Source organism: Capsicum annuum, chromosome 8 (genome assembly GCF_002878395.1).
Source record: "Capsicum annuum cultivar UCD-10X-F1 chromosome 8, UCD10Xv1.1, whole genome shotgun sequence".
NCBI classification, from domain to species: domain Eukaryota; kingdom Viridiplantae; phylum Streptophyta; class Magnoliopsida; order Solanales; family Solanaceae; genus Capsicum; species Capsicum annuum.
The window spans coordinates 34,100,344-34,172,432 of record NC_061118.1 but is presented as its reverse complement, the minus strand read 5'-3'; the positions used below and the strand labels follow the sequence as shown (position 1 = coordinate 34,172,432).

The following is a 72,089-nucleotide window of genomic DNA, read 5'->3' as shown; positions in this document are numbered from 1 at the left end:
CATAGTAGTTCAGTTAGAGAAAATCAATTGAAGAATTTAGTTTTCGATGAACGACCATCGTTTAGTCTTGGTTTAACACAAGACGAAGATTTTAACTTGGGTTTTACTAATATTCTGTCTAACGAAGGTGTTATCGTTGAAGAGTTGAGATCGAAGCATTGTAACAATCCCGAAAATATTGTGGAGCATTGACAAAATCTTCATCCCCAAAATTCATAAAATTTCAAAAATCAGTGAAAAGGAGAAAATCGAATAAAAAAGGAGAATGTAGTAAAATTGCAAGTCCCGTTGCATCAGATTATGAATCTGAACAAGAAAAAGTGGAGGAGGTATGGTACTAAAATTTGTGTAAGATATTTGTATTTATCAATGGCAAAGTTTTTATATATATATTTTTATATAGAAGTGTATTATGTATTCTGAAAATACATTTGTTATATAATTTGTATATGTGTTGTTATACTCTGTTCTTGTAAATTAATTGTACAATTCATGTATTCACAAAATACATATGTGTTTGTTAAAATATAATTCTAATATGTATTCTGAAAATACATTCAGTTTAGATATGTGTTTTTATGTTTACCTCTAAGAATTTTATTCAATGTTAAGTTGCATTTGGTAGTCATTACATTTTGAATGTGATGTGTAGTTCTCGTTTGTTGAAATGTATTTTTTACATACATCAGGTGACGATAATTTTGTATTTTGATGTGTTGATAACTTAGATATTGACTAGTAATGTAACTTTTAAGATGTATTTTCTTAAATACATATGCTGCACTGTTTAGACATGTAATTGTATTTTTATGTTGTATAGATGTTGCATTCTCAAAATATACATGGCAAGAGTAATTCATGTGTATGTTTCAACTGTTGACGGTGTTCCAACTATTGATTTTGATCCAGATCTTCGCACGAGATATACTTTAATGTTGTGGCATTATGGTTCGAGGAAAGAAGAAGAGAAGGCACAAAGTGATGATGAAGCACCCATGAGGCATCTTAGGGATATTGGGATAACAGAAGATATTGAAGTGCATGATATTTGAAGATTATTTTGAATTTGTTGTATTTTACAATAATGAACTTTAGGTAGACTAAGATTTAGTTGAATATTAGGTTTCACATTTCACTTTAATGTTGAAAATTGATATCTTAATATTTTCTTTGTTGTAATTGTTAGATTTTTGATGTTTAAATTTCTAAAATACAGTTGTTCGTGCTTAGTTTATGCTACTGTTATGCATATTTTGGTATGAATATGTGCTTTCTAGTTTTGAATATAATTTTCAGCATTGAATATGTATGTTTCAGTCATTATATGTATTTTTCAGTTATGCATTTGTATTTTTCATTTTATGCATATGTATTTTTGAGTAATGCATATGTATTGTGAACAATGTATGCGCTTTTTTTCAATTCTGCACATATACTTCTGAATAATACATAATTATTGTATAGTTTTACATAAGTCTATATATTTTTAAGATGCGTATATATTTATGATTAATACATAAGTATTTTACCTGAAATGTGTGTGTGTATATATATATATATATATTTGTCTGAATATATACTTTTTTGGTCATGCATATGTATGTGTATTTGTCCAGTTTAATACATATATATTTTACCACGTAAGCATATGTATTTATGAATTATTCATAAATTTTTTTCATATATGTATATATATCTATGAATAATGCATATTAATGTATGATTAATGTATATGTTTTTTAAAAAAAAAATGTATATAAAGTTTTAGTTATGTAATTGATAAGTAATTATATGTATTCTTAATTAATTTTATTTATTACATAAATGTATGTTAACTTATTCTTATTTTTGATAGATTGGCATAGGTTTTTATTAGATTCTCATATGTATTTTTTTTAGATTAAAAATTTGACTTGTGTAACGCACAGTTCATTAAATATAAATAAATGATGTTACAGGTCTTGTACACTATATTCTTAATGATAGCATTTGCAACAATTTAACTACAAAAAGTTCAATAACATTAAAAAAATTATCAAAATTTAGAATCATATAATAATCAGTGAAAAAATGAAGTAATTATTTTTTGACTTAATACATCAATAAACTTATCATTTATTATATTTTCTACATGAACGTCTATTATGAATGAACTACAATAATTTTTGTTTTTTATTCGAACATATCTATTCTCTATTTTTTACGATTCTTCTTTGCATGTCTCCTAGGGGGTCGCTTGTATTTTGAGGGCAAAACTATCTCTTCCAATATCTCCTGTGTAATTATCCACTCATTTTGTATGGTAGAGGATAAATGGGAAGATCATACATTCTTAACACAATTTTTAGCTTGTATAGATAATAGCAATATGGTCCCTTTTGAAAACTCTTGCTATCAAGTACTGCACAAACATGCACACACAGTATCTCGTCCAATTGGAATGCATGGCAAGAACATTTTTTTCCTTAAGACAAACAATAAAATGTTTATCCATGTCGTGGATTGTATAGACATACTTTGAGGCCGGTATAACCTGAAATTATTAATACAAGAATAATTTCAAAAAATAATTGACAATTCAAATCATTCTAGTTTATCAAATGTATTTATTCTGAAGCAACATATGTATATTTATGATATGCATATGTATTTTCATTACAACATATAAATTACTGCATATGTATAATATAAATACATATACCTGAAAACATTTGAAACAGACAGCGAACACATAAATAGACTGCATATGCATATTATAAATACATATAACTGTTAAAATATATAAAGTCAAATACATATAGCTGTTAAAATACGTACTTTAAAAATAACTATTTCGTATATACAAAAATGCAAAACGAATTCCAACAAACATGAACATTTTTTTAATACTAGTTATCATCGACTAAAATTCAAATTTATCGTATAACAATTGTATCTCAAATTTCAAATTAAATAACGACATGAATAACTTTAAATTTGAAAGAAATAATTCGTTCAAACCATTTTTTTGAGAACTGATAGAATTCATGTACAATATCAAATTTTGGAATTCTACGACTATTACGCCATTTTGTTGCAAATTTTTCAACAATTCTCGCGATATTTTTTTTATGAAATTCACAAAATAATCAAGTTTTTTTAATCGATACTTGTAATTGGAGAGTTGTATTTTCAATATTTTCTTCAAAATTTTAGAAGATCATCAAAAATATTGAAAGCACTTTGTTTTTTGAATTAGCTTTGATTTGCTGTTTATGAAAATTGTTGTTTGAATTTGAATTATATTGATGTAAATTAACGGCTGAGGTAAAAATAAAAGAGTCATATAAGGTAAAGAAATATGTTTAATTAAATGTGGCATAAATCAAGGAATGGTTTAATTCCTTATTTAACTCTAACTGATTAGATTTACTTTTTTTAATTTGAATCTGTATTTTGAATTTTGATTTTAGTTTCTGATTATTGAAAATATTTTTAAAATTTGAATTAATTGTTGTAATTTAACATTGATGTAAAAAAAGAGTTTTAAAAGGTAAGGGAATCTGTCAATTAATTGTGCCATAAATTATGAAATAGTTTTTTCCATTTTAAACTGAAACTGATTTGCGTTATATTAGGAACATAATATTTTGTTGTATATGTATTTAACTAGCAACAATTTACTCAAATACAAAATACATATTGCTACTTTTTGTAATTTTTAAACTGTTGCTAGAAAAGTTACAATTAAGACTCTATAGTTGCTCTTTTTGAAAATTTTCTTAATAAATAAGCTATTCTAAATAAACTAGATATCGACGGCCCGTGCTAGCACGGGCCCAATATATGTTATTTTTTAATCTCAATTTATGTGGTATAAATAGAATTTTGATAATCAATCAAAATAATGATTAAAATTTTTAATTATCATAATTTATAATACTTTTTCATCTATTCAATTTAAGTGACATTAATATACTTTATAGAGTCAGCCAAATATTTTATATCTTTTAAATTTCTTAAGCTGCTAAGTATGTGATTTATAATTTTTTTTACATAATTGTTCAATAAAATATGAATACTGTCTTTGTCCTAATTTATTTGGCACAGATAAAATATAATATATATAATTCTTAATTTTTGGGATTTACAATAATTTTTATCTCATTTTCAAATAATAGATGTTGTTTTATGTATTTCTCTGTTCCATTTCAATATATGTGCACTAATATGATTTCAATAGTCAACTAAATTTTTTATATTGACATATCATTTTTTGTCTATTTTATCTTTTTTTATGAAATATTATTAATTTTGTAATGCTTAAATGACCATAATAATTAATCAGGAATGATATAGTAAAATCAGGATTGAAGCAGTGAAATCAACATATCTTAAATGACTTATAATAACTAATTAAAAGTGATATAGTAAAATTATTATAAAAAAAAATTGTGAAAAAAATTTAAGTGGTTTCATCTAAGATGTCAAGTTAATTTAATACATCAAGAGTTAATTTAACATTTTGTGTGTATTTTATCTTTTTTATTAAATATTATTACTTTTTAATATTTAGATAACTTATAATAATTAATTAGGGGTGACATATTAAAATTAAGATTGAAGCAGTTGAAGCAGACATATCAAAAATGTTTATTTTACTTTTTTTTTATTAAATGCTATTAATTTTCTAATATGTAATGACTTATAATAATTAATTAGGGTATTTTAAGTTGTTAATTATTGTGATGTATGATACTTTAAATTTTATTTTTTTTTATAACATGTGTTTCTCTTGTCGTTTCAATTTACATGACTGATAAAATTTAAAAAGTCAACCAAACTTTTAATATAATTTTTAGATTGTTATTGTTTTTAAATATTTTAAGTTGTTAATCATTGTAATTTATAATACTTTTACATAATTTTTAGATTATATGCGCTACTACATCTATTTCAATTCATATGACACAGATGAAATTTAGAGAGTTAATCAAATCTTTTATATATAATTTTTACATATTTTGAATTGTTAATTATTTTGATTTAAAGTACTTTCTACTAATTTTTAAATTATATGTCACTCTTTCTAAAGTTATTAATTATCAAAATTTATGATATTTTTTATGTTATTTTAAACAATATATGTTACTTATTCTGTCTCAATTTATGCGACATTGATAGAATTTTAAAAGTCAACAAATTTTTTTGTATATCCTTCAAATATTTTAAGCGGTTCATATAGTATGTGTTACACTTTTTGTCTCAATTTATGTGGCACAAATAAATTTTTAAAAGCCAACAAAAATATGATATCATAAGTTATTAGTTATTGTGGTATGTTATTTTTTTTATCTCAATTTATATGATATAAATATAATTTTGGGAGCTAACAAAATTTGTATATATTTCTTAGATATTTTAAATAAATGCACAATATATTAATATTTTAATTAAATATTGTAGCAACGGAAAGAGGATGAATCGTTGACTTTTTTTTTAAGAGTAAAAAGTTTAATTTATTTGTTTTTCACTTAATTTTATAGTATATTATTCTTCAATTTTTTTCTAAAAAAATATATTCTTTTATGTTTTAAAATAATTACAATTTAAAGATTTTATTTTATGAAGATCCTATGCATTAAAACTTATAGTGTGGACTCAAATATGCTAATACAAACTTTTTTCTTCCAAGTAAAATTCTCTAATATATGAAAGAGTGAAAAAATTACATATTAATATTTAGTCAACCTATATCATATAAATTTAAATGAAAAAAAAAGTATACATGTATTTTAAAATATTATGAATAATATTTATAGTTAAACACCTATAAATATTCGAGACAACTCTTCTAATATATAATAATATAAAATGTATAGTTTTTCTATATTATAGAAGAGTTGGTTTGATCATGGAATGGAAATGACATAACAAATTTATCTAGGGGCAATTTGGTCATTACAATAAATTATAAGCTCAATTCAATTATTTTTTGTGCTTTGACTTTGGAACTTCATCAAAAGTTTGAATAAAAACTCATTATTTTCTCTTTAATTACAAGCAATCCCATTGAAGAAATTTACCATAATGTCATCACACATATTTCCACACATGTGGGCCCTCTATCTTCCATTTATTTTCAATCTTATTTATCTTTTTATTTTTATGTATAAAATTATTTCAAATATATTTAAGTAAATTGATTAGTAGGATGATAATTTATTGTAAAAATTAATTATAATTGATGCAATTAAATAAATTTTATTATTTATTTAATTTCATATCAAACATATAATTTACATTTAAATTCACAAAGTGAAGTTTGGAGTGGTAGTAATGCAGTTTCCGATAAACCCCAAGCTCAATTGTTGTAGCTCTAAAGATTTGGTGAAGCCTAGCATTTATCTATATTGAAGCCAACTATGAACCTTTTGAGACAATCAACATGCCATCAAGATCGAAACTAATAACTTGATATTCCATGAATGCATTGAGGTGGAACATCATTTTATTCGAGAAAAAGGTTCTCGAAGGTATCATAGATACTAGCAAGTAGAAAATATTGTTGATATGCTCACCAAGGCATTTTATAAAGCTAAATTTGATCAACATCTTTTGGTGATGAATTCAGCCAAATTTTTATTTTGTCCTGAGATGGAAAAGATAGGGTGAGAAATGAGATTATTCGGGAGAAGGTGGGAGTGGCTTCGGTGGAGGACAAGATGCGTGAAGTGAGATTATGTTGGTTCGGGCACGTGATGAGGAAGAGTTGGTTCGGGCACGAGATGAAGAAGGGTTCTGATGCTCCAGTGCGGAGGTGTGAGACACTAACTATAGATAATTTTAGGTGGGGTAAAGGTAGACCGAAGAAATATTGGAGGGAGATGATTAGGCATGATATGAAGCAATTACAGTTTACAAAGGACATGACTCTTGATAGGAAGGTGTGGAGGATGCGAATTAGGGTAGAGGGTTAGGGGGTGAGAGGATGTCGGTCGCAGTAAGGGGCGTTCCTTATTTGTGTCTGAAGTTTCTTGTTCGTGGGTTGTGTGTTATCTATGTTTTCAAATATATAGTTTCAATAGTATCTTGTGGCTAGCGGTAGTTTATTTTGCCTGTATAAGTTTATATGCATTTATGTTTCGTTGCTATACTGTTATTGGTTCTAAACCGGAGGTCTATCGAAAACAGCCTCTCTACTTCTCCTGAAGTAGTGGTATGATCTACATACACTCTACCCTCCCCAGACCCCACTATGTGGGAATACACTGGGTATGGGTATGTTGTTGTTGTTGTTGGAAAAATATTGTTGACGGATATAAAAGGCTGGAAAATATCCATCTCAACGAAAAAGTTCACCAACTATGATGAATTCAGGCTTAGATAAATACTGAGAATGTAAAACAAATTTTCCATCAACATGACTACATGAATATGTGAATTACCTGCACTCCATAGCAATCACTTAAAACAACTTTGGGAAAAATCATGCAAGCGTATCGACTTACTTGTATGAATGTAAATGGATAAGCTCCACAAGTTTTAGCCGCATCGTATTTAAGATCTTCCCAACTCAAAAAGGCAAACAAGATGGAAATAATGGAGTTTTCAAGTGCAAAATATGGCTATCTGATATTTTTGAGTCTACAAGTTCCATTTAAAGAGCAGAAAGCATCTATGGTCGGAATGCCATCAACAAAAAAGACTGACCAGCAGCACCTCTAGTTCTTCCTAACGTCGCCCTAACTCCATCACAACCTTAACCAATTGGGTGCCGTCTCCTGCAAATTTGACAAGTCGAATATCAGCAGATGAGAGACTATCTATACGATCTTTAAATAGACACTGACCATGTAAAGAATTTTCAAGGATTTCGACCTCTTTCAACACGTATCTAATTATTTTCCATTACCAATATCTCTTACGTGACCTAACAGTCTAAAAATACTTTAATACGAGTGTCTAGAAGTTAAACTCGTTAATTAGAGAGTAAAAGCTCCCAGGGTTTCTGACATTCAACTGACATGAAAGATAGATGCAGTTTTATGTCTGCGCCATTTTTTTTGGTTTGAAGCATTCTTGCATTGCATTGGAATTGATTGAAGTCACTGCAGTACCCCCTTCTCCCAAGAACACAATACACCATTGGCCAGACTCGTGGATCAGCCCAATCATAGGACCTTACCAGATTTTTAATATGATGTATTTCGTAGGTCAAATGTACAGACCATGACTAGCTGCTAAATGACTGGAAAATTTAATCCCGGGATATATTAGACGACTACTACCTCTTCGGTCGGCCTCGGTCTTCCTCATAATCCATCACTCCACCAGATTCAGAGTAGATCTCCTCATGCCCTCTGAAGTCAACGTCGGCCTGCTTACAGTTTGTAGCTTCTGCCACAGAGTAAGTAAGACAGATCGACAAAAATATCCCAGTACTTAAATAAGAAATGAGTCAAAAGGCTTGAACACGAACTGAGGGTCATTAGGACTCAAAAGTCTCAAATGGATAAACTATTTAATGTGGACCTTATGGCTAGAAAGGGACAAGGAATGCTTTGATGGGAAGAAGTTACAGATTTTAGAGTTAAAAATAAATGTATTAAAAATCCGTACTTTTGGTGTTAAAGCAGCACTTCAGATATGATGGATACGTATTGGATTATAGATGATGCTAAGTTTTGTACTTTTTTGATGTACCATCTTGGTACTCTTTGAATAAAATTCTTACTTATCAAAAAAATAAAATTAAGACATTCTACCCAAAAAAGGCACCTCACAGTCCAGGTAGACCAAGCACATGCATGGTTGGCTGATCGGCATTCAATATGGTCTGGTGCAATGCAAAGTTATGCCCATAGTTTTTAGAATCAACACAAAACTCATCTCTTGAAAAACTATACATTACTCACCTTCAAAGAGAGGGACTTCTTCACCTCGTCAACCCTTTCTTCAACATCCTTCCGGTGCTTCTTGTCCAAATCACTCATCATATCTGCCCATTTGATTTTCTCTTGAATTGAAACAAGAAGATTGTCTGATGTAGTCAACCTGTGTTTTTCATCAAAAAATGAAATAAATTTACAAGTAGGTCAACGATTACAGATAAATCTCATATTTAGCATGCAGCACATTCATAGTTCACAAGGACCTCATTGTAAGATAGAACACACCAAGTTTCACCAGAGTAACACCACATTGTACACAGAAATGTCAAAACCCTTTTAATCTTGTCCCTCACCTAACTTTGGTGGTATACCACAACTCCACAGATTCAATTTATATTTGATTTATATCAGAGGCCATTTTAGTTGGGCCCATTCCATTTTACATGATGATTAAGAAATCATAAATTGAATGATGAATTTTACTATATTACCCGTTACCCATATTAATGATATACATTGGGCATAGGAATGGACATTGGAATTGTAATTGTTCACATTTAAGGTAGAATATTAATTGTAGGGCTAAAATGGGAAAAAATTAATTAATTTTATCTGATTTAATAAGTGATCAACTAATATGGGACATTTATTTTTAGTAAGATGACCAACTAAAATGGGACGAGGGAGTATATAACTACTACTGGAAAAACAGATATGTATATGCAACAGTTGTAAAAGATGGCAAGAATAAGGCTGGAAGACTTTGTTATTAGCTCGAATAAAATGTATGATCATCTCTACATGATTTCTCTTTCTTTTTTTGATATGGTAGATAAGTTCACTAAATATAGATGATTTTTGATTTTTTATGTCATACGAGAGAAAACTCAAATCAACATATGTAACTGCAAGGCAAGTAAGAAGCCCTTACACTGGCCTCTGAGTCGGAATCAGTTAGCAAATACCACTGAGGTGTTCCAACTAGTCCTTCCATCATGTGGACCCCACAGCATGGTGAGATTTTCTACCGTCTTGGGGAAGTGTAGGGGCTCAAACGGATTCATGCAGTCCAATAACATTGGCATAATGACATTCTCAGAATTGGGATCCTAGATTGAATCACTTATGGATCTCGGAAATGGCTCACAGGATACACCTTGAAACCAGAATAGACAAGGAATAGGATGCTATAAAAATGGCTACTAATAATGGGTTACAATCTAGTCTATATTCCTAAACTAGTGAGTACAGATGCATCATCTAGGAAGGTTTGTGGAGAACATTTTCAGCACAACTTCACGCCAAACAGAACTTGGACACATGTGACATGCCCGACATATTTTCATACTCAATCAATTTCTTGACTAATAAATCATTCGACGGACACGAGGACTCCAGAAAGACACATCCAAACACCAATCCGAACTCAACAATATCTTTGGCAGGTAAATATGATAAATTTTATTAGAAAATAGAACACTAACACAACTCAGTTACAGAAGAACCCAAAAGGGGTAATGCAAAATAATCCACCCAATTAATAACTAGTACAAATCTCGAATTGGGCTCAAATTATGAACCCCAAGTTGACGACCTTTCCACTTTTCACCTTTTACAAGCACGAAGCAGAATTCCCAGAACCCCCCAAGATTTCAGAACTGGACAGCAGGCCTCAAAAATTTACTCCTCCCCTTTGGTATGTCCATCATTGAGCATGTGTCTCACATGCCAGCATGTGCAATGTCGTCCATCTTTCCTCCTTCATTTCAAGCTGCGTCACTAAGACAGACCAAGGACAAGACCCTCCCAGCCCAGCCCAGCCCCCCCCCCCAAAAAAAAAGAAAACTTTATAATCTTTCTTCAAACCTAACTTCATGTTTTCTGCCCATATTCCTTAATCAAACCCTACTTCAACCCAAAATACGGCCTCAATGGATCCTCATGTCTTCCCAGGCCCTCATTGCCTATTCATGTGAAGGGAAATGAGCTAACTTACTACATAAGCGATTCAACAGAAACGCCATAATCTACGTATCCTTTCCCTTACTCCTAACAGACTCTCTTGTTTCTTGGCAGTAGTGCTGAACTTCAAATAACAGCAACTAACTCTGAATATGCCATCTGCTCAGCAATATTGTAGGACAACAACAATGGCAGATCACTATAACCAAATAGAAACAGGCTGCATTCGCTTTTCTTAAAAAGAAAAAAAAATATAGAAGAATGAAAAAAATAAGGTGACTAAGCTCCACTTTTTCACTAATAATTGTTTTCTCTGCCCTCCCATCACCAACAACCTACCCAGTGAAATCCCACAAGTGAGGGTAGAGTGTACGAACACCTTACCACTACACCATGGAGGTAGAGAGGTTGTTTCCGGAAGAACCTCAGCTCAAGTGTGGCAATTCCAAGTCAAATATAATCCCTACATAAAATAGTTTTTCAATCTACTAACAGAATCTACTTGTTTATTCCTCATCCTGTGATTCAAAATTTACATATAGTATAAAATTTATCATATTTAGATATCTAGTGTTGATTTTAATTTTTTCTTTTTTGGGTGATGGGTAAACCCGGCATTGAGCTTTTTCATAAGGCCCAGTATCCTCCTCGTTATCTGATAAATTTGAAGACTTCTTAGAATCTTTTTGATAAATGAGAATTCAACTTGAAATCACATAGAGATGTTTCCACCAAAGCCAAGTCCTTATTTTTCAGCGATTACGGTCAATAGCTACATCCACCATATGTATGTTGGCAGCAGTGCCCCAGCTTCAGAGCTATTAATATGACAATGTAAGAGCTGTTCTTCACCATGGTTCAATCCAATGTTATAATACAATAGAAGAAATTGATCAGATCCCATAAGCAGGTGACGTAACTCATATCACTCCTATAACCTAGACCGACTGCTTTTTTTAACAAGGAAAGGAAAAGGAAACCTTTAGAAACTGACATGCAAAGTACAGCTCAGTAAGTCATATGAAGCAAAGGCAATCAAGACACAAAGGGAAACAAAATAAAACTGCAACAACTCTTAAAACCAGCTATTCATGAACAGAAGATGTTTGCTCTATAAATAGGACAACAGAATCTCAATAGAAAGATGATATTGTAAAGTAAACACAACGCCAAGCCCAACAAAGAAATAACTAAATAATATACCCAAAACAGAAAATTGGCCATGATACAATGACATGGAAATCAGAGCCATCTAAATAAGAACATAGACATACCAGTCAGTTAATGTCTGTAGCATATTCCCCAATTGACCGGGTCGGAGATCCCTCCCTGCAGCAAATTGTACCTATTGTGCGGAAAGAGTTAATTACCCCATGTCAGCCCATTGCAACCAAGAGTTGAGAAAACAGCAAAAACATCATACCAACCTCAAAGCATCTTTTGAACTGATCCAGCTTTCCTCTAACTATGCCCTATCCACAGATGCACGAAAATTGGGTATTAGTAATTTTTAGAAATAAGTTGAATTTCTATCCAGAAAGTTAAATAAACTATCCCTAGAGCATCAATAGAAGCAAATCCCAGTGTTATCAAGCGCAAAAAAGCTCTAAGATTTGTTGGAGCTTTAAGCGCAAATAAAGTGTGGGCTTTAATGAAAAAGGTGCAAAGGGAGGAAAAATAAAAATATGTGTATTTTTAGTCCATGACTAATAATTATAAGTATTAACGACATATATGAACAAAGAAACTGAAAAAAAAAAGATCAAGTGACAAATCAATTGTTTAGCGTCGCCTCTTCATAAGAGGTTCATTGGCAAGGAGAAGTATGCCTTAGAACCTTGACGACGAAACTGAAGCGCACATTAAGCAAGGCAAAGCACTCGACACGTTTTGAGCCTCGCTTCAGGGCTCAAGTGCGGCCTCTGACAACACTGTCAATTCCTACAATAAACTTTAGTCCAAGACACTTCCAATAGCTCCAAGGAGTGAGCGCTGATACTCACCACATACATGCACTCATTTATGAGAAAATCTTCAAGTTCACGCACATTTGTGACATCCAACTCCTGCATAAGTTGATCATATGGAAGCTCCTGGAAAGAAGAAAGTAAGTCCTTATTGGCAGACTCTAATAACAAAGGGCAATAGTGAAAAAAAAAGTCAAACAAGAAGTCAATATCAACATAAATACCAAACATTGTTGATAAATTAACAGGGTTGTCATGAAGAGGGGAAAAGGAGGAATTGTTAAGAGACTTAAAAACACAACGCATAGATTTTATTCTTTTCGTTATGAGAAATAAACTTAAGAGATATGCTAATCATGCAAGTCAGCGCAAAGCATCTCACGAATAGTACAATATACAGAGTTTTTGACATTGAGCGACATAAGCATATAACAAAGCATCCAGTATTTACTCGAATAGCATTATTCAAGTTATCATCAAAATGGAATATTTTATCATAGTAAGTTGACTACACTCGCATGGTGTACAACAACAAAGAAAGGAAATAGCTTAAATGGTACTGATTCAATCCAATGGCAATGCTTTTCATGTACCAATATATAGCTAGTGCTAACAAACTACAGCGCCAAAAGGATTAATACACTTATATGTAGTGTACCTTGCTTGTATCAGCTAGCGTAAGCACAGTAAGTTGCTTTAACTTGAGAACTTGGTCAGGCACCAACTGAGGAAGACGGCCAGCATTACCTAGAAAACCACATACATGCTAAAACTGATAAATTTGAAATGCATGTAATAGAGAACCCGCGAGTACATCATCTTCCCTTACAAGACAATCATGTTTGGTCACAGGTTCATGGGTTATTAGCATAAGATACTTTCCCTAATCTGTTTTAAGCAATTACTGCCAATGAAATTTCATCCCTTTAGTACAAGGAACAACAAAAACAAATCAAACCTACGATTGACTCCCTTTTTGTCAGAAAGAGAGCAAATGTGTAAGAAAATAGACATAATCCCTCTTTTTAGTGGAAGTTCTACAACTATGAATAAACTTTTTTCCATTAAGGTAAGCGACATTGGGCACTGCCGAACTTTAGGATGTTACAGTGTGACTCACCCATGAAATTTAAAATTAGCACCAGTAGAAAAGGAAGCTAAATCATGGCCTTATTGAGTTTCCAGCCAGCAATGAACTCAATTTTGGGGATACGAAACATGAGAAGCTAATATTGATATTTAGAAGAATCTTCAAGTTTTTATACAAATGAGAAAAAACATATTCTTTGTCTCAAAAAAATCTCTAACTGATGAAGTTTAAGACATTATAAAGTTTAAGACATTTAATCTGACGTCAGGGCAGATGAAGAATTACAAATAAGATGACATATCGGCACTAGAAAGAACATTGTGAGATCTGAAACTGAAAATCAGATCCAATCAGCTATCCACCACACCACCTAGAGAAAGAAGTGCTTGTGAATAATCAGATGCAAAAAATATAAGCTTACTTTTGTAAGCACTCCACGTCCCATGAGCAAACAAACGAAGCAAATCAAGGTATACTGAATTCTCAGTTCCTTCAAGCTGCATACAGATTCCAACGAAAAAACAATTAGCCACAAATATGATAAGGATCCTAAAGTGTATATACAGCTACACGGCAACACGGAATTACCTAAACAACCTGCAAATGGTATATCAAGGTGCACTTTCATATCAGGGAAGTTCAGATGCTCCCAATAATCCCGGAACATAAACAAATGCTTTCTATGACCATATTTTTCAAAAACTTATGGCTCAAGGTTCAAATCTCACAATTAATCTAAGTCTATCATGTATAATCTAACCTGAATCTAATGATTTAACATTGAATCACAATGAGATTTGTAGTTGAGAAATACCACAATACAGTGGTCACTCCAGATATTGTCTAATCTGACTTCCCAAAATCATTTCTTTTCCCATTTATTCCCAGATGTATATCTAATCAGAGGCGCATCCAGGATTTTGAGAAGACGGGTGCACTGTTGCTTTTAAGATAAGATTTAAAATTTTATAGTGAGAACAACTTGGCAAGCAAAAGATAGTTATATTATCACAAAAAAAATCACAAGTCTACAATTGTACTCGATTAGATCCGTACTTTGAAAACGATCCGTATTAGCATTATTACTTGCAGTTGCAAACACGTAAAATTAATGTCCACTTCACAAGTAAATAAAAAAGAGAGCAAGTTTGCTCCATTTTTGTTTTTGCAATCACAATAAAAAACTGAAAATTTTAAAGCTAAAATTCTAGCGAAGTCATCGTAGATCATTCATCAAGAATTAAAAATTTTAAAGCTAATCTTCATGCTTATTAGATGTAGCCTGTAAGCAATGGGGAAAAAAATTTGTTTTTAAAAAAAAAACAAAAATCAAAGTGCTAATTTGCTTACCAAGAAGAGGAATCATGAACGAAAAGCTGTGGGCTGCAGTTGCTATCTACGTTAACATGAGAGGGAAAGAGGGTTGCAAAAGGAAAAAAGGACAGCTGTTTTACAAATAAAAAAGGTAAGAGCTAAGAAGAAGCGGGAAAGAGATTTAAAAGTTTTTTTTTTTTTTTAAAAGAGAAGGACCACTGCTATACAGCTTTAGAAATAAAAATGAAAAGAACCAAGGAGAAAATGAAATCAAGAGGATTCGATCCCTCAACCATCAGGTGGGATTCGCTTGGACTAGAGCTCAAACCAGTGAACCATTCATCCTCTTCTGATCATGGGTTCCTTCAGGTAATACTCACACATAATATATCCAGTTTAGTCGGGTGACCAGGGGTTTACGTGGACCATATTTTATATGGTAATTCATTACTATTTCTAATTGTCAAAAAGGAACTCCAAAGAGTATCAAAACCCGAGTACAATACCCATTTAAATATACTTAGTTACTTACAGTTTTATGCTCTGAACTTGATGGAATTGGGAGGATAAACCCAAGTTATCTCCTCATTTATGATCAATTAACTGCATCCACTACACTTCTTTAACCTTTTTAAAAATGTTCAAATTTGTAGCATCTTGACACTGGTAAGTTGCATTTTTCATTCCATTTGTGCTTTGAAAATCATCTGGTACTTTATTTGAAGATGAAGTAACAAATTTGCATCTATTTATCCATGATCTAAGACGTTTACATAGACTAATTAATCTCCATTGTGCAGAGTTTAATTGAGCAAGAGTTTGTAGCTCAGTAGCAAAAACTCTGTTGTCCATTACTCGCTCTGTCCTAATTTACTCAAAGCTTTCCTGTTATAAGCAGGGCAAATTTATAAGCCAAATTATAAGACACATGAACCAGGGGTCTCTCCGTAACAGTAGGTATTTTCATGTAGAACTTTATCAGTTGGCACCCATGCTACCAAAATGTTAAATGGTGCAATCTTGAGTTAATTTCTTACGGAACTAGGGATCAATTCCCACTTAAAACATTCTTTCCTTCTTATTTTTTAGTGGTGCACCCATGTTCTAAAGACCCCAGACTTGCCTCTGATTTTAAGACATACCCAGCTTTTTTCTAATATAACAAGAACATATACTACACCCAAAGAAACTCCATCCCTAATGTGACGGGAAAACCCACTAATCAAACAACCACATAGCCAACCAAGCCCGACAATCTAGGGTCCGGCGAAGTGGAGTGCATGCAGAAATTACCTCTTCTAATACAAAAAAGAACAACTAGTACACTCAAAGCAAGTGCATCCCCAATGTCAGATGAAAATCCACTAATTAAACAACAACAACTAGTACACTCAAAACAAGTGCATCCCCAATGTCGGATGAAAATCCACTAATTAAAAAACAACATACCCAACGCAGTTCCACAAAGTGAGGTCTAAGGAGAGTAGAGTATACGCATACCTTACCTCTACCTTATAGATGAGGTGAAGACACCGTCTCCAATAGACCCTCGGCGAAAATTCACTAATCAAACAACAACATACCCAACGTAGCCCCCACAAAGGGAGGTCTAAGGAGCGTACATTATACGCATACCTTACCTCTACCTTAAAGATTAGGTAGAGAGGCTGTCTCCAATAGACCCTCGGCAAAAATCCACTAATCAAACAACAACATACCCCCACAAAGTGGGGTCTGAGGTGAGTAGAGCATGCGCATACCTTACCTCTACCTTATATGTCAGGTAGTGAGTCCGTTTCCAATATACCCTCAGCCAAAAATCCACTAACAAAATTATCAATTAAAAAAAATGTCATCACATTCCCGATATTTCACAATCAATCACACAACATAACCACAATCAACCTCAGTAAATACCTAGAAACCCCGCAAATCAAAATATCATCCATAAACAATTTGACGCAAAACCCACAAACCAAATCATCATAAAAATCGAATAAAAAATATACATATACATATATATGGAGAAAGTAAGAACCTGAAGAAGATTGGGAAGAGAAAGAATCTCGGAGAAAGCGAAGAGTGATGGATGGGAAGTGGCTTCAACAACAAGGTTGGTAAGGGCAGAGCCGTTGAGTGTTGATGCTTGTTTCACAAAGTAATCGATGTGTTCCGCTTGCTTTTGTTCGATATCCATATCTCTACAATTTTGATTTCAAGGATAAATCACAACAACAAAAAAAACCAATTTTAAGGATTTAAGAACATTTATAGACTACAATAAAATAAACTTAGGGTTTGTGAATTTTGAATTATGAGATTATGAGAATTTATTAAGAGTGAATTTTTGGAGTCCTCGGAGAGGAAGGAAGGATCAAGGTACTCGACGAAAGGTCTTTTTGTCTATTTTGTAATTTGTATGATGCTTTTAGGGTCCTTTTGTATTTCTATTTTACTTGGGTGGTCTTCACTATATTTTTCACAAATATATTTTAAGTGAGATTTTGATTTAAATGATTTATAAGCTAAATGCTAAAAGTTCAAAAGCTGATGGCAATCAAATTTTAATTTTTGGTTTTTTTGCTTTTACTTTTTAAGCAAGTAAAATGTTTAAAAGCGATTTATCTTTTTATCAAACACCTCTAAAAGTTAAAAAGTACTCAAAAATTAAAAATACCTAAAAATAAGTAAATTCAAATATCCTTTTAGTAGGTGTTTGGCCATTAAAATCACAAATTCTTAGAGTTAAAGTTGAAGTTGTGTTTGATTATAAATATAAATTATAACAATCCATTTCGTCTTTACTAAAAATAATTATGGTAAAAGAGTAAGAACCTTATTCATCATAAGTTATAGAATCAATTGTTTAGTATAGGAGTGCAGTGGACATGTATTGACGTCATACAATAATCCTACTATAAAGATAAGTTGAAATTGTTCTTACTGATTGAGTTTCGAGCTAAATTTAAATTAGGGTAAGCTATAAATAAGCATGTCTTCTAGAATATAAAGAGTTATAGAGCTAAATACCCACCAAATGAAGATCTTTGAGTCTTCTTTCTAACACATCCGGTCGTTCATTAATTTGCCTTCGGAGTAAAAAATTATGACTTTTATACTGAATACTGTTTAAGTTGAGAAATTTACCACCACAATGGTGATTTAACTGATGCAGCGGTAGCAGACGATTTTTAATGCTTATTTTGACTGATTTCAACCTCAAAACTCAAATATTTCGTTGTTAAGTTCTAAAGGGACAATTTGCTCATGGTTGGGTGAAAATTCTTCGTTGAGGTAAATTCGTTCCGTTATTTTCTTCGTATTTCAATCCTTTAACTTCCTAAAATCATTAGAACATTCTTTAATGGTGAAATTCTTGGGGATTTAAACCCTAGGTTCACAAGATTTTGAAAAAAAAAATAATTGGATTAATATTACCTAGAATCACTTCTAAATTATTCATTAATGATTCCTTGCATGAATTAGTGATTCTAAAACATGAAATTGATGGTTAAGAATCTTGAATTCTATAAAAATGGAACCTTTAGCTTTGAAACTCCATTAATAGAGATAGTTAATGTGATAGAGCTTTTTAATAGGTGATGGACCTTTGGGTAATGTTTTAGACCATGAATAAAGGTAAAATTAATAGGTTGAATTCTAAAATTGGTTATTCGGGGAGCAATTGCTTAACTACTCTTATAATTGTGTGGTTTCTACATATTTGGACTAATGAAAGCATGAAGGAAAAGAAAGAGCAATCTTAATGTTGCTTGCTTGTTTTGAGCCCTTCAATTGAGGTAGGCTATGATTAATTTGTAGTAGACTTAGGCTAGATATACTCGATTTTATTAATAATTATATCGAGAGATTTCATGTCTTAGGTCTTCGAGCACAGCGTTTGAATAAATTTAATTGTTAAAAATCTAATTAGTCTTGAATATTATCATGGATTATATTATACTCGGCTAATGCAATATTTGTGGCATGAAAAATTGATGAAATATAGTGAGAATGATAGTTAGTTGAAAGTAATAATAAGATAATTGTGCGTTATTGTCTTTGGAGTGGGTCCCTTGATGGGTATTTGTATCACTTAATTGATAAATCATAGAGTTATTATTCGAACGTGAATAATAAAAAAAAAATTAAGTGACCTTCTAATCTATGAGATAGTCTCTAATGTTTTAAAAGGGGGTGAAATCGATATTGTGTACGTCTGAAGTAAGAGACATGCTTGCAGAAGATAGTTAGGACTTAGGAAGATTGACTGTAATAAGTGGACATGGTGATATAATTTAAGAACCTTAAGGTTATGCTTTGCAGGTGTCAGAAAGTAAGGTGTAAAAGTGGATAACCTAGTTAGAGCTGTAAGTTGAATCGAGCTGAGTAGTTGGGTAGTCAGCTAAAAGGATAATATTTTGAGACTTAGTTGTGACATGAACGAAAGAGTTACTAGATAGTAACTGAATTATCAGTTCAGTGTGAATAAGAGAGATTCAAATTGGTTAATAAAACACGATGATAAATTAGACATTAATCTTGGTAAAATGTACTTGGTTATCCTTAATTGTAAGTTCTATTTTGATTGTTGTTGCTTGCATTTTATTTTAATTGGGTATTTGCAATTTGCCTTCATGCACTGCTTATAATTATTGATTGCATTTGCATTTGTATACACATTTTGATAATATTTCGTGGTGGAGGATCGAGTGTCACGTCAATACGAGTATGATATATTACTTATGATAGATCGGAAATCACGTCGGTACAAATATAATATGTTTGTTATAATGGATCAGTACCACATCAATACAAATATGATATGTTGGTTATGATGGATGGGGCCACACCGATACGAATATGATGTGAATGAGTTGAGAAGGAAAGAGAAATTATGCATAATTGCATACATATATTCATTCGTATACATTTATATTTATATGTTGTTGGCGGTTTCTTGCAAGGATCGAATTATGTTGATGAGCTTTGGTGATTTTTTTATGGGGATTGAGTATTTGACGAGATATGGTTGCCCTTTAAGTGGATCAGGTATATTGATGACTACGATTAGACATTGTAGCCAAGTGTGAATTATGTATAACTCATGTTTTTCTATGTATATAGTTGTATATATGATGTGTATTGTGATGTTTTTCGTGTAAAGTTGTTGATATTATCAATTGTCTTGATTAGTACAATCCTAATAATTAATGATGGAGTGAAACCCGTAGAACTAGTGCTGCTAGGTTAGAGACGGTGTTATATAAACTGATTGTAAGATAGACTGAATTATCCAAGAATAAGGATACACGAAAGTAATAAATGTTAGGTGGTTCATAGAGAGATTAAGTGTAAATAGTAATACTTGTATGAACGTGCTCTAGTAACTGAAATTAAAGTTAAGTCATGTTTCTTTCCTATTTGTTATCATTATTATTTATTTTTAACCTTAATCGGCGAATAATTTATTATTTTTTATTCATTTTACACTTGCTATTAAATATAATCATCACTCAATATATTTTTAAAATATTAAATTTATTATATTAAAAAAATAATATATTAAAATTACCTATATTAGATTATTATTTCTTAACCTCTATTCCAAGTTAATAGTTACCACCACTATTATTGGACAGAAGAGTAGTATCTTTCTACCAAAGAAAAAGAGGGAACCCAAAAAAATGTGTGTTTTCTTGATGAATAAGACATGCCACATCAACTTTTCATTTTGGAGCTGTTATATTTATATAATAATAATAATAATAATAATAATAGAACAAAGCCCATTTTTCCCTTTGCTATTGCCTATTGGTCAATGTTGGTCTACGTAGGCGTCACCTCCCGCGCACGTTAGTCTTTTGAATTCCGTTTTGTATTCTCATGTCAAGGTCCTTTTGTTTTACTCCTCGAGAGAATTTGCTTTATTATATATTTCTCTTCTTTTGAATTTTCCTCATTTGCTTCTTTCTTTTTTCACAGATACTCATTATCTTACTTCTGTTTGGATGGTTATTACGTATTGTTTCATAATATATCGTATTATATTGTATCGTTTTATATTGTATCATACATTACTGTTTTAATAAATACAACATTTCCATTATCTATAGGGCTACTATAAAAAGATATTAAGGGTAGGATTATTAAATAAAAAGTAAAGGCAAAATAAAAAAAAATATAAGATAACAAAGCGATCACACCAAATCAAAACTAATACTCCATGTAACTTGACAATATAATAAAATTTAAGTAACAATCAAAACATACATGGTATTGAAACTAACAACACGATACAATAGGATAGGTGTCAACCATCCAAACACACTGTTAGTGTGGGGATAGCGGTTGGGTGGTGCGTAAGGTAAAGGTTGGGGGGGGGGGAGGGAGTGGGAGTAGGAGTAAGGTAGGTTGGGTAGGGTTAACTGGAGGTATGACTTGCTTCTGAAATTGTTCCCAATGCTTCCCTTTAATCCTCTCCATCTATGTTGCTCGAACTCGTCAAAAATGTTGCGAGGTGTGTGCCGGATCCTCGAAAAATAATGCATTTTGGAGGATCCAACACGGGTACGACAACATCTTTGGAGGATCCGATGCAGGGCGACTACATTTTTGGACAGTCCGAGCAACATAGCTCTCCATGACTTGCTTAGCACTATCTGTGGGAATGTGGAAACCAGACCATTGTGTTATTGCATATACCGCCCTCTTTGTCCAAGCACAATCATCAAATAAATGGCATTGTCTTTCCTCAGTCAGTCCATCAAATAAACAACAGGTAGCATTCTCTACATTTAACCCCCTTTTATGTTATGGATTTCGTTGTTCAAAAAATGATTCATTGATCCTTTTTTTAGTCATGAACAACTGTCCAACACCGCAAGCAAAAGGATGAACAACTCTATTCCGCATAAGTTCAACAATTCTGAGTCTGCTTTGATTTTACAGAAAATATCAAGACTCGAGTTGTTATGCATATGAATGACAGAATGAGTAGCACGGTGTGGTTGACTAGTTGTCATGATCAAGTACAAAAGGAAGAAGAAAACTGAGCGGAGTGTAACACGTTATTCTTGAATTATTAGTTATTCAATTCATGGTTTCAGGATGGTGTTGTTTATGCATATTGGTTCTTTAAATAGTATGTAGTTTTTCTTTTGAATGCATTGGTTGTTTCTTGTCTCGATATGCATTTCTGTATCTCAGCATTTTACTTGTTAATGCAGATTCTTCGATAAGAGCCAGAAAAGGGAATATGCAGAAAAAAAACATGGATGGCTTTTTAGGATCGGGATATGTTCTCCGCTATATAGATATCTCGTTCAATACTCATCTTTCGGTAGAGGATATACTTCATTTACCGGGTACAAATCCCAAAACGGTCTCAACAACAATTTTCAGAAGATGCCTTCAGCTACTTGGTTAAGTAAATTTAGATCAAATCTGCTGAGTTCATTGTACAAGGGAAGATATTTTACTCCTCTTAGAGGATATGCTTCATTAATTCGGTACAGAATACAACACGGTTTCTGTAACAATTATCACAGGATACTGTTGGCCAGTTCTTTGTACAAAGCAAGAACTTTTCGAATCGCCCATGCAGCTAATTTGGCTTTATGTAGCGGTACATTTGCCTTGCTATGTCGAAAGTATTACCTTGCAGGGGCAGAAGGCTTGCCCCTGACCAGGAATAATGCATCTTCTTTGCGTGCACAAAATGGTAACAGATTGTTATTTACTCGATTAATCCTGAAGGTATTCTTTTTTTCAACAATCCTGAAGGTATTCGAATGCACTAAACTTATGGCAAGAGCTTTTCATTTGGTGATCCTGTTTTCTCCGTGCATCGCAATGGCTCAATTTGCGGATGTTTTGGGACCTCAGTTCAGGAAAATGTGGATTCGTGTTGTTCGCTGGACGCTTGAAAGCGCTGGACCAGTGTTTATAAAATGGGGCCAATGGGCAGCTTCACGTCCAGATTCATTCCCGCAAGACTTGCGTGCTGAGCTATCAAGCTTCACTCAAAAGCTCCTGAACATAACTCTGCCTATTCGGTAAAAGCTATTGAAGGAGCTTTCAACTGCAAGCTTACTGAGATGTACGACGGGTTCAATGAGACCCCTGTTGGATCCGGAAGTATAGCTCAAGTGCACACTGCTTTCAATAAGCATAAACACCCTTCATTTGGTCGAAAGATCAAGCCCACGAAAGTGGCGATGAAGGTTAGACATCCACGAGTTGTCGAATCAATTGAAAGAGACTTTAAGATTATGTATATAGTTGCAAAAATATCCAGGTTCGTACCATCATTGGAGTGGCTTAGGTTGGATGAAAGCGTCCAGTAATTTTCTGTCTTTATGATGTCTCAAGTTGACCTCGAGAGAGAAGCGGATAATCTGAGCCGTTTTAATTATAATTTTCGGAGAAGGAAACATGTCTCTTTCCCTAAGCGTGTTAATGTACGTCCTGATGTGCTGGTGGAAACTTTTGAGGAAGGGAAAAGTCTCACGAACTATGTCGATGGATTCAAGGGTCGTGATCAACGACTTAAGAGTGCTCTTGCTCATACCTTGGGCAAAGCACATCTCAAGATGCTTGTTGTAAGTTCTTCATTTGATCTTCTTTTTAAAAGGAAACTTTTTTCTTATTGCGATTATATTTTTCTTTTTTCAGGTTGACAATTTTTTCCATGCGGATCTGCATCCAGGAAATATTCTTGTGGTTGTACCGCAGCAAAAATCCTCTTGGAAACGTATATTCAAGTCAAAAAAGCCCCACGTGGTTTTCCTTGATTTAGGCATGGCTGCTGAACTTTCTCAGAACGAAAACAGAAATTTGGTTGAGTTCCTTATTGCTGTTGCTCGCCGAGATGGTAGCACTGCAGCTAAGTGCACTTTAAATTTTTCAAAGATGCAGAACTGCCCTAACCCAGATGCCTTCATTAAGGTGAATTATTTTGTCCGTCCGGAATTTCTTTACTTTCTAGGCAATTATCTCAACCACTCAAATATAAAGAGACCAACTACCCATCCCATATCCGATGCAGGACTCTTAACAGATATATGCGACTGAACTATATTTTTCGATGGAGCTAAAATCAGAATATGGTCTAAGTATGCACGAATATTGTTTATATACTGTCCAGTGCCCTATCGAATTATAACTACTGCTGGTACATCCGTATGGCTCAAATTGTTTTCGTAAAACATCTGTATTAATGTCTCTCCTTGATCCTCTTTGTTCCTTAATATAAAATGTTATGACATTGCTAAACAGGAAGTGAAAGAGTTTTTTGATTTTTGGGGGACTCCAGAAGGTGATTTAGTCCCTCCTGTGGATTGTGTGATGCAACTACTTGAACAAGTTAGGCGTCACAAGTGAACATTGACAGCAATGTGTGCACTGCCATTTTGACAACTTTAAATCTCGAGGTAGTTTCTTCCTTCATTAGTTGACCTATTCTAGATTGCCAGTAATTATCTTTTTCGTTCACACCGGTGTCTGGTACATGCATTGGGGCTCTAACCAATCAGGATTCGCGTATCATAAGGCCTATTTATGGGGAAGCCTTCCATTACTATGGCTCAAACCTGTTTTAAGTTATTAATTGAACATAAAATTTCTGCTTGTCTATAGTATAGTTCAGCGCGAACTGCTAAGTATTAAAGCTACATTTCTTACTCTATCAACAATGAGTTGACAACAGATACAGCTGATATTGCCCATAGCCTCTGTCACCTCTATCCGAGGATGATAAAGAAAGTGAATCTAAAACAGTCAAATCTCTATATTTCAAACCTTTTTCAGCCTGATATAACAATTGCTTGTTATATATAGAATTGCCCCAAAGAACATATTTTTCAGTTCTCTTATGTTTAAAAGATGAAAAAAAATTAAAACTTTAAACAAACTATACAACATTATAAATTCATATTAAGTACGTACAAAAACTTAAAACTCCAAGGCACATGTCATGATACTACTTGGAAATTAAATTCTTTCAAATTTATCTTTGGATATGCTTTTAATACATTTGCTGTTTGGTCTTATAACTTAATAGATACATAGATATTTAAGTAGTATTGTACAGTGATGGTTCTTACTATTATAGAGGTAAAATATAACATGGATAAATTGGTTCTGAAGAAACTCGCCCTATCATAGTGAAATATCTAATAGAGTGTGATTTTGTCATAGAGAGGTCTGACGGTAAATCTTTTGTTTGCATACCGAGTAATCCTGTTCATTTTGTTGCAGGGTTTGCTACGGAAACTTGATCCTAAATATGATATGATGCATACTCTCAAAACGTTGCTTCTGAAACAGAATCTGTCCGACACAATTGTAAAGCAGTTATAGAGGTTTAAAAACATAAAAAATTAGTTCGGAAGAGAACTCGCTATATCATAGTGAATGCTCTAAAAAGGTGTGGTTTTGTTATAGAGAGGTCTGACAGTAAATCGTTTGCTTCCATACTTTTGAGTAATCCTGTTCATTTTGTTGTAGGGTTTGCTACGAAACTTGATCCTACATATGATATGATGCATACTCTCAAAATGTTGCTTGTGAAAGCTAATTGGGTGGAGGAGCTTGCCCACAGAATGTCATTACTTTGTCGAAGACAACATCATACATGGTAAATTCCTAGGTTAACGACCTGCAAATACTTTCGTTCTGTCTTGCTGTTCTGTCTTCATGACTTTCCTTTGAGTAGAGAGAAGGCTGAATTGATCTGGTCAATATTTGGTACCCTGATTGAGTGGATAAATTGAAGTAGCTGATCGCAAGTGGTTCGCGTAGTGGGACCAAGAGCATATATATCTGCAGGCAAGCAAGATTCAAACTACTCAGCAGAATTATAGAGGAACTGAAATATGGTGAAGTACTTCAGATATATGAGGTGAACTAGCTCTCTTTAAAGTTGAGTGTGGCTGATTGCTTGAACAAGTCTAAGGTTCGTGGGTTTTGGTGACTCTACATATGGTGTATAGAAGCATAATCTTAAAAATAGTGAAGTTCCATTTTTTATGCATAGATTCTACTAGCATAACATACGCGTGATTTTCAATTTCTTTACCAAATTGTGCTGGAGCAATGCATCATCATCTGTGTCTAATATCGAAGCATACAGCTTCAAACACAACATCCATGTTACGAACAGACTTTAAGGATCACATCTTCCTTTCTCGCTATTCTGTTAAATAATGAAGTTCCAAATTAACCTTTGGCTACTCAGCTAAACATTGCACTCTGCATTGGCATGTGCTATCATGTTCACTGTCATCTGCATTGTTTACAACTCCTTGATCTATTGGCGAAAGAAGATATTACCTTCTCATAATCGGGTTTTATTCTTTGAATCTCCCGTATTGGTTCACCCAAAAATAGTCTATCAATGCCAATGACAACATCAATTATCTGCTTCTCTTTCACACTGAGGCTAAGGCGAATTCATGGTTTAAACATGATGAGTTCAATTTTAAGGTTTTCACTGCTGAAATGGGTTCAAAATCTTGTAATTTTGAAACAATAGTAACTTTTCGCATGTATATCTGTAGTCAGTATTGAAAATGGTATATTCAGTTCAATCCTGACTTATTTAAGGTGCATCCTCATCTGCTTTCACAGGCTAGTAGAAGTCCTGAAAAAGGGAAAACACACAGACACAAAAGTTCTTTTTTCTTTCTTTTTTGTTAAAAAAAAAAATGTGAGTACTAATATTCTCATATTAAGACACATTGATGTCTCACAAGTTTTGATGCACAGGAGCTTTTGTTAAATGGAATTTGAAAATTTACTCGTTCATGGAGAATGAAAATTTGAACTGAAGGGAAACAAAATGATATAGAACGGGAAAAAGGAGGCGGACCTGGATTTCTATTTTGTTCTTGATCTTATTTTTGCGTCGCTGAAACTTATTTTATTGTAAAACAGTTGGAAATCCAGAAATGTTACATTATTTTCATAGTTGAAATTCAGCTTGGAAGATTGTGGAAGTCTTAACTCTTTTGTTTTCCCTTCCCTCAGAGTTGAGATATTCCTTCGTGCTGAGCACAACTTGATGAAACAGAGTAAACTGTCCAGATTGATTTTTAGAATTCAGAGGAGAAACACCCAAAATGTTTCATTATTCTTCGGTAGAAATAATGGACAGAAGGCTGTGGGAGGCTGCTCAAAAAGCCTATGTGCATCACTTGTAAAGCTTGATCAAAGAAGTCCCTTTTTTTCTCAGCGCAGTTTCATTAGCAGGCGATGAAACTCCTCTGCATACTGCTCAAAAGAAGTATCTCTGCTACCTTCATTATGACTCTTTTATCTTTAGAAATGAATGGTCCAGGTTGTTGATCTATTGCTTGATAAAAATGTTGTTGCGATGAGCAGCACGTTGAGGTGAATTCTTTGAACAACAGAGAGAGGCGTTACACCTTTGGAGGTACTACTTAAAGAACCGGAGCTAAGAGATATTGAGGAAATTCTACGAGCATCTGTTGAGAACTTGCAAGCTTTCAACCATGAGATGGGAGGCATTTGTCAGGACACTTACTGGCCTGATGACAATAACAGCACCAGTATTGATGGCAAACTGTTCAGTGATGAGAGCCAACAAGCCAATATATCCTTATGGCCTCTTCTTGGTTTTCAGCTCCATTGGATTTTTTCACGTCCCTCAGCTGAATTCGGAATATGTTTTACTCTCAAAACAAGATATTTTTCAAAATTTTTAGTGCTACACACAGGGAAAACACAAAAATATTTTTTGTCATATCAACAACACCTATAGTCAATTGTTTTTTTTCCCTTCTATGTACTTTATTTAATCTTTGGTATTTAGACTAAAGTTGATTTATGTCACTAATTCAAATTTGCAAGTAGATCCAAATGGGGTCGGACGAAACACTATTTAAAGAAACCTTCTTATGGAAATAGGTAAGTACTACTATTATTATAAAGATTCTGAACATTGAAAAAAAAATAAAAATTCAATCTCGTTTGATTTTACATTTTAAAATTCAAACATAAAAAAAAATAAAAAAATATATAGTTTTGAAATTTAAAATTGTGTTTGGATGCATTTCGCTTTGAAAAAAATTGAAATTTTATGAGCGAAAGTCTCAATTTTTTTTTATTTTTTTTTAACTTGAAAATATTTGATAATCAAACAAATTTATGTCCAAATAAGTATTTGCTATCAAAGTTGCCGTCATGAAACTAGGAGCTTACGGATTTGAGCGATGAAAACTACATCTTAAAAGTACAAAATAACATTGCGTACAATAAACCTTGTAGCTCAATGTTTCAAAGGGTAACGTAAACTTGAGGACCACAATGGTCATAACATAATCTATTGTGAACAAAAAAGTAATAACGACCAAGTACAAGGACGATCCACTCAATTTCCCGTTTTACAAAATTCTGTTTTCTTCTCGACATTGCCAGTATCTCTCTGAATGGCGAAACCATTTGCCGACGATTCACGAAGTAACAGAACCGCCGTTCAAGCCACCAACGACGACGCTTCCGCCAGCAAACTGTATGTATAATTTCCTTTTCTTCAACTCTTCCATTTTTCCAGTTAAATGGATTGGGACGTAGCAAGTATCCGTGGATTTAGTCGAGGTGTGCATAAGCGAAAGCTTTAGTGCACTGGGATTTCCCTGTGTTGGAAATTAGTGTAAAAATTGAACCTAATTAATTTTTTTTTTTAATCCAATTGAAGTTGTTTTAATATTTTGTGTTGAATTGAAGGTCATGTGTGAAAAAAGGATACATGAAAGATGATTATGTTCATCTCTTTGTTAAAAAACAGCTAAGACGAGCTCCCATTATTAATCGTGGTATGCTTTCTCTGTTTTTTTTTTTTTGGCTTCTTAATCCATGGCGGTGATTGCTTAGTGTTTTTGATATGGGACTTGATTGTTAGGTTATTTTGCTCGATGGGCTGCTCTTCGAAAGATGCTCTATCAATTTCTTGATTGTGAGCCGAATGCTGATGGAAATGGAAATGGAATTATCAGGAAACAGATACTGTCACTTGGAGCTGGATTCGACACGATGTATTTTCAGTTGCAGGTGCTTCTGTGTTCTTACGATATCGTCCACAATAATTGAAAATTTGGTGCATTTTGGTTGAATTTTGTGTTATTTACTTAGAGGTCTAGGGATCAATTTTCACTTAGTACATTTTTTTGCTACTTGAGCCGAGGGTTTTATGGAAACAGCCTCTCTACCTCCTCGAAGTGGAGGTAAGGTCTGCATACACTCTACCCTCCCCAGACACCACTTTTGGGACTACACTGGGCTTCTTGTTGTTGTTGTTGTAGCAGCCAGTTTCATGGCCTGACCCCAAGTAGTTTGGGAGTTGGGACTATGGCAAGCTGACATTATGTGTCTAGTTGCTGTTCTGGATCTTTACAATGCTCTTGTTTACAATGTCTATTCGTATGTAGCAATATTCCTCCCCATCAAGGGGATCCTTAAATGAAGTTGTCAAGAGAAAATGGAAGTTAAGCGCAATTCATTAATGATGCCTCAGATGGGTTACTGTTCATAGAAATTTGAGTGTCTGGATTAAGCTATCTGCAATTTTTTTTGAGCTTGGTTGACACGTTATGAAATTGCATTATTGCTTTATGTTAAAGATTTATCTGATACTGATCCCTGCTGAAGGTAGTTCTCCAACACAATTAATACCACCTCAATGTTTACTGTAATTTCCTTTCCCCGGGAAGAAGAAGTAATAGTTAGATTTGTCTTTGGCAGGATGAAGGAAAAGCTCCTTATCTTTACGTGGAACTAGATTTTATTGAGGTGAGATTTTCAATTTTAAGTCCCCTGTGTTTGTTTGAAGTTCGGTATTATACTATATCACAGATGAGATCTGTTTTATTTTTATGTGGCTGCGACATCCTTCATTTTTTGGAAAATTATTGGCTTAAATAATGAGCTCATGTCTCTATATATTTTTCTTACAGGTAACAAGTAAGAAGGCAGCTCTTATAGAAACCTACAGTCAGTTAAGGGATAAAGTTGGTGAAACAGCATCAATATCCTCAGGTAATGGGTCTGTTTAGCTTGCAAAGTTGTGAATGTTCTCCTCTTTTGGATTCAACTTGGTGACCTCCGCACTTCATTCACATGGGCAAACATTTGATGCATTTCCCTAAGTACCCCCTTTTTGAACGTGAGATGGATAGGGTCGCCCATTTGATCGACCAGTGTTATCAAAAGCAAAAAGTGCGAAAAAGCTCTAAGGTCCGTTGGTGCTTTAAGCGCAAAATGCATATATAAAGCGGACTTCAATGAAAAAATGTAAAATATATTATTCATCCAAGAGTAACAATTATAAGCATGAATGACAAATATATGAACAAAGAAACTGAAGAAAAATTACGGTAAAGTGAAATATTAATTGCTTAGTTGCCTCTTCAGGAGAGGCTCATTGGCAAGGAAAAGTATGCCGCAGAACCTTGATGATGACATTGAAAGTGCACATTAAGTGAGGTGAACTCACATAGTCGCACCTACCAGCAACAAGACGACTACACCCCCGTGAGAGCCCTCTATTTGACTAACATACTCCCTTTTGATCTCCCTCATACCTTCATATCAAACTGGGTTCTTAATCTTCTCTTAAGCTCATTTATCGAAGCTAAGTCATTACTAGAGAAAGCAATGTCATCCACGCAGAAGAAGGACAATACCTGATGTCGACTTCCTTATAAACATTGAATGATCCGATTTACTTATTTGAAAACTGTCTCCTTCCTCTACTCCTATTTCGGCTCTTATACATGCTGCTGTCACTTTTCAAACCAAGCTCTTGTGCTTGCTTTAGCTTGGCGGAGTCCGTAACATAAATCGCTTTCTTGAGCTTGCATACCAAGTTAGGATTCCTAGGAGAAGATAAGCTTGGAATTGGAGGAGGCTGAATAGAAACTTATTCTTGCCCCCTTCCCTTATGTTGTTGAAAGGCATTCTATTCTGCACGTCAAATTGAAATAAGGCCACTTTTTGATTGCAGCCAAGGCAAGAATGCCACGAACGGTGTTTAGCAACCTGAAGCAAATGTGGGCCGGAGAAGCAATGTCACTCGATCATTATTAAACTGACTGCAATCTTTTTCTGTCCGTGAAGATCCCACTAAAGCACCTTCTACTTCTAATAGGCCATGAACTAGATCAGAATCATTCTCAACGAGTCCATAAGAAGCGGCGACAAGCGTAGCTGTTCTGAAGTTCTAGTTAGAAAGAGGGGTTGGTAATCTAATCCCTCTTAGTGGTCTTATAGTAGAGAGAGTGATCCTCGGACAGTCATTTATGAGTTGAAGCAAACAAAAAGGTGCGTGACTGACGCATTATTTTTTTCAAATAATCTAGGCATTTTTGGCTGGGAGGGCTTTCGCGTAATTTTATTTAGCCATACCCTCCCAATGAAGCATTGTTGTTTTTGGCTTGATAGCTATGAAGTTGTTTTCGGCTTGATAGCTATGAAGTTGTTTTATGCATCTATCTCTTTAACATCAAAGTCCAGTTGTCAATGGCCTCTGGGATAATTATGTGATGCTATTATTTCCCTAACATCAAAAGTGTATATATACTTTTTTTATATGTTTGAGTTTGTCTTAGTCTCGCCGATAGGGAGTTCGGAAAGTCGGAAGTAGGTTGTAAAACCAACTTTCAAAGGCATAAAGTACTTGTTGCATGAGGACTTTCAAATTCGGAAACCCCAATCAGGATGATTGTTCTCGCGGTTACTAGTTTTGCATACCCATGGAAGATGTTTCTTTCGAAAAGTGGTACTCGTCATTTTCTTTTCAAAATGGGTTGTGTCTGTCCGAGCTCCTAATCTTAGCTTTATAGTCTTATATAGTCTTATAAAGTACTTGGTCCCGTACGAACTAGCAAATTCAAATCAATAATTTTTCTGCACAAAACAGGGAAAGAGAATGAACTAGAACAAAGCGGATTTTCTTCATTCCAGTACTAGAAGCATTTTCTTACACGGGAAGCACATATAGACCAACCGCACAACACAACATTACAAAGGGAAGCATTAGTGATACATACACAACAAAGACACAATGCATAGGAATAGAACTCCACAAAGAACAAGAACACCTTTAATGAAAACACATTACAAAGCGTCTACAGACACTTATTTAAACCTTCTGAAACTCCGACAGAGTCGACTGACTCTTAGTTGTTTCCGCCGCGGATGCGGAAGGCCATCCTAACTATAAGGTCCTCCCTTTCTCGGATGAGGGTCCTCTCCTCTTCTTCCAAAGTGCGGATTTGGTTTAGGAGCTGTTGAATGCGTTGTTCCACCAGCTCCGAAAAAATAGCGGGCACGTGTTCTAAAAAGTCCTGTAGAGTTTGCTGTCGTTGGCGCTTTTCATTTTCCACGTGGAGAATTCTTTGATTCATTTGAAAAAGTCTGTGTGGTGTCTAGATTCATCTCTCCCCTTGCTTTGCTAAATAGAGAAAGCGGCTTCTATTTATAGACGTTGGAAGCCCTTTCTTTTTCTTATTATATTATTTGTAACCTTATACAAATAGGCCTGTGAAAGACGAGTAGGCAAGCACGCGGGTTGTACCGGTCAGCTTTGAGCTGTCCAGTGAAGATTGGCCGAGGGGACTTCTATCATGTAGTTGGGTACAAATAGACCTGTGAAAGACGAGTAGGCAAGCACGCGGGTTGTACTAGTCAGCTTTGAGCTGTCGAGTGAGGATTGCTCCATCTCTTAAAAAGGGACGTGGGGGGCCTGTCTTATAATAAAGAGGTACTTTCTTCTCTGATGTGCGCTATATTATTGTGTCCTATTCCTTATGGAGTGATCCGGGATTAAGCCACGTGGCGATACCCGCCAAAAGAAAGGGGGCCTTTCGTAGTCAAATGCGTACGATGAAAGGACAATTATTTAGCGCACTAAAATCTAGTGGATGGTTTTCCATATTCATGAAAAGTCAGGTTTAAACCATGTTATGGAACCAAGACAACCTAATAAAAATAGGGTTACAAATAATATAATAAGAAAGAGAAATGGCTTCCAACGTCATCGCTTTCTCTATTTGACAAAGCAAAGGGAGAGATGGATTCAGCTACCACTGAAAGACTTTTTCAAATGAATCAAAGAATTCTCCATGTGGAAAATGAAAAGCGCCAACGACAGCAAACTCTACAGGCCTTTTTAGAACACGGAACCAAAATGAGCCACGAAACTAAAAAAGTGACCAAAATAGGCCATCTATTTAAAAAGTTACCAAAATAGGCTACCCGTAATAATTTATTACGTTTTTCACATTTTTGTTAACGGTCAACTAACGGAGTTGACTTTTAATAAAACGTAATAATTTATTACGTTTTACACATTTATTTGTAAAACATAATAAATTATTACGTTGTGTCAGAAAAAAGTTTAAAACGTAACAAAATATTACGTGTTACACCTTTATCGAGGTTGCTGTGACTTGTCACGTCAACTAAAGTGAATTTTCAGAAAAGAGATGCAAAAATGTTATATTTTATTACGTGGTATACTTTATTGTGCAAAACGTACTAAAATATTACGTGTTATACTTTAATTCCTTAACTTTTTCAGAAGTTGATGTGTTCATTTAATGTGGTGTCAACAATTAAAAATTGTCCACCTACTTTTTGCTTTCAACAATTCTAATTTTTTTTAATTTTTGGTAGTTAAATTTATTTACATTTTATAGTTAATCAAAAAAATTTATTTTTGCTCTATGTAATAAATTTTGTACGTTTCTATAAAAAATTAAAAAAAAGAAGTATCAATTAGATAATCAATTTAACAATTTTCTTATATTTATTTTACGTCAAAAAATAATCAGTTCTATCATTAATTATCCAATTTCTTTCTAGAATTTTTTTTTTTTTAGTTTTTCTCTACTTCAAAATAGTGAAATGTTAAATTTTTGTCGATCAAATAAGCTGCTATATACAAAAAAAAAAAAATTTCGGTTAAAAATATGAAATTAAATTTTTCGGTTAATGATTCATCGTAGTTTTCAATTAGGATATTGAGGAGACTCACATGCACAAATTCGTTTCATATTATAATTAATGGAGTAAAAAATCACAATTTAATTTAGGAGTCTAGAAAATCATACTGATAAATATATATGATAATGTATAAATCAATAACATTTTTATTGGTACGATTTTATTAAAAAAATTATTGTATTATTTGTAAATTTTTGATTTTTTTATTATTAAACCGATAACCCAATAAGATTATGCACAAAAAAATAAGAAATTGTTCATTTTCCCATCAAAAGTATGTAAAATGTAAATAATTCTTTTTAAAAAAATCATTGATTTGTTTTGTTAATTCAAGTGTCATGGAGTTAATATTTTTTGACTTCTTCTTTCATAAATAGTACAAATAATACAATAATTTTTTTAATTAAATCGTACCAATAAAAATGTTATTGATTTATACATGATCATATATATTTATCGGTACGATTTTCTAGACTCCTAAATTAAATTGTGATTTTTTACTCCATTAATTATAATATGAAACGAATTTGTGCATGTGAGTTTCCTCAATATCCTAATCTAAAACTACGATGATTCATCACCCGAAAAATTTAATTTCATATTTTTAACCAAGAAAATAATTCTTGTATATAACAGCTTATTTGATTGACGAAAATTTAACATTTCATTATTTTGGAGTAGAGAAAAACTCAAAAAAATAATTTTCTAGAAAGAAATTGGATAATTAATGATAGAACTGATTATTTTTTGGCGTAAAATAAATATAAGAAAATTGTTAAATTGATGCTTCTTTTTTTTAATTTTTTATATAAACGTAAAAAATTTATTACAGAGAGAAAAAATAAATTATTTTGATTAACTATAAAATGTAAATAAATTTAACTATCAAAAATTAGAATTGTTGAAAGCAAAAAGTAGGTGGACAATTTTTAATTGTTGACACCACATTAATTGAACACATCAACTTCTGAAAAAGTTAAGGAATTAAAGTATAACACGTAATATTTTAGTACGTTTTGCACAATAAAGTATACCACGTAATAAAATATTACGTTTTTGCATCTCTTTTCTGAAAAGTCACTTTAGTTGACGTGACAAGTCACAGCAACCTCGATAAAAGTGTAACACGTAATATTTTATTATGTTTTAAATTTTTTTCCCACACAACGTAATAATTTATTAAGTTTTACAAATAAATGTGTAAAACGTAATAAATTATTACATTTTATTAAAAGTCAACTCCATTAGTTGACCGTTAACAAAAAAGTGAAAAACGTAATAAATTATTACGTTTAGCCTATTTTGGTAACTTTTTAAATAGGCGGCCTATTTTGGTCACTTTTTTGGTTTCGTGGCTCATTTTGGTTCCGAGTTCTAGAACACGTGCCCGTTGTTTTTCCGGAGCTGGTGGAACAATGCATTCAACAACTCCTAAACCACTTTGGAAGAAGAGGAGAGGACCCTCATCCGAGAAAGGGAGGACCTTATAGTTAGGATGGCCTTCCGCATCCGCGGCAGAAACAACTAAGAGTTAGTCGACTCTGTTAGAGTTTCAGAAGGTTTAAATAAGTGTCTTTAGACACTTGGTAATGTGCTTTCATAAAGGTGTTCTTGTTCTTTGTGGAGAGCTAATCCTATGCATTGTGTATGTTTCACTAATGTTCCCTTTGTAATGTTGTGTTGTGTGGCTGGTCTATATGTGCTTCCTGTGTAAGAAAATGCTTCTGGTGCTAGAATGATGAAAATCCGCTTTGTTCTAGTTTATTCTCTGTCCCTGTTTTGTGCAGAAAAATTGTTGATTTGAATTTGCTAGTTCGTACGCGACCAAGTACTTTATAAGACTATAAAGCTAGGATTAAGAGCTCGGACAGACACAACCCATTTTGAAAAGAAAATGACGAGTACCACTTTTCGAAAGAAATGTCTTCCATGGATATGCAAAGCTAGTAGCCGCGAGAACAATCATCCTGATTGGGGTTTCCGCATTTGAAAGTCCTCATCCAAGTAGTACTTTATGCCTTTGAAAGTTGGTTTTACGACCTACTTTCCGAACTCCCTACCGGCGAGACTAAGACAAACTCAAATATACAAAAAAAGTATATATACACGTTTGATGTTCTATAGGGAAATAATAGCATCACATAATTGTCCCAGAGGCTATTGACAACTAGCTATCAAGCCGAAAACAATAATGCTCCATTGTGAGGGTATGGCTAAATAAAATTACGCGATAGAATCGAATCACAATACTACCATGATTACTCTTCTAATAGCAATTATTATGGATTCAAAACTCATTTTATCCCTAACGTGAAGCATATTCGTATGATTTGGCTTTTAGGTTTGTCCAGGATATATCTATTTGTTTATAATCATTTATATGTTCTAAACCTCCATACAAGCATATTCACCTATATTAATTTTTTCATAATGAATTTTTGTCAAGCTATCTCCTTATCATTCAGCAAAAATATGCTTATCGAATAAGTTATAGTATACAAATTGCTTGAATATTCTAATCAAAGAAGTTTCTAAGTACCTGGGTGTGGATCTTCTAGATTGGTTTAGACGTCCTGAGGTTATAGAAGATGTCTCACAATCGACTTTTCCAGAATTATGGACTGAAGATGATATAAAAGATTTTTTGACTAAAGGTGTTATAGAAGCTGATGTTTCAGTAAAAGAAGTTAATGATACATGGCGCCGTGTGTGCTTGGTTTTTGTATGTATATACATGGTAGGATATTTCGTGTCTTTTACAGAATACTTCCCTTCTAAGAAAACAATCAACGAGAAATGTCGTATATAGTGTACAGATCCTCGCTTACTATGTATTATCCCTCTGTCATTAGCTCAACTAGCTACAGGGTTTGGCGCTAGTGAGTGTTTATTCTAATAGTTTGCCAAAAGGGTTTGTATTCTACGCATGATTGATCTAAATAGCGGTTATGTTTCCTAAGAGTACAGATTGGTATAGACTATTGACTGTCTTAAGAGATATCGATTATTTCGATAGAGATTCCCTTTGTAATCATTTCAATAAATTGACTCTGGAAGATGGTGATGGTTCCGAGGTTAGCGATCAGCTTTCTCTGAATCGTGCATTGAGAATAAAAGTACTTGGCTTCGTACGAACTAGCAAATTCAAATCAACAATTTTTCTGCACAAAACAGGGAAAGAGAATTAACTAGAACAAAGTGGATTTTCTTCATTCCAGCACTAGAAGCATTTTCTTACATGGGAAGCACATATAGACCAGCCACACAACACAACATTACAAAGGAAAGCATTAGTGATACATACACAACAAAGACACAACGCATAGGAGTAGATCTCCACAAAGAACACCTTTAATGAAAACACATTACAAAGCGTCTACAAACACTTATTTAAACCTTCTGAAACTCCGACAGAGTCGACTGACTCTTAGTTGTTTCCGCCGCGGATGCGGAAGGCCATCCTAATTATAAGGTCCTCCCTTTTCGCGGATGAGGGCCCTCTCCTCTTCTTCCAAAGTGCGGATTTGGTTTAGGAGTTGTTGAATGCGTTGTTCCACCAGCTCTGGAAAAACAACGGGCACGTGTTCTAAAAAGGCCTTTAGAGTTTGCATCTATAACTACTTCTGGTTTATATACACTGCTAAAAGGTTGAATTCCAAACGATTAGGTTAGGGCAAGGTGGAGTTCCTCTTTAGCACTGTTCTTTTGGGTGTAGTTCCGTCTAATCAAGGTATAAAAGAAAAAGAAAAAACGTCCCTTTCTTTTTCACGTTTTTTTACATTTCAGTTCAGATACGTTGCTCGACCTGCGCCTTTGCACGCTCGACCGCTCCCCCATCCCACCTGGCCCATTCTAGCGCTAGCGGGGAATAACCTCAAACCGTAGAAGCTGCATCCTCAAGGGCTGAGTAATTATGCCAGTGATCAATATATTAACCACATAAATAGGTAGTAAAATGGTTATGAACCCACGATGGCGTAAGTTGGGGGAAGAGTGCATTTCCATCGCGAAAGATTCAATCCAGCCACAGGTTCCCCTACGGCTACCTTGTTAGGACTTCGCCCTAGTCGAAAACCCCACCGTGTTATGCGCCAATAAGACCACCAAAGGCCTTTGTGGCACTAGTGTGCCACAGAAATCATGGGTGATCATTGGTCCTATGCTTCGGGCGAAACCAATTCCCAGGGTGTGACGGACGGTGTGTACAGGGCCCGGGTACATATTCACCGCGGCATGCTGATCCGCAATTACTAGCGATTCCAACTTCATGTTCTCGAGTTGCAGAGAACAATCCGAACTGAGGCAATATTTCTGGATTCGCTTCGCCTTACAGCCTTGCTTCCCATTGTAATTGCCATTGTAGCACGTGTGTGGACCAGCCCATAAGGGCCACGCGGACTTGACGTCATCCCCACCTTCCTCCAGTATATCACTGACAGTCTTTCGTGAGTGCGGCACGCACCTTTTTGTTTGTTTCTGAGCCGTTTGTTTGGGCGGGACATATTAATTACTGTAGTATGTTGCTTACCAGTTATGCCGAAGAGAAGAATATGGAGGATTGATCCTATTCACTGCTAATCGTGCAGTTTCCTTCCAATGATAAGGCTTTTGGGCAGTGGAAGTGGTCTTCCACTTGAGTTCCCTTGTCAGTTGGAGTTCTAACGGTAAGAGCGCCAAGGTAAGCCCTTGCAGCCATTGAGATATATCTAGTGGAAATGCCAGTTTCCAGCTATCCGGTTCAAGTCTTTCGTTCTGCCAGCAAGCTGGTGCTTGCAGCCTGTGGGTTAGACTGCCCTAAAGCGAGTAGGAGTTTACTCACATGCAGTTGGAAAGTTTGAAAGCAGAGCAGGAGTCTTCATTTCAAATGGGCTTTGATAGATCTTTGAAATTGGAAAAAGATGCTCATCCACTCTCTTTTCGATCCAGTTATAGTTGGAGTAGTAAGCTCATCTAGTTCCCCCCTCTTTCTCTCTTTCCTGTAGTTTGAGTTTTAGTTGTCTTTCCTGTCGATCTCAGCGAGCCAGTCTTAGTTAACTGGATTAGTTATCCCGGGATTGTAGTGTTATTTTTATCCTACAAGGTGAGATAACTAATCCCGGGATAACTTGTTTCCAACAAAACGACCCCTTAAAAGTGTTTCTTGTGACCTACAGGTGTGCTTTTTGCCTTGATGACTTTCAAGTTAGATAAATTATTTGATAATTCTTTTGACACCGACATGGTGTTTAGCAACGATTTTTTGACTTGTTACAGAAGAATCCTGCAGTTTTAGTAAAAGCTAGATTTCATTTATAAAAGAACTGGCAGGACATGCCAAAAACTACTGGGAGACTGGTAGTTTCTGTTTGATGTTATATTACGTGGATCCTTCAATTTCCTTGACATAATTGTATCAGATGAGTGTGATAATGGCCTATGTTTGTGGGTTCCGCTGCAACTGGCCCATTTGTGGAGTTCGTTTGTGTTGAGAAATGGATCTTATGATGGTGGACAGTGACAATAGATATCACTCAGCATAACCAAAAGGGAAATTTAGCATCCCTTGGTTAACCCCTGAGCAACTGTTCATGGCCATTATGGGGAAACCCTTTATGAAGGAGATACATTAGTTATATTTATATATGAAAAAGTGAGATATGGTGATATATCACCGGGTCTTCCAAAAGTAGAACATGTGTTTGAAGTGATTTCGGTTGATTCAATATCCATGAATCCAGAAAAGAGGGTTGAGGGTTGGAACAAATGTATAACAAGAATTCTTGGAGTTCCTTGGGGATTCTTGATTGGTGCTGAGCTAACTATAGCGCAAAGCAAAATTTCTTTGGTAATAAAAACTCAGAATCAGATCTACTGAATGTAGTGGATCATCTACGAGTTCCAACTAAAAAATGGTTTCTTTTGTTGTATTTAAGCGTATCCTTTGTCAAACACTAACATATGTTTCGTCAGTTTTCCTACTTCTACATATTACAATGGTTGCAAAGAAACTATGTTGTCATGTCAGACACAAAGAAATTTTATTTTTAGAGTGATACGTCATGCAGAAATTTTTAGATTCTAGAATCTAACTATAAACTTTTAACGAACTATTTATGAGGGAAGTTTCATTTCCAATTAGCTAATAGATCCTTTTTACCTCTAAAAGATGCACTAGATAAACTTCACTTTGCCACGTTGAATCTAATTCTTCATATTTTTTTTTTTGAGATAGGTAACAAATAAAAATCTAATTGTTGATATTACTTCCTTAATAGACTCTGGTATTAAATGCTTAGTGCAATTTCTTCTCTGCAAAACTAGAATAAACTAATATCTAGTACAGCTAACTTATCTTATGCTCTCACGCAGAAAAGGGGGAAGTCCATAGTGATCATTACAAATTGCTGCCTGTAGATTTGCGCAACATAGAAAATCTAAATGATATTATAGCCCAAGCAAATTTAGATCCCAGGTATGTCATTGCTTCCCTACTACTTTTCCTTAAACAATTGTCTTTAATCTCTAGAAATGCAGCGCAGGTGATCTTATGGGATTTATTAAGTTTTGTCAAGCTTAGTGAGTCGTGACTAATATCTCTAACTTAACCTCTCTTGTAATGGTATGTGTTATAATGGTGAATTTGATCCATGTAACCTAATGTACCAGTTTAATGATAGTGTTTTAAAAGCAAAAACTGCATAAAAGCAATAAAGTCCATGGATCTTGAAGTAAAAATGGAGAAGTGAACTGCACACTTATTTGAACTGAAACGCACAATTGTTAGAAAGTTTAAAAATATCAAACACCGCCTCATGCCCCCGCCTTTTACAACACTGTATCAGATATAGGACTAGCAACAATTTTTTCCTGGTTACCTTTTTACTTGATTAATTGACTTTAGGTGTTTGCTGTCTACACTACTACTACTAGTAGTCTTTTTATTGTCTTCTTTTATTCTTCATCTTTTCAAATTTAGAACTATCTTGTTCTCTTTTCTGCTTCCCATGTTCTTAAAATATGGATCATTCATACACGTCCAAGTTGATACCTGATTAGGGTTAACTGCACATTCTGATGTTATCATCAGTTTGCCAACATTTATAATTGCAGAATGCGTTCTTATATATTTGGATCCTGATTCAAGTCGTGCTATTGTTGGATGGGCTTCAAGAACCTTTTCTACGGCAATATTTTTCTTGTATGAGCAGGTTGTGGAAGCTGTTAAGTTAAATCTTGTATTCTTTCATAGGCTAGATCCCTCCCTTCATCCTTTCAATTTGAGTTCTACTGTTATACTGTCCCAAGGTACTGCAGATACCTTGCTGATTTATTGTAATGACTTGCTTGCCTATGTTGACAGATCCACCCAGATGATGCTTTTGGCCAGCAAATGATTCGGAATTTGGAGGTATTCTTTGCTGATTATCTCTTTGATGATTAAGCATAAATTATAGGGATAACACTTATCTTTGTCTTGTAACGGTTTGTCAAGAAGTATGACTGTGTAAGATGCTTTCATGAATTAGTGTGTTTGTTTGGCCCATTGTCCCATGTTTAAAGCACCAGAAGTTATATTATTGTGAGTAATTTCAGTTGACATAGATGTTGACTAGAACTAGGACAATTTGGTCCTATAAAGTGAGTCCCTGAAAAGTTGAAATAGTTTCTGTTGATTTAAAGCTAATGTCTTGTCGGAGAGATACAAAGTCAAAGAAGATCTATCATTGTGGACTGTCCCTCATCGGTGCCCTTATATGAATAAGGAGCTTCTTTGTTACAGAGTCCAGTTTCCTCTCCTTCAAAATATAACTGATATTTCTGTTGACTGTCATAGGATGATTTTAGTCTTGCTCTACTAAAGTTCTCAGTATACCAAACTTTTGTCAAACTAACTATAAGAGGTAGCTCTGCAGATATTCTATTATGTTTCTCATGATTGGCTTGTGCATTTTCTGCTTGTTCCCTTTCTCTGATTTTTTTGTTCCCTGTTATGTAGTTAATGCAACTTTCTATTAATTAATTTATCGACTATCAAGTATCAACTGCACTCAAATCCCAAGTTAGTTGGGTAGATAATATGCATACTTGTATCCATTTCACTATTTAGGTGGGCACATTTTGACAAATTTAGTATCTAGAGTATTCATCATAGTTTGGTTCTCTAATACTGGCAGTGACCCTACCACCTCTCTTTCTTTATCTAGACAGAGGAATCGTTATGCTTTCCAAATCTCACATATGCATAGTTTAGTTAATACAACTTGGCTGTTTAATATGCATAGTTTAGTTAGGTAATACAACTTGGCTTTTTAAAGTTCTGCACTTAAATAAATTGTGTCATCTACAAGTATTTTCCAGCTTTCCCAGCATTCTGTCTATGTTATGTAAAAGGAAACCAAGTATGTGTCATACTATTGAGATGCTAATAGTTTATATTTCTGAGGAAGTAAGAATAGGATTAACTATTGAAAGATTAATTATAGAGTTCCTCGATGACAAATTTAATTGTTAAAATTATTTAAACCTCTAATAAAAATGGTGTCTATGGGAATTATGTCTTTTTATTTTAGCTGTGAAAGTTCCAAAATCTGTTGGAAGTGTGTAATCCGGGTTTAGACAATTTATAAAAATCTTTTGTATCTCCCAGACCATTATCTCTGCTCTCCTGCCTGACTAGTTTTTATAAGTTCAATCCTTGAAATGATTCTTTTCTTTGATGTGTCTGTGCAGCAGAATTATAATGCTCTTTTTCCCTTTTCAGAGCCGAGGTTGCGGACTATTAGGAATTTATGCTACACCAACTTTACAGGAAAAAGAAAATCTTTTTGTTGATCAAGGATGGCAGGTATTTCCAATTTGTAAAACTGCTTCTTAATCCATAGATTTAAATCACCATACCTTTCTCTGAATACACACACACACATATATATAGTGAGAGACAGACTTCTTTCATTTCCGAATTAGCTTGCGACAAGTCGTAGTATTAGTATGAGTTCGTTGACCGCATAAGGGCGATCTATCTTGATGATGAATTCCACGATACCAAGAAATCAAAATTAATGTGTCTGCTCGTTCTCCCCTCTTCAATTCCCAATGAACAACATGATTTTATTGATTTCATCCCAAATGGGCGAGTCTGTATTTTGAATTTGGGCCTTCAGATCAATCAGAGTGGGGATTTGCTCCTCTTCGGGAAGCGCGTCAAAGTTGCCAAGATACCTGACGCATCTACTAATTTTAGAAAGGAGATTCTTTAGATGTTAAGAGTTTGCATTTGGCCTATAACCTGTTCAGTCAAAGGTTTATTTATACAGACCTACAATATTTCCGTCCATTTGCCTTGTGACACCCATCTTCTGTAATAAGGGATGGTAGACGATGTACTTTCCAGATGAAGCTGGCCTTTTTGCTGAAGGTCTTTAAGCTTAGAAGAGAATTATACTAATTTCCCAATTTCTAAATAAATACACACACACACGTACTATTTTTGTTGCAATTTGAAAAGTAAGATCTGGAAGAGAATGAACTGTGTACCCCTGGAAAATTATTCAGAAGACTCAAGCCCCAAGCACAGTTGCTTGCTTTGGTTGGATTGCAACGCATGAATCATGTTTGTCACAGGTACATCTGCAAAGAAGGGGTTTTAATCTATGCAGCTGGTGCTAACAGCAACAACAACAACATAGCCAATGTATTCCCACATAGTGGGGTCTGGGGAGGGTAATGTGTACACAGTCCCATACAAGTACCTCAGATGAAGTAGAGAAAGGTTGTTTCCGATAGACCCCTGGCTCAGGACAGAATATAGTATAACAAACAAAAAAAACACAACAAAATGGGATGACACACTGCTAGCTAATACAGGAAACAAGACAACCACAAGATTTGGCATTGCAAGTTTATTTGGAAAATATGGTGTATGTTCTTGAACTTATGTCATATTCATTGGATCAGCCTACTAATATCAAGCAAGCTTACCAAGTCGAAAGAAAGTTCTTACGATGAAGTCCATGCAGCTTTATTCAAATAAAAATAGTGGTTTGATTATTTTTTAGGAATCAACTTAGTGAAATCTTCTATTTCGTATTACAAAAAAGGAATGATCCGTTGGGATCAGGACTGCTCTCTTATAATGGATCAGATTTTATCAAAATCAACCCCCTCTCTTCCATTTATTCCCGTTTCAAGACAAAATATCAACACTCTTGACCAACCTCGAGGAACTATTAATAGGTTGTTGAATAGAAATAATGAATGTATAAAAGTGGACTTTTTAAAAATCCAGATCCATGTTGTAAGGTTATTTTAAATCCATTCAATTTGAATTGGTAGTTTCTCTGTCACAATTATTGTGAAGAGACATCTAAAATAATTAGTCTTGGGCAGTTTATTTGTTAAGATGTATGTATAGCCAAAAATGAATTGTCCTTTAAATTGGGTCAAGATATACTTGTTCAAGGTAAATCTATAGTGATAAAATCAGTTAAGCCTATTTGCCGCCCCTGGAGCAACAGTTCATGGCCATTATGAGGAAATGCCTTACGAAAGAGATACATTAGTTACATTTATGTATGAAAATTTGAGATTTGGTGATATAACACTAGATCTTCCAAAAGTAGAACAAGTGTTTGAAACAGTTGGCAAGGGCAACCTTTAAGGAAAAAGCAAAGAAAGTTTCAGTTGTGCCTTTTATATTGTGTCGTCGAGGCTAGAAAGAAATTGAAGGTGCTTTGATAGAAGGGAGGAAAGTATCAGTTCCGTTCTGTTAAAAGTAGATGTATTCAGAACTTCAAAATGTGGTGTAGTGCTGCTTTTAGTTTTGAAGTTGATACATATGATGCTGGATTTCTTAGAATCCATTCTGGTTTGAGGGATGTGTGTCCAGTTTGATACTTCTTCTAATGTTGCAGTACCATCTTGGTACTGCCTGACAGTTTCCTAAATAAAATTCACCTTTTACTGATCAAATCAAATTAGTAGGAATACTATTAATAGGATAGATAAGGCTAATGAGTCACCTCACCAAACAATTATATTTAGCTATAGCAGGTTAGATAAAAGTGCATGCATCACTCTGGCATTAGTTGTAGGCTCAAGCTTTTAACTCCCATGTCCCTGTTACTAATAATTTGAACTGTTACAGTTAATGACTACTAGCAATGGTTCAGCTCTAGTTTATATATTGGTTATGATAAAGCACACATGAATTTATAACTAACGGTTAGTTATTAATTGATTGCAGAAAGCTGTTGCTTGGGACATGCTACGGGTTTATAGTGATTTTATTGAAGCTCAAGAAAAACGAAGGTTAGCATGAGCTTTCATTACTCTTGTAGATTGATTTATGTAAACAAGGGAATGAAATGATTCATCTGAAGATGATGATCATATGCTACATTCTAGAGTAGCGTACTGTCTTTATGGACATATTAAGCACTTGAGAGAGCTTGTGTTATTATGTTGATTAATATTATTTGTGGAGATATATGTTGCACAAGCATTACTGTTTGGGGGTAATTGAGCATCATGATGTGTAATTATATATTTGGGCATGTGATGAGGAGGGGCACTGATGCCTCAGTTCGTAAGTGTGAGAAGTTAGCTTTGGATGGTTTCAGGTGGGGTAGAGTAGGCCGAAGAAATACTGGTGGGAGGTGATTAAACGTGATATGGATCAATTACAGCGTACTGAGGACATGACCCTAGATAGGAAGTTGTGGAAGATGCGAATTAGGTTAGAGGGTTAGTGCGGGTGGGTGGGGCGTAGCTAGTACATAGGAGCGCTTTGGTGTAGCCGTGCTAGTAGTCGTAGGAGGGTTGGGGTGAGGGGCGTGCTCCCGGTTTGATATTGTAGAGTACTACTTTGTGGGTGTTATTTTATGTTATTCCATCTTGTATCATGTTTTATTTCGACTTTGTTTACCGTCTTTGGTCCTGAGCCGGGGGTCTATCGGAAACAACCTCTCTACTTCTTCGGAGGTAGTGGTATGGACTGCGTACATTTTACCCTCTCTAGACCCCACTATGTGGGAATACACTGGGTATTAAGCTACCAAAATTTCCATGTTTCAGTCAGCGCTTCAGAGGTCTGTAAGTCTTGTTTTGCTCCTGTCTCTCTCACCGACTAAAAATCGAACGAGTAAAATATAATAAGAAATAAATTATAAAAAGGTCCGCACATGCTAGCATCACGGTAAATGTTTTAATTTGTTGCATGCACTATGCTAACATGCTTGGGCGCTTGACCTGTCTTTATGTACATGCTTGTTGTTATTTGGTCTCACAGTTGCTTTATAGAAGTTATTTTTCAGCTGGATAGGTATATTCCTATAGCAACATAGATAGAATTTAGAGATGTTTTTAATAAGTTCATGGTCCTCAAAAGTTGGAATTCAGATTTTAGTATTGTGGTATCTCTTGTATTTGGTGTAGGTTTGAATTTGTAACAGATATTAGTATCGTGGTATCTCTTGTATTTGGTGTTGGTTTGAATTTATAAATATTGTGTAAAAGGATTTTGGCAGATGGATATAACTCCTTATATATGTTCTTTCCACTTTGCCTTTCTGAATTCTGCGTTGGTAAAAAGTGATTACCTTGTCACAGAAAAACAAATCACAGTATTTAAGAAAATATAAGAGAAACATAGTTAAGAGAATCTATTAGGCTGACATGATGCTCTAATGTTTTGGTTTCAAAATATGATGTCTGTTGTTTCTTTTTATCTTTACAACAGAGAAAATATGCTTTTAATTCCCTATTAAACAAAATAGAAGCTTTCATATCTTTTAGAAACTTTCTATTTGATAAAAGCTACTATGGTTTTCCTGAAATATATTCTTATCTTTTTAGAGTCTGATATATCCTTTTTCCAGGATACAGGCTGATTCTTCTTTTTTCTGTGTGCACCTTCCTTTATCTCTTTTGTGCTTGAAAAATTTATACACCACCCCCCACCCCTCAAAAAACGACCATTGCAGTTCTCAAATATTTGTATGTGATTCTCTGGACAGGATTGAAAGATTGGAAATATTTGATGAATTTGAAGAGTGGTATATGATGCAGGTAAGTTTCTATTACACTTGTGCATTTGACTGCAAACAGATTGGCCCTTTTCCAAGGCTTGCTTTTTCTTGACCTTAGGTTTTCAAGGACCAAGATGCTGCTCTTTGTTTTGTTTTTTACTTTTTTTATTTTTATTTCTTTCCCACTCGTATTCTCCTTTAGTCTTAGGACAACCTTTCTGTATTATGTTATTCAATAACAAAGTTAGTGATGTGGTATCTGAAAGTTCCTTTTACCAATCAAAATAAGTTGGTGACATAATAGCAAAGAAATCCAAGATACGTGTACTACCTTTATGTCATGTGCTGCTGACCTGCCTTTTAGTCAAGTGACTTTGATTGATTAAAAATTCTTAATCTGTCGCAATAATATATTTGCATTATGTAATTTGGGATCTTGTAAACTAGTTCTGATTAATTTCGAGAGAATTTGGGAATGAGAGTACAAAAAGGTTGACACTCCTTTCATCATGTAGACCCTGTTCGACTAATTGGAGATTAGAAAAGCAAAAAGAAAAACAAAACAAAGTGGAATATTTCATTATGTTGGAGTAATTCAGAGAACTGCTAAAGTTTCGAGTGTTGGGATCAACATGTTTTATTAAGCTACAACTGTATGAAGTAGTAGTGTTGTGGTAATTTGGATTCTAGGATCTGTCAAAATATTAGCATATATGAAAAGAGATAAAGAGAACTGTATGAAGTAGTAGCGTTGTGGTAATTTGGATTCAATTTGGATTCTAGGATCTGTCAAAATATTAGCATATATGAAAAGAGATAAAGTAAAGTGGGATGGACACGAAAGGTAGTAGATTAAGTAAGAAAGGACTTGAAGGAGTATTTGAAAACCAAAAAAGATGGGGAAAATGCATTCCTTCATATTATACTGATAAAAAGTGCATGCTTTATGCTCAGGGAAGATGCATACTTCATTTTATACTGATAAAACGAAATTCACACCTTATTTATCTAGTCTTGTGTAATGCTACTTTTCATTCATTAATTTTTATTTTTATTTTTAAAAACCAATTGCAGGAGCACTACTGTGTTACATATGCAATCAACGATGCCATGGTATGCTTGTATATCTCCTACATTAAATTACGTAATTAGTTCCAAACTTCCAGGAGTATTCCACTAATTATGTTCCATCTTTTATTTGATCTTATACTTCAGGGACTGTTCAAGGAATTCGGTTTTCCTAATAAACAGCCTACAACAAACACCTCCACTGCAACATCCACATGAAAGAGGATCCTATCTAGACAATCACTTTTTCCAATCTCTGATGGTCTTCAGAATATGAATGGAAAACTTGTTTACTAGCTGTCAATTTGCCTGGACAGAAGGGTTTCAGGTACTGAAAGGGTCTTAACCAGTTCTGGTCCTACTTAGGTGTATTAGGGATGGTCATTAGTGTGAGTACATCTTATAGAAAATCCTCTTCAGATATTTTTATTTTTATTTGTATAATGTTGGACCGAACCGGAGCGTGCGAGTTCATATAGCCGATCCCAATTTGTTTTGTTTCGGATGTGATTGTGAAGGGGAAGATCCTCTTTTGCAAGCTGTTTGGCAAAGCTAAAACGTGGTAGGGCCATTTGTGAATGGAATTGTGTTGTGTTGGCCCCTTGTTGGGTGGGGGAACACTTGCATGGTTGTCCCCTCTTTTCAATTGGATACTCTTTTTTCTCTTTGCTTTACTTATCTATTTGCATCATCCTTTTGTTCTTTTGTATTTAATTTGACTATTGTACCACCGAATTGGTAGATACGATAACTCAATGCTTCATCATGACAACAACTTTGTACCTCAAATTACTATTCATAGCTATGGTAAATCAAGGTATTTCTTTTTTGCAATTTTAAGGTTACCATACATCTATAAATCTTGAACATCTAGCTACCCCAACAATAACATACCTACTCTGGTCTCACACGTGTGTGGTCTGAAAAGGGTGGAGTATACGCGGGGATACGTTACACTCTCGACATTGGAGTTACAGTCTAGTGATTGCAATTTTACTTTACTCCCTCTCACATAGTTAATTCATATAGCTTGGTGTAAACATCGAGAGTAAGTTTTTCGATAGCCATGACCATATAGATTACATTGAAATAAAAGATGGAGAGAGAGTTAGGGTGCAGGGCCCAAAATCAAGAAAAAGTGGTTGCATCAAGTGGAGGTTGGATTAATGTAATGCTGACAAATAAATTTAAGTGAAAGGGAGAAAAAAAGGGTCCCCCTTTTGTGTTCACCTTTTTAGGAGGGAAGGGAATAGTATTATAGTTCCATCATTTTCTATGGATTGCAGCCCTACCTCACACACTATCATCTTTCTAATGCTCCATTTGCCTACTGCTGTTACTTCTGCTAAGTGCTAAAAACCCCATTTTTAAGGATTTATACATTTAACTAATTTTTGTTGCAGCTTTAAGAGACCTCTTTGTTTACTGGATGAAACCTTAGGTGCTTTTTTCTGTACTATGTTGTTCTTGTTCCTAAACAGTTCTGCGACAGTAGCAAAAATGTATATAAATAAATAGGCTTAATACATAGCTAGAGGCTTTTACCTTGTCTGGATATTCTATTTAGACATTTGTATTAAGTCGTGTTTCAATTGTACGTGTCAACTCCTAATAAAATGTTTCAATTAGACACTTCCGATTCAAATTTTGAGTCCTTCTATGTGCGTTTCTTTTGTTTAGATAGCGAAGTTAATCACATAAAATATATCGTCTCCTTTAATTATAGACATTTGTCTCAATAAGACGTAAAATCTCACGTGTTTTCTGCTTGAGATTAATGCGTATAATTGTCTAATAGACAAACAAAAATACACGCAAAAACATTTCTGAGATTTTCGTGTGGCCATGAAATCATAATTTGTTGGAATTGGAGTTGTGTTTGGCCACAAATATATAAATTAAAGGTGGATTTTGAAATTTTATGAGAGAAGTATGAGTGACAAAAGTGAAAATAAGTTTTAATTGTTTTCACTTTACCAAATACAATTTCAAATTGTATTTGAAATTTTCATGACCAAACAGACATAATGTTCACTTTTTTTACTAAAGTGAAATATTTTTTCAAAAAAAATAATCATGGCCAAACGGCTACTTAAATCGAAATTAGGTGAAAAAATCCCCCCACTAAACATAGAGCCTAATTCTACCCCACCCCCCCCCCCCACATGGGCCCCCCCCCCCACAAAAAAAAAATAATGTTACTACAATGGAGTATTAAACAAAGATCAATTTGTACTTGAAAAACCTTGAGGAATGTGACAGTGTGTGTCTGTGGTCCTCGTATAGTTTTAGGGTGGCATCGTATTCGTATTTCGTACCAGACTAACTCTGTTGACCTTCTCAATTTGGACTCTTTTCACTACAGACTTTGTCCATTAGCATTTTGTTTTCTCAATTAGGAACCACAAAAGGCCTATTGGTTATCGACTCTATAAATAAAAATATAAAAAAATTAGTTTTCAACATCGCTATTTCTTTCGATGAATTGCAATTAGTTCTTTCCTAACTAAAATCAAAAGCATTGCACCATATTGAGATGTGAATTCATTTTCCGCCCCAATAAGATAAGACAGGAATTTCTAACTCAAATCCTGAGACACTCAATTAATCAAGTAGGCTTAAAAAAAATTTCATGAGCCAAATTTTATATGTAGAAATTCTTCCTGACAATGGTGCGGTAAAACTCAAATTTAGGACCTCTATCTATCTGCTGCATATCATACTGAAATAGAAATAGTCACACTTCTATATTGATGCCTGATGGTCCTCCGAAAAATTCAGTAGCTTCGCTTACGGGTCACAAACTTATTTCCCCCCTTTTTTTTTCCCTTTTTGTGATGCCTAAAAAGCATCTCAAATTTTTGAAAAAAAAAAAAAAGGTGATGGAAAAAAAAAATAAAGAGCAGCATGTGAGGAAAAAAAATTGGCTTACACTATTTTTTTCAAACTTTTCACTGCTCTTTCCCTTTATCCAATGTCCCTTTTTTTTTTTTTTCTTTAATTTAACATTCACACTTTCAAGAATCAAGAATCACTGTTTTATTCTTTCCTTTTTCATCTGTTTTTTTTTTTTTTTAATTTCTTCCAAAAAAGAATTCTATAGTACTATTCGCATAGAGTTTGGGTTAAATAATCGTAACGACGAAGATTTACCTTTTTTACCTAAATATATTTAAAAATTAAAAAATTCTGTTAACAATATATCATAAAAGAAAAATTCTCCAGCAATTACCTTTACCATTAGGTTGAAATCTAAATGTAAATATAAAGATTTCCTTAAACATAATTCATGAATCAATTTGTTCGATTCTTATAAATTATATGAACATATGATAAATTGTATCTTTAGCTATCATACACAACATATAAAAAATAACTTTCATTCACAATGAATAACATTACAAAAAAATGCTTTATGTGGAAAAAGAATCGTATAAAAATCGGGAAAAAAAAGAATCAACTCTATTTAGTTTGGTTTGATTTGTGTATTTATCAAACCTATAGAGTTGTTTGGTTTTGGTTTAGATGAAAATTAAAATCATGAGTACTTTATTAATAACTTTGTGATTCATCATTTTTTATTTATTTGATAAAGTTGAAATGAAATTACACTAATTTGGCATATTTCTTATTAGTGAATGGTCCTTTTGATGAGTCATGGATAACGTAAATTTTTGTGAATTTTCATGGTGCAAAATCCTAAAATATGAAATATCTTTTTGACCAAATGTGAGAATATGCTCTTTGCACTCTTCTTTTTTATTTTTTATTTTTTCAAAAAGAGAAATAAAGTTACTCTAAAAAGAAGTTTCCTTTCTTACCCCAATTTGTGTTTTATCCCTTACCCAAAACCAAAATCTTGTTCTTTTTAATTTCCTTTTCACATTTAAACAGAGAAAAAAAAAGTGGATTTTTCTATACATTTTTAAGGATTGTTTAGACATAAAAAAAATATTTATTTATTTTTAAATGATTTTATTTTATTTAAATATTAATATTTGATCATGAAAATTTTAAATTCAACTTGACGCTGCATTTCAAATTTAAAGCAACTTATAACTTATTTTCCAACATATTTTTAATTTTTGAAGTTGGATGTAATTGTATTGAGACATTAATATTATTTTAAATATTTTTACAAAAAATATAATTAAACATGTTTTCATCTTCAATTTTAACTCCAAAAATTTAGTGAAAGATATTTGAATTTATGCCAAACACATAATAATAGTCCCGGACATTATAATTGGTTTTTACTATTTGCCAACATGATTAATCAATGTCCCTTATGTTTTACTAATCTTTTTTATTTGTCTTAATTAATGATTGCATTTTTATAATGTCCATTTTCCCTTAAATTGTCGATCTGGTCCTCAATCCACTTATCTTTCTTCTTTGGACCCTATTGTTAATATGTTCTTTGTTATGAATCAATCAACTGCAATTTTTACATTTTATAAGTTTTAGTAAATGTTACTCCCTCCGTCTCAAATTACTCGTCCCAAATTTTTTAATTTGACTTCTCATTTTACTTGTTTTTTTTTTATTAATCAAGAAGAGACGAAAAAAAAATTCATGTTTTACCCTTTACATTAATTATTTTTTCTTCAAATTAAAATGTAAACATCATTTAATAGGGGTACTATGGTAAACTAAACATGTTATTAATTATTTTTCTTAATCAATGTGTCATCTCAATTTGTGAAGGATAATTTGGGATAGAGAAATACAAAAAAATAAAGAAAATACACAAGACAAATATAGTATTGTTATAAATGTATTTACATTATAGTGAATGTCTATCAAGATCTACTTTGATATCTATTAGGATTTGAAGCATCCATCTTTTACTCAGATTAGGAGTAAATTTTTTCTATAAATAGAGGGGGTTTGTTCATTGTATTGACAATCAGATAATCTCTCATCCCTCAAGAGAAGAAATAAGAATAACTCTCTCTATTCTCTCTACTCTTCTTCTTTATTCTTTTTTGTAGCAATAACACGTTATCAGCACGAGACTCTGCCAAATAAGGTGAGATTATAAATCTAAAGGTCAAGGTTAGTAATCCTTATGTTATTTGTATTTTTCTATTAATGATATAATTATTGTTGGATTTGAGGAAAAATAATTGGTTTGGAACCATTTATGTTTTAAATTCATTCCTCAAGAACAATATTATCAAAAGGGATGATAATATTTGGGTTCAAGTCCCATCGATTTATGCCTAAGACGCCTTTATATGGATAAGATGTTGAGTTTGAATCTCAATACATCATATTGATGATATTATGATGGCTAAGGCAAAATAATAGGTGTTTAATAAAAGGTCATGAAACATATCCCATTAGTATGCTTTATTCCATGAACTGAATATGGTAGCATAAATCTAAAAGTTGACAACTTGCTTCATTGTTGAAAGAAGACAAGTGATTGAATGCACGAATATAAACGTGGAGAGATAGTATGATAATAATCATCAAAAGTGATAATATTTTCACACGCTCATTATGATTATAAGATTTGCTAGAGAAAAATTCTCTACATCTACATCATATGTATGCCTCAATTTGCTCCTGAAGTAGCAATATGATGAGCTCCTGAAGTAGCAATATGATGAAACAGGTTATAAGATATATAAGTTATCATAATTTGATAGGCTTAAGACACGATTATATTTCATTCTTGGGGAATGAGAATTTTGATTATTATAAGCACAAATCCATTCTCTGGGGTGAATGTGATAATATTTAGTGAAGTTTATTAATATAAACGTGTATTTGATTGTGATAGTATGACAACTCACCTCCGAAAGAGGCAGAATAGCTGAGATGAGTTATTTTGAAATCTACTTCTGAAGTAGTAAATCTGAAATTTATTCATATTAAATCTGAAATTTACTAAAGCAAAAACACATATCATGGTAAACTTGGAGTTTACTAGATTAAAAGTTCATAAATTGACATGAACGATTGCGATATCCCGAAGATGTGCATACTGAGTACTGAACATATATTGAAGAATTAGAAAATTCTTCATGAACTTTAATGTTGTTTGTTCTCATGATAAGTTGGTTGGACCAACTAATTTTGAGATTGGATCCCTCAAAATCTGAAAAGAATAAAAAGTGAATAAGGATTCGTTCACCTATCATGTGATATGCTGAAAAAATGCATCAATAAGATGATCACATGTATATTCATGGTCAACCTACGTTTGACATTCATAAAGTTACTTGTTCAATATAAATTGAGCATAATTTTCAGATTGTGTAATCGAGATAATTCATCTTGATGGTGATGATTTAGCATTGAATGTCTTTCATAAATAACTGAATCATTACTAATAAGAACAAAGTTTCATGTATTGATATGAAATATGATATGTTGCATACAAAAGCACTTGTATGCATTAAACCAATAAATTATGATTATTTCTTCTCTCTCAATTGGTTCAAGATTTTGGTTATTTCTTCTCTCTCAATTGATTCAAGATCAGGAACCAACTATTCCATCTAATAGTTTTGATGTGCGGTATTCGATTAATGAACGTACCATGATGCACAAAGATGGATCCATCAAAGAAGATGGAGGATGTATGTTAGCTTTCCTAACATAAGGGGGAGATTATAAGCAGCTATGAAATATGTTAGTAATTATCATTGGATCTTCATTCAAAAGATAATTCAAGTCAAATGCCGAAAGCATCTCACATTACGCTGCAAGTGCTCCTATTTTGTGGCCTTAAAGGATAAAGTCTATGCATGCGTGAAGGTTGATAGACTAATCGATTTCAAATGAAATAATCCTTGAAAAGGATAAGGAGCAAATAATCATGATAAGAAGGTAATGTACTCTTGAAGAGCCTACGACATAACACTTTATGAAACCTTATGAGAGGTTTAGGTACTTGAAAATAATGAAGTGATGAGATCTCAAAATGTTATGTCGCATTGTGAACCGATACAAAATAAGAAATCATCGATGATATCTTTGATACAATTTTGGCGCAATATTGGAAAAGATTATGAGGATCTGAATTCTACGTTAATTTAAGCATGCTGACGTATAAATATTTATCAAGTGACCTGAAAGGATGTATTTTGGTAAGTGTAAAACTTATTTGATTTGTTGTCCAGACACTTGAAGATGTCACACTTGACATGTTGGATATTGTTACTTGACAAACATCCATATGAAAATCCCTAAAGGATTCAAAATGCCTGAAGCATATAAAGTTTCAAGAAAACTTTTTATTATACTCATAAGATATAATTTGATGATTTGAGTATCATTGAAATTCTTGGAGAGTTTTCAAAAGTAATAGAGTATTTGTTTAAATGAGAAATATGCAAAAATTGAATAAGGATCCATTCTGACCTCAAGAAAAGAATGAGGAACTCATTGGTTATGAAGTATCATATCTTAGTGCAATTGATGCACTAATGTATCTTGCAAATACTACAAAGCCTGATATAGCCTTTTTTTAGTTAATTTGTTAGCAAGTTTGTAGTCCCGATCTTATTGGTCATACTGATTTTGGATACTTATCTGAACTACATAAAGCTTGGTCTCAAATAGGCTATGTGTTCATATGTGGTGGTACTGCAATATCTTGGAGATATACAAAGCAGTCTATCGTAGCCACTTCATCGAATCATGCTGAGATAATAGCTATTCATGAAGCAAGCCGAGAATGTGTATGGTTGAGGTCCATGATACATCTCATTTGAGAAAAATATGGTGTGAAGTATGACAATCTACCCACAAATTTATACGGAGATAATGCATCATGTATAGCACATCTTAGTGGAGGATTCATAAATGGAGATAGAACGAAGCACATTTTGCCAAAGCTTTTCTACGTACATGAGCTACAAAAGAATGATGATATTAACGTGCAACAGATTTGTTCAACTGACAATGTGATTGATTTATTCACCAAATCTTCTCCAATTGCAACTTTCAAGAAGATGTTACACAAGATCGGGATGCAAAAGTTCAAGGATGTTCTCATTAGGGGGAGCAAATATGCGTTGTACTCTTTTTTTCTTTCAAGGTTTTGTCCCACCGGATTTTTCTCGTAAAGTTTTTAATGAGGCAGCCTATATGCGTATTGTTAGAGATGTGTACTCTGTTTCCTTCACTAGATTTTTTTTCCACTGGTTTTTTTTTTAGTAAGGTTTTAACGAGTCACATTATCTATCTAGACATTCAAGGGGAAGTGTTATAGATGTATTTACATTATAGTGAATGTCTATCAAGATCTATCAAGATCTACTTTGATATCTATTAGGATTTGAAGCATCCGTCTTTTACTCAGATTAGGAGTAAATTTTCCCTATAAATAGAGGGGTTTTGTTCATTGTATTGACAATCAGATAATCTCTCATCCCTCAAGAGAAGAAATAAGAATCACTCTCTCTATTCTCTTTACTCTTATTCTTTATTCTTTCTTGTTTCATAACAAGTATCCCTTTGTGATATAAGCTAATGAGTTTTTTTGTGTGATTTTCAAAAATAACCCTTTAAACACCTAGACAATTGTGGTTAAATGAAAATGACTATCACAATTTATTGAACAATAATGAGAATGGATAAAATAAGAAATATAATCCCAAATTTTACTATAGATTTGAGACAAACTTGGCAATTTAATACCTCCATAATTGGCATTATTGATTTCTTTAGCCACTCTCTCGGTTGGTGATGTGTCTTTCTTCAAGTTCAACGTGTATCTCAACTATCTATAGATGTTTCATTGCAAGTTTAGATTAATACAGATGTGATCGATGATTAAAATGCCTTTATTTTTAATTAGATATTTTAAATATTATGAATTTTGAATACACGAAAAATCTTAATTGACAACACACCATCTCCCTTCACCCTCCACCCCAACCCAAACACAATCTCCAAGAAATGAGTCGTGCCATATTCAATCCGAAATAATCAGATTCCAATAATGTAAACATCAAATACTCTATGATAAAAGGAAAAACATAAGTTTTGAGATTACTCATGCATTATTCTTACATTACTACATAGTTAGACATGTACAAGTAACCTATTTAATTATGAAATTAAAGACATTAGGAGAACAATCAACCAAAAAAGACATTAGGTTAGAAATAATATTTAAGACAACAATCAACCAAAAGAAGAAAGAAAACATTCTAAAATAGGGAAATAAAAAATCTTAATTATTTATTCAATAAAAAAAATATAGTGGCCTCTATTCCAAGATCCCAAAGCACCTACCTACTAGCTACCCCTACCCCCACCCTACCCCTACCCCCACCCCACCCCAACTAATGGGGTTGTGAACCCTACCCTTTCTTGTTGTCTGCGAGCTGCCATCCACATCCAAGCTAAATACAAAAAACAGCCTTTCCCTATTCTAAACCAATCCTTTAATTAAAATTTTTAGAAAAATAATTAAAGATTATAGACTCTATTATATATTGTTCTAAACCTATTAGGGAAAATTTTCTCTTTTTTGGGAAACCACATTTCTTATTGAAAAATTAAATAAATATGTTCAACATTCCTAACATGATAAAAAAATATGTAAAATATACTCTTTTCTAATAAGAATAAAATAATAAGACGTCTTAGAGTAGGGGTACCAACATATTTAATTTTAAGCTAATTTAATCACTAATTTCTTAGTCTTTATACGCCCTTTATTGTTTTACTTAAATAGTATACTAAATACATATATTTTTTTCTTTTACTGATTTATTTTAACAAATCAAAAGAGAACTGATTATTATTTTTTTATTCTTTTATTAATAAGCAATTATTTTCCAATTTTGTCTGAGTATTTCTAGTTAAATTTTAGTTTTTAAGATATAGTTAATTAAGATAGTTTAGTAAAAGAATAATTAATAGTATATGCTTACTTAAGTGGATATAAAATGCAAATGGACAAGTTAAAAAGCAGCGTGAGTAACAATTTAAAAATCAACCCGAATTGCGATAATATAGTTGAGATTTCTTTGTCTTTAATTAGAAGTTTCGAATTCGAACACCTAATAATAGAAACATACGATCTACAATACGTAAATATGAAATAAGCTAGCTCCAATGTTGGTATCAAGTGAAAAAATCAACATTTAATTGTGAATAATACGTAAATATGACATAAGCTAGCTCCAATATTAGTATCAAATGAAAAAATCAACATTTAATTGTGAATAATTATTTACTAAACATCAACATAAATGTGATGGAATAATTGAGATTCCTTTACTCTTAACTAAAAATGTCGAATTTAAACACCTGACAATAAAAAGATAGGACTATGAATATATGAATGTAAATTTAATTAAATTTTTAGTGTTGGTATCGAACATCAAATGAAAAAATCCAAATAGATAAGCTTATTTATTACAAGTATCTTGAAAATTAATGTTGACAAAATGATTTTAATTTAGACAAAAAAAAAATATGACTCAATAAATGGTTAGTTGCCAAATGCCAATTTCTTTTGGTTTGGAGTAGTACTATTTGGATAAATTTTTTTAATTATTTTTTTATTACCATTTTTTTAATTATTTTTTTTTAAAAAAACTTTAAAATGTTGAAAAAAGATAGACACAGCCAGTCATTGTTAAAGTACTCAAAAAGACTTTTTTTGAGTGGAGAAAAGAAAGTGATGAGCAAAGTAAAGTGAAGTATCACTATACCACTGTGTGTACTGTGTGTAAACATGCCACTTCTTCTTCTTCTTCTTCACCGGCTCCGCCCTTCTCCGTCGCCGCTTCTTTAACTCTCTGTGCCGCCGTAGTAACCACCGTCAAAGGCGGAGACAACATCCACTTAATTGCTTTTCCTTTTATTTTTCCGATGGGTTGTACGGCGTCGAAGCTGGATAATGAAGATACAGTCCGGCGATGTAAAGATCGCCGGAGATTAATGAAAGAAGCTGTATATGCCCGTCATCATTTAGCTTCTGCTCATTCTGATTACTGCCGTTCACTTCGTATTACCGGTTCTGCTTTATCTACCTTCGCCGCCGGTGAACCTCTCTCCGTTTCCGATCATACCCCCGCCGTACTACTCCGTACAACGTCCTCTTCTACCACCACTCCACCACCACCACCACCTATTCGTATCCCATCTCCTTCACGTTCCTTCCAGACACCACCTCCGCCTCCTCCTCCGCCGTTTTCTCCGTCTCCGACGATAGCTTCTTCGAAGCTTCCTCATATACTTTCTTCTTCCTCTGTTTCTTCTCATCAGCAGCGGCAGCGACAGCAGCAGCCGGTTCAGCAGAAAAAACCGGTGAAGCTTCCGCATATTCTGTCGGGATCAAGCTTGAATTCGTATAATGAAGATTATACATACGATGCGAAAGCGAATTCGACTTATTCGAGTACTCCTTCACAAGCTTCGTCTGTTTGGAACTGGGAAAATTTCTACCCTCCTTCCCCTCCAAGTTCAGAGTACTTTGAACGCATCCACAATAAAAATAACTTAGCTGTTGAAGCTGATGATGAGTTTGATAAGGCATCGAATTACACATCTTATTCACAGTACTCTCAGCATCAACATCAACATCAGCATCATCAGCATCCTAGTGAAGAATCACTTCTTGGGAAATCGAATAAGCAATTCGATTTTTTCGATACGGATAGTGTTAACGATGAGAAATTGACAAATGGGTCAGTCAAGAATCAGAAAAAAGTTGGTGAAAACAAGCAGAACTATGGAGGTCACCACTTGAATAACAACTGGGAAAGTGAAGCTGAGAGAGAAGAGGTACAGTGTAGTGAGTGGGGAGATCATGATCATTACAGTACTACAACTTCATCTGATGAGGATGAGGAAGAGGAGGAGGAAGAGGAGAAGGATGAGATAAGATCTGGGTATGGGCAAACCCGTTCGAATTTCGGGTCGACTGGTTCAGTGAAGAATGAGGAAGTTAATGTGAATATGAAGAATTTCTCAGGGAAGAAATCTGATAAGATGTCAGAGGATGGAGGGTCGTCTTCGATGAGTTGGGGGAATGGAAATGGGAAAGTGGAGATGGTATCAGATAGAAGTATTGTGGTGAGGCACAAGGATTTAGCTGAGATTGTTGCTGCCATTAAGGAATACTTTGATAAAGCTGCTTCTGCTGGTGAGCAAGTGTCTGAGATGTTGGAGACAGGTCGAGCTCAGCTCGATCGGAGCTTTAGGCAGTTGAAGAGTGAGTCTTTTTCTTGGAATCTTGATTTATGTGTGCTGCAAATTTTGATTTTTATTGCTCTATCTGTGGCTTTTGATCATAGCATAGTTATTAGTAGATATTGTATGTTTTCTGGGATGCTATCTGAACTCATCTACGTGTATCGATTGCTTGTTGAACCCTGTCATGTGAAAGTAGCTTTGCATAGCCAGTTCCAGGTTTGGATAAAGGAGTAGAGTTGTGGTAGTTTAATACTCATGGTAAAATTAGTCAAATTTTGATGAATCAAGATGATTGATATCATTTGCTACAACATTTTCGGGGTTGAGATTTAGTTGATTGACATTGACTTGGCTAGACCTTGAGATCCAGTTGAGCAAATATCGTTTGTTTAGTATGTAATATTGTTTTTTTCCGTGCATTGCAGAAACGGTGTATCATTCCAGTGGAGTATTTAGTACCATAAGCTCTACCTGGTCGTCAAAACCTCCATTGGCGGTCAAGTATCGATTTGAACCTAGTTCTATTGATGAAGGAGGCCAAAAGAGTCTTTGTTCCACCTTGGAGCGACTTTTGGCATGGGAAAAGAAACTATATCAGGAAGTGAAGGTACTCTTCTCAATCCCAATTGTTCTTAGTCTTCAAGAACTCCTATTTACTTTCTTGTGTTTTATACCAATTGGTCTTTTGCAATCGTCATCTAGGTGAAGTTGTTTGCAAAGATAAAAAGCTGTAGTTAAATCCACTCTGATTCAATCAAGAATGGGATAAACTATACTCAATTATTGTGATGGGATATTGATATTTTAGTAGGGTAACAGAATGCCGGGTTTTCCATTGGGAATCTTATACATGTTATGGTAGATATAGGTGTAAAAATCAGGCGGTTCATGCACGTCCAATCTTCTTCGGATTATCCAGCTTGTGTAATCTAATTTGGTTTAGTCAATAATGGTGTAATGACTAAAGTAACCTAAGTAGTTATATGACTTGACAAGGACAACTTTGAGCTATTATAAGATTTTAATTTAGAACATGCAGGTTCCCTGAATGCCTTATAACTAACCTTTTCAACTCACTTAAATGTACATTCTGGTCATATATGTTTAAGGTGTGTGGCCATCTCGCTCAAAGTTTAAGCTATTAGAGAGAGAAAGCAGACTTTTATTTAACTAATTATATATCATTTAAAAGCTCAAGCTATTAGAGAGAACACACTATTGTTTAATCAACTATATCTTCAATAATATAAACCTCATTTTGTAAAACCATTTTTTTTGCGGTTATTAGTGCGGAAAGGAGAAGTAGCATAGGAAGTGTCTGCAATTTTAAGATCCTTTCAACTCCTTATAGGTTGGCACTTTTCTTGACATGATTAAAAACTGTGGAAGATGGATAAATGCATGTCTCTGCATATACATGTCTGTTGCTTGTCTATTTTTTTTGGTGAATCATATCTATTTGATTTTGATTTTCCTAGTGTCTTGCTCTTGCAGTAGTAAGCTCATCATGTGTTTACTTTATTTTATTGGTTATAGCAATGACATTGAGTTCAAACTATTCGTGAAAAAATAGAAGAAAAGTTAGGCAACTTGAGCGACTACTTCCTTGCACGATACTTTAGTCCCACACATTTGTTTACTCTCTAAGTACTGTAAGTGCAGGCCAGGGAAGGAGTTAAAATTGAGCATGAAAAGAAGTTGGCAACATTGCAGAGTCAGGAAGGCAGAGGTGATGACGAAGCCAAGTTGGACAAAACCAAGGCCTCTATAAAGAGGTTGCAGTCACTGATGGTGGTCACATCGCAGGCTGTTTCCACTACGTCCTCTGCCATTATTGGTCTAAGAGACTCTGACCTTGTTCCGCAGCTTGTTGAACTTTGTCATGGGTAAGTACTTGTGTTTGGTGCATGCTTGATTTGGAATTTGTTGACAACCAACTTGTATTTAGAATATTTACTGGTGGACACATGCATGGAATATGGGTTGAAATGACACATGGTTAGTACTTATGTTGCAATACTTCTTAGAGTAAACATCAACTTATTGGAGCCAACTTTCTACCTGTATGAGATTGAAGAAGTCTGGTTTCCGGAATTTCTTCCTAGTTATTCTTTTCTTTCTGAAATAATTTCCAGAACCTTAATCACCCGAGTAATTATGTGCCATGTCAGGATTTATTTCCTTAAAATTGAATTGAATAGGCTGAATATCTCCTACCTAAAATTGATGGATCTCACCTAAAGTCAAGCTCTCACATGTAAAATGTGTTGATGTTATTATTTGTCTGTTCCAGTGGGTAATTGAAAATTTATGTATCTTTAAAGTGTGCTCTTTTTGTCTTCCTGACCGTGAAAGCATGTCCGCGGAGCATCTTTCTAGAGTCTGACTAAGTTGTGGCCAAGACGGAACCACTTTTTTTTTTTTGAAATTTGGAATATCTACTGTGCTTTGACATGTGCAATTGATGGCTAAATATAGTAGTGTTTCTTAGTCCCGTCAGTATTGATAGCTTAATCTGAAATTGTGGCAATCACTATGATGATTGCTGTGAAGATCTGTGCTCTTCTACTCCGAAGATAGTTTTAAATTGGATTGTCTGTATTTTAAATTTGAATATAGCTGATGATAAGTGTTTACTGTTTTCTAAGTTTTATCCCTGAGTAGTCCTCAATTGATATTGGTAATAAACTGATGCAGATTCATGTACATGTGGAAATCCATGAATCAGTTTCATCTAGTTCAGAATGACATTGTACAGCAGGTGCGTGGCCTCATCAATAGAGCAACTAAAGGTCAATCGACATCTGACCTGCACCGGCAGGCAACACGTGACCTTGAGTCTGCTGTATCTGCATGGCACTCGAGTTTTTGTCGCCTGATAAAATTTCAAAGGGACTTTATCCGCTCCCTTCATGGTTGGTTCAAGCTCACCCTTGTATCAGTCAATAGTGAGCCAACTAATGGCAACAGGGAGTTCTCAGATTCATATATGTTTTGCGATGAATGGAAGCTAGCGCTTGACCGTATTCCTGACACTGTTGCATCAGAAGCTATCAAAAGCTTCATAAATGTTGTCCATTCGATCTATGTGAAACAGACGGAGGAACTGAAGATAAAAAAGCGGACTGAATCTGCATCAAAGGAGCTTGAGAAAAAGGCTTCAAGTGTTAGAAGCATTGAAAGGAAGTATTACAACTCTTACTCCATGGTTGGCATTGGACTTCCTGATGTGGGACCTGATAATGGTAATGCTTTAGATGCACGAGACCCTCTCGCTGAGAAAAAGGCCGAGCTTGCAGCTAGCCAACGGCGTGTGGAAGATGAGATGATGAAGCACTCTAAAGCAGTGGAGGTAACCAGAGCGATGACCCTGAACAACATTCAGACGGGGTTGCCGGGAGTTTTCCAGGCTATGACCAGCTTTTCTTCCTTGATGACAGAGGCCCTTGAGGCTGTATGCACCCGTTCTTATTCTATTAAGTAGGAAACAACTTACAGATAACTGAATACTATTACGTATTTTCTTTTTTCTTTTTGGCTATTTTTATCTCGGTTTTGGGTGAGGATGGAAGAGAAAGGGCGCATTTTTGGTCATAGGCTCCTTTCAGCTAGTTGTTTTTTTCCCTTGATATTTTGCTATATTGTTGTAGATATGTGGAATTTTTTTCAATCTTATGTAGTGGTGGGAAGAGGAATATTTCCTGTATGTATAGCAAATTGTTTGCATTATTGCATTGAGTTCCAACATTCTAAGCAGATGAATAAATGTATTCCTTCTAAGTGGAAAAATATTCTTCAACCAAACTATTCTTGCTGTTGTGTCCTTTTTTGTAATGTGCATCTTTCATGACCTATTTTTGAGAGCATTTGACAGATCACTTAACTCGGGTTCTTCTTGTTGATGTCTCGAGATTTTCTTGGTTCGGTGGTTGGGTCATGAAAGTCAAGTAACATCCGTAGAGACATACTTCCTTTATGTAACGGGGATCAAAGCATTTTGTGATGTCGGAAAGCCACTGAAGACACAGCTCTAGTATCCAATTTCTCATGAGAGGTCCTGGTTATAGGGTTCATTATTGCTTTTGACACATAGGATTATGTGACAATTGCATTTCAAATCTGAGTTCTGGTTGAAGACTCTGCTGGTGCAACAGCAGTGCAAGTGCATAATGTAATATGCTTTCTCCTCTTTACCTTAGCATTGAGGTTGATTGTCTCTACCTTTTGTTTCAAATGGACGACAAATCATCTTCTTTTGTTTTTACAATCTTGAGAATAAAGACAAGAAAGGTTTGATCTTTTATTGATTTGGGTCCCCATGAAATATTTTTCATAATTCAACTAAATGATGAAAATCATAGACTTGTTTGTTCTTTCTCCCCCTTTAGTCATTATTAGGCTGTAAGAAGATACCCTTTTGGACTTTGCTTTTGTTCCAGCAAAGGTAAAACAGGACCAATGACTATACAATGCAGAAAATCACCCCTTCCAGTACTGTCTTTGCATGTGCATGCAGGTAAAGCAAACACTAAGACTCAGATATAAGTTTCTCCTCTATATGATGACAAAATCTGACAGGAGGTTAGCAGCTAGCAGGTATGATTGACTTACTTTTCAGTTACACACCTTCCACTCTTTCTTTTGCTGGTTGCAGTGGCGGAGTCGGGATTTTCAACTAATCAAAGGGGTTTAACATCTACTATATATGCATTAAAATATTTTTAATCATGTAAAAATTGTATAAAAATAATATTCCCTCCGTCCCATTTTATGTGTCACCATTTGACCGGGCACGGAGTTTAAGAAATAAGGGAAGACTTGGTAAAGTTTACCAAATCATCCTTTATAAAAAAAATGTGTCAACATCTTTTTCTTTAATTAAGTGGGACCAATAAGGGTAAAAGGGTAATTGTGCCTTTAAAAAGTTGCCAAATAAGGAAAGACGACACTTATTTTGGGACGGATTAAAAAGGAAATAATGACACATAATTTGGGACGAAGGAAGTATAATTTTTCATCGAAGGGAATTCGGATGAACCCTGGTGCAAAGGTAGCTCCGCCACTGGCTGGTTGGTGTTGGGGTTATGGAAGGAGAATGACGAGAAAAGTAGGTCAAATTGGCATTACACTGATCCGATTAGTTTAGATTCGTGCTCGGCCTACTAGAAAGAGAAGGCTCTTCACCTTTTATTCTCGAAATTTAAATCCGAAACCTCCACTTACAACTCTTTAGTGGTGAATTGTTGTTAGTATTAAAATGCAAGTATTTGTAAGATATGATGAGGTATGTCAGATATGCATATGATTTTCTTAATTTTCCCCCTTGAAATCCGCCTACTAATTTGGTAATCCAAACAAAAGTGCTACAGCAAACGTGTGAATTGTTTGTTCATAAATTTGTCATCTTGTTTTTTTTTTATGATTATTATTACTTCATTTTATAATGGGGTTCTATTATTTTCTCATATTTTTCTGATAAATATTTCTTGGATCTGGTGCCACTCTGATGCTCATAGACCATAGTCACTGCTGAGTATACTGAACTGAAGCCTCCCAGTGACGAGATATGCCATGGAACGAAAAAAAAAAATAAAATATCAAAATATGTCATGTTTTTAAAGTGTGATCAAAATATGCTTAACTCTCTTAAAAAGAAAGTTATATGCATTATTTTTAACGAAAGTGACCAAATGGAGTTTTGTTTTCAGAAAATGTGCATAACTCTCTTAAAAAGAGAGTTATTCATTTTTTTTTTAACATAACTCTCTTACAAAGAGAGTTATATATTAAAAATTACATAACCCACGTAAAAAGTGAGTTATGTATTTCTTTTTACATAGCTCACTTAAAAAGTGAGTTATGTAATAGAAGCCACACAACTCTCTTAAAAAGAGAGTTATGCATTTTTTAACTCGCTCAAAAATTGAGTTATATAATAAAAATTTAATTTGCTTTTTTCCTCTACGTAAATATAATAAAAATTATATAACTCACTTTATAAAAACTTACATATTATGTAAACAATTAATTTATCTTTTAAAGTTTTATTTTTTTAGAAAGAAGGTCAACTATTATGAAACGGAACTCACTGATTATATGAATCATGTAGAAATAAAATACATAACTCACTATTTAAGTGAGTTATTCATTATATGAATATAACTCTACAAATATATGAGTTATGTGCAAATAACTTTTTCCACCAACATTCATATTTCTCCTATTTAAACAGAAGTATACATTATAGACTCTTCATTCTTTATTAACTTATCTCCTCTTTTGAAACTGCATTTTTTTTCATTGGAATAAAAATGAGGCCTATTGATTGGTAGCGATATTGACGCCGACTGTGGAATTGATTCTTCTTGAGGATAAGGGCCCATGGACATGCCTCTTTGTTCAGAATTTGACCTCACATCATCGTCACTCAATGATGAGTCATAAGGACATTCACCGCCCTCAACATTATTAGGCTCACTATCATCGCCCTGTGACAATTCACCATAATTTAGCTGGTCACCATTTTCAATATCATCTGGTACAATGCAGTTTCAAAAGAGGAGATGAGTGAATAAAGAATGAAGAGTCTATAATGTATACTTCTGTTTAAATAGGAGAAATATGAATGTTTGTGGAAAAAGTTATTTGTACATAACTCATATATTTGTAGAGTTATATTCATATAATGGATAACTCACTTAAATAGTGAGTTATGCATTTTATTTCTACATAACTCATATAATCAGTGAATTTTAGTCTCTCCGTTTCATAATAGTTGGCCTTCTTTCTAAAAAAAAAAAAAACTTTAAAAGATAAATTAATTGTTCACATAATATGTAAGTTTTTATAAATTGAGTTATATAATTTTTATTATATTTACGTAAAAGAAAAAAGTAAGTTAAACTTTTATTATATAACTCACTTTTTGAACGAGTTAAAAATGCATAACTCTCTTTTTAAGAGAGTTATGTTAAAAAAAAATGCATAACTCTCTTCAAAAAAGTTATGTTAAAAAAAAAGCATAACTCTCTTTTTAAGAGAGTTATGCACATTTTCTGAAAATTGACTCCGTTTAGTTACTTCCATTAAAAAAAAATGCATATAAATTAAATATATTTTGATCACACTTTAAAAACATGACATATTTTAATATTTTTTTAGTTACATGACATATTTTGTTCCAGCTCCCCAGTGACACAGGTAGCAATTTGCAAAACCAATGAACCTAAATAATAATAAAATAAAGAAGTGAGATAACATAAATGTTTGGTTTGTTTGGGGTAAAAAAAGGAAAACACTTGATGAGTTAGTTACTGTCGTTATCACCAATAAAAGTGTAGGATTCCAAGTGGTGAAGTGGGGTTTGAGTTTTTTTGTTTTGCTATCTTTTTCAGTTTCATTATCAAACCTTTTGAATAGTTGTATCTCCTTCTTTCTTTTTGGGTAATAATAGTTGTATATCTTTCAAGTCAAGAGTAATAAATACTTATATAGTAGTAGACTAGTATATTTTCTCTATCACAATTCATGTGGAATATTTTTCTTTTTGAACTTATCATAGAAAGAAAGTTGTCTTTTTATATTTAGAAATAAGTTAATCTTTAAAATTTGTATGCTAAGCTATACAAATGTCCAATACATGATTTATACCATAAATCTTGTTAAAAATAACAATAACCTACCACCCGGTGTAATTCACGGGTGGGTTTGGAGAAGACGGGGTGAACGCAGATCTTAACCATTCTAATAAGGTTGACATAACTTTTTTTTTTTTTTTAAAAATAAACTTTGTGTCTGATCAGCGATGTCACGTAGATTATGATGGAAAATATCCTAGTGTTGTGTCCCGTTGTGTATTTAGACAAGAGCTTGTTCCAAGTGGAGTTGGGGGCCCAAGATAAAGTTGGAGTAGAAGGGGGACCAACAAAAAATAATGAATGGAGAAATGGACCAAATAAAAGTAAATATGGCCGTGGGGCTCAAAGCCTCTCAATGGAAGAAATTTGTTTTACTTTTTTTTTCTTCTAAAAATTACACAAATACACAACTTATGTTTTCACTATTACAAAAAATCTCAACTCCCTAAACATATTACAAAAATCTCAACATATACACAGAATGTTATGTATATGTCGACTATGCTATGTATATTAATAGGGAGAGAGAGTAAAGTAATTAAAAAAAGTGGAAAAGACTGTAATTACTTCCAAAAAGGATTAGTATTTATGTTATTTATATTTTTTTTCCCTACTCCTTTCTTTTTTCTTGAAAAAAGAAATGGTAAGTTGATTTTTACTCTTGGTTATAGGATGCGTGGAGATGTCAAGAAGAAAAGAAGGATATGCAAGAATCATTAGATAATAATGTTGGGTTTAAACTATTGACTCGTCTTAATGTTCAGGACATAAACTTCTTGCTTATTAGTAGTATTAGCATTATTCTCGTAGTTTCTAACTCTCCGACTACTTTCTACTACTACATCGTTCTAGCATTGGACAATTACAAAACACTAGTCAACTCACTATTAAGTATTGTCTAGCTCTTTCAGACATGGAAATAACAAGGCATTATGTTTCTTCGATCACACAGTGCAACACTAATTTAATATGATGATGGCATGAGTTTAGCTAAAATGTGATCGGGTAAAACTTCATATAGCTCATTAGCAAAAGTTCTACAGGACACATATTGAGGCTGCACAAATATTCAGAAATCACTAATATGGGTCATAAACTTTTCTATATGCTAGTTTCAGTCTCTTGCATGTACAACATGGGATCCTCTAATGGCTACAACTCACAGAACAACGTGATACTGATATGATCAAAATGAAAATCAGCTTAGGCATGTTCAATTTCTCAAGTTCTGCAATTCCTTGCCTAGGAGCTGGCAAGGGAAGCTCTACTTCTACTGTTGTTACAAACCCATCCTACTGATCTACCACCTGATAACATTGGAAAGTGATCAGTTTCTTGTTCTATGGGTAGTCCAAGGTCATTACCACTTGATAAGGAGAAACTGTATAAATCCAGCACTGATTGCTCCAGCATTTGACAATGAGCAGCATAATTTAGAGAACTAAAGGTGTTTTTGGACCACACTTGATCAAGTTGAAACACAATTACCTACTTTGATGATAAATACACTTCTTTTTCTTCACAGAGATGAACAACTTCATGTTTAGGACCTCCACAGCCCCTGAACAACTGATCACCTTCAGATATGCACTCTAAAACGATACAGAGCTTCAATGAGAAACAGTTCGCCTTGGGGGTTTGGTAGAAAGGTGCAACAAATGTGAATTTTCTCAGTTCATCGTGTCCTTTGATCTCATGCAAATCCAGGAAAACAAATTGAGGTAATTTCTCTTCAAGACTCATTTTTATCCACAACCTATTCTCGCTCGAGATGTTATGGAGTGTGATATCTAAAGATAAACCAACAGGCAGCCCTGAGACGAAAGGAAGAGGATTTTGAAATTCATTGCCCTGAAAATGCAGTTCAGCTTCCATATATTTGAGATTCCCCGAAGAAACTACCTTTCTTGGGGTGAAATGCTCTAGTGACTTCATAAGGAGATATGGATTGTCCAAAAAGGGACAACTAGTGGCGTCAATCTCTCTCAATGACTTTTGAACTTCAACCACAAAATTGGATGATTCGGTGGATCCTTCTTCACAGATATGCTCAATACAAGACATAATAGAATGTATCTTCTTTAGAGTAGTCTTGTTCGCACAGGCTCCCATATTGCAAAGTGTCAGTATCCCATTTGCGATTATCAACTCTAAGATAAGAAAATTGTCCTCTTTGTCTAAACCTATTAACCTATATCTCATATCCCTCAGGCATCTGTCCAGTTTTTTCAAAGAGAACTCCAATTTCCCCCATTCATGGAAGTAGAACTCCTTGCAAAACACCAAGGATGACAATAAGCATCCAAGTTGTTCCAAGGCATCTATATATTGCAAAGCAAACACTAACTCACCCCTATGATTGTGACTTGATATTGTTCCCAATTCTGCCTTCAAACTCCTGCATTAAACCATAAGGTTGAGTAAAATTAGCAATATACATAGCATTTGATACCTTAACTGGAATATACCTAAAAATTACAAGAAGCAAGATATGTCTGAAAAGATGGCCAATCATTGCAGCAAAAGGCAACTTTGTCTATCAACTATCATAGGATTTCCTGCAAGTACTCAAAATAATAAATAAAATAAAAATAACAGTTGTATTCAAGGTGGTCATATAGCTACTAAAGAATTGCAACCTCAGTGTGCGAGTTACTTCATCGATCAATCCAAGTTTCAGTGATGGCCAAATGTCTATTACCACCTGAAGGATGATATTCACACAATTTATCTCTCTCTTATGCTCAACCTGGAAATGTAAAAGCGAGCTTTCTGCTTCCTTCAGTTGTAATTTCCACCAAATGTGATATTTAGAGAATTCACATCTTTGTGACAATTGCACATCACCTTCCTCCAGATGATGCTCTTCCATTTTAAAAAACTCCGATGCAGAAACAAATGTGAATGTACTGCAATAAGAAAGATAACCCAAAAGTGTTCTCTGGTCAATTATATCAGCCAAACTGCGAGAGACTCTCCCTAATAGTGTGACTGCATAAGAGAACATTCTCGGTGGAACACTGCAAGTTTGTTGCTTCATTGAGACTGGCGCAGAGGTGGCTAGCACTAGATATGAAGCTTCCCTCGCATTGTCATAACCCAACTTGCCTCCAGAAGAGGGCTCAATCTGTGCATACGTTACATGGTGATAGAAAAACTGATATAAGTGAAATTGTAATAATATCAATAACAAGGAGATTAGATCTAACATTGGGCAGTTCCAAAATTTCATAACACCAGAAAGAAAGCCTAATTTTTTAGCGGAAAAGCTATGCTGAACAAAAATATCTTGAAAGCTCTTCAATTTCCTAACATGTGCAGTTAAAATGTCTAAGATGCCTGCTATATCTTGAAAGCTCTTCGATTTCCTTACATGTGAAGTTAAAATGTCTAAGATGCCTGCTTTTAAATGACCTATTGCACATTTTGCACCACCCAATATAGTTGTTTACGTTGACACATGTATTGTGATATGATAGGGCCATGCATGAGACTCCACCTACAAAGGAACCCTACTTATTTTTCACTTTTGTTAGTATGTATATCCCATATAGATGATATAACTGTGTCAATTAACAGAAAAACTCACAAACAAAGTGAAATATATGATCTGAAGGCACAGTGAGATCGTATTATGTAAAGTTAGAAATGTCAATTTTAAGAATCAGAACTGCTGAACTATACAATTGAAAGTACTCATGTTCAACATGTATACTTATTTAAAGAGTCTGGCAAACGAGAAACTAACCATGTGTCTAGATCAGGGTTGGAGCGATTTTGCCCAAAAACCATATACGTACTATAAAAGAAACAAAAGGAGAAGGCTAATATATAAAATTCATAACATCTTACACACAAAAAGAAGCTCAGCATACTAATTGATTGGAAATGTCCATAAAACCATCAATTGGGCTAATGTACTAGCTGTTGAAAAAAAGAGATAATGTACTGGACAATGCAGGGATCCATACTTA

At 34.0% G+C, this 72,089-nt stretch overlaps 5 protein-coding genes across 7 annotated transcripts in view; 3 read left to right on the top strand and 2 right to left on the bottom strand.

The window, feature by feature from the left end:
• Window positions 1–7,457: 7,457 nt before the first annotated feature.
• Window positions 7,458–17,663, bottom strand: LOC107845260 (COP9 signalosome complex subunit 7). Of its 3 annotated transcripts, none has more exons than XM_016689482.2 (9): window positions 17,245–17,660; window positions 14,314–14,389; window positions 13,461–13,549; window positions 12,839–12,928; window positions 12,263–12,307; window positions 12,110–12,180; window positions 8,898–9,036; window positions 8,271–8,359; window positions 7,458–7,763 (listed from the first exon to the last, which is right to left on the bottom strand). In XM_016689482.2, exons 1-9 carry the CDS (start codon window positions 17,401–17,403, stop codon window positions 7,742–7,744), a joined length of 780 nt encoding a protein of 259 aa, XP_016544968.1. In that variant the 5' UTR covers window positions 17,404–17,660; the 3' UTR covers window positions 7,458–7,741. The 3 variants fall into 3 exon arrangements, with proteins under 3 accessions (XP_016544968.1, XP_016544984.1, XP_016544976.1); XM_016689490.2 differs by having other exon boundaries at window positions 7,723–7,763; window positions 8,271–8,379; XM_016689498.2 differs by lacking the exon at window positions 8,271–8,359 and having other exon boundaries at window positions 17,245–17,663.
• A 4,497-nt stretch (window positions 17,664–22,160) lies between these two features.
• On the top strand, window positions 22,161–27,487 carry LOC107860663 (uncharacterized aarF domain-containing protein kinase 2-like). Its single transcript, XM_047394324.1, is given in 8 exon segments — window positions 22,161–23,217; window positions 23,220–23,809; window positions 23,883–24,155; window positions 24,486–24,582; window positions 24,585–24,640; window positions 25,467–25,635; window positions 25,716–26,163; window positions 27,237–27,487. Coding segments are annotated over 6 exon segments (1,722 nt in total). The 5' UTR covers window positions 22,161–22,613; the 3' UTR covers window positions 25,569–25,635; window positions 25,716–26,163; window positions 27,237–27,487.
• A 1,086-nt stretch (window positions 27,488–28,573) lies between these two features.
• LOC107845277 (leucine carboxyl methyltransferase 1 homolog) lies at window positions 28,574–48,978 on the top strand. Its single transcript, XM_016689509.2, has 13 exons — window positions 28,574–28,740; window positions 28,956–29,044; window positions 29,131–29,279; window positions 29,970–30,017; window positions 30,182–30,263; window positions 40,581–40,683; window positions 41,299–41,419; window positions 41,572–41,619; window positions 42,973–43,056; window positions 45,454–45,518; window positions 47,225–47,276; window positions 48,311–48,349; window positions 48,452–48,978. The coding sequence occupies exons 1-13, from the start codon at window positions 28,658–28,660 to the stop codon at window positions 48,521–48,523; spliced, it is 1,035 nt and encodes a 344-aa protein (XP_016544995.1). The 5' UTR covers window positions 28,574–28,657; the 3' UTR covers window positions 48,524–48,978.
• Window positions 48,979–58,898: 9,920 nt separating this feature from the next.
• LOC107845287 (nitrate regulatory gene2 protein) lies at window positions 58,899–64,282 on the top strand. Its single transcript, XM_016689518.2, has 4 exons — window positions 58,899–60,497; window positions 60,904–61,085; window positions 62,141–62,364; window positions 63,176–64,282. Exons 1-4 carry the CDS (start codon window positions 59,153–59,155, stop codon window positions 63,960–63,962), a joined length of 2,538 nt encoding a protein of 845 aa, XP_016545004.2. The 5' UTR covers window positions 58,899–59,152; the 3' UTR covers window positions 63,963–64,282.
• Window positions 64,283–69,113: 4,831 nt separating this feature from the next.
• LOC107845293 (protein SIEL) overlaps window positions 69,114–72,089 on the bottom strand; it is a 14,702-nt gene continuing 11,726 nt past the window's right edge. The window contains exons 7-8 of the mRNA XM_016689530.2: window positions 70,755–71,242; window positions 69,114–70,513 (exon numbers count right to left, since the gene is read on the bottom strand). Of these exons, the coding sequence (XP_016545016.1) occupies window positions 69,604–70,513; window positions 70,755–71,242 (1,398 nt within the window). The 3' untranslated portion in view covers window positions 69,114–69,603. The remainder of the gene's footprint in view (window positions 70,514–70,754; window positions 71,243–72,089) is intronic.

What these genes read in the sequence shown, in the direction of transcription:
- LOC107845287 (XM_016689518.2), top strand. Translation starts at nt 59,153, where the DNA reads ATGGGTTGTACGGCGTCGAAGCTGGATAATGAAGATACAGTCCGGCGA. An exon ending in GAGCTTTAGGCAGTTGAAGA is followed by an intron (nt 60,498 to 60,903) that starts GTGAGTCTTTTT and finishes CGTGCATTGCAG; the next exon opens with AAACGGTGTATCATTCCAGT. An exon ending in CTTGTTGAACTTTGTCATGG is followed by an intron (nt 62,365 to 63,175) that starts GTAAGTACTTGT and finishes AAACTGATGCAG; the next exon opens with ATTCATGTACATGTGGAAAT.
- LOC107845260 (XM_016689482.2), bottom strand. Translation starts at nt 17,403, where the DNA reads ATGGATATCGAACAAAAGCAAGCGGAACACATCGATTACTTTGTGAAA. An exon ending in CTCTTCCCAATCTTCTTCAG is followed by an intron (nt 14,390 to 17,244) that starts GTTCTTACTTTC and finishes ATCTGTATGCAG; the next exon opens with CTTGAAGGAACTGAGAATTC. An exon ending in AGAAGTCCCTCTCTTTGAAG is followed by an intron (nt 8,360 to 8,897) that starts GTGAGTAATGTA and finishes AACTGTAAGCAG; the next exon opens with GCCGACGTTGACTTCAGAGG.
- LOC107845277 (XM_016689509.2), top strand. Translation starts at nt 28,658, where the DNA reads ATGGCGAAACCATTTGCCGACGATTCACGAAGTAACAGAACCGCCGTT. An exon ending in AGCTCCCATTATTAATCGTG is followed by an intron (nt 29,045 to 29,130) that starts GTATGCTTTCTC and finishes CTTGATTGTTAG; the next exon opens with GTTATTTTGCTCGATGGGCT. An exon ending in TTGTTGATCAAGGATGGCAG is followed by an intron (nt 43,057 to 45,453) that starts GTATTTCCAATT and finishes AATTGATTGCAG; the next exon opens with AAAGCTGTTGCTTGGGACAT.